The 71,864-nt window shown below is 42.8% G+C and overlaps 4 protein-coding genes and 1 pseudogene across 4 annotated transcripts; 3 read left to right on the top strand and 2 right to left on the bottom strand.

Annotated features, from left to right (window-relative positions):
* Window positions 1–35,560: 35,560 nt before the first annotated feature.
* LOC149404313 (uncharacterized) lies at window positions 35,561–37,588 on the bottom strand (annotated as a pseudogene).
* A 922-nt stretch (window positions 37,589–38,510) lies between these two features.
* On the top strand, window positions 38,511–39,604 carry MT2B (metallothionein 2B). Its single transcript, XM_089606335.1, has 3 exons — window positions 38,511–38,673; window positions 38,773–38,853; window positions 39,259–39,604. Exons 1-3 carry the CDS (start codon window positions 38,606–38,608, stop codon window positions 39,350–39,352), a joined length of 243 nt encoding a protein of 80 aa, XP_089462461.1. The 5' UTR covers window positions 38,511–38,605; the 3' UTR covers window positions 39,353–39,604.
* A 13,381-nt stretch (window positions 39,605–52,985) lies between these two features.
* LOC149404311 (uncharacterized) lies at window positions 52,986–53,387 on the top strand. Its single transcript, XM_089607484.1, has one exon. It carries the CDS (start codon window positions 52,986–52,988, stop codon window positions 53,385–53,387), a length of 402 nt encoding a protein of 133 aa, XP_089463610.1.
* A 6,688-nt stretch (window positions 53,388–60,075) lies between these two features.
* Window positions 60,076–64,393, bottom strand: LOC149404310 (ATP binding microtubule motor family protein). The gene is made up of 14 exons (XM_089604938.1): window positions 64,057–64,393; window positions 63,798–63,966; window positions 62,951–63,344; window positions 62,653–62,855; window positions 62,241–62,545; window positions 62,101–62,149; window positions 61,925–62,005; window positions 61,752–61,842; window positions 61,362–61,651; window positions 61,218–61,264; window positions 61,094–61,115; window positions 60,947–61,009; window positions 60,805–60,843; window positions 60,076–60,686 (listed from the first exon to the last, which is right to left on the bottom strand). Exons 1-14 carry the CDS (start codon window positions 64,236–64,238, stop codon window positions 60,618–60,620), a joined length of 2,004 nt encoding a protein of 667 aa, XP_089461064.1. The 5' UTR covers window positions 64,239–64,393; the 3' UTR covers window positions 60,076–60,617.
* A 136-nt stretch (window positions 64,394–64,529) lies between these two features.
* Window positions 64,530–65,580, top strand: LOC149404309 (mitochondrial import inner membrane translocase subunit Tim9-like). The gene is made up of 2 exons (XM_089604942.1): window positions 64,530–64,734; window positions 65,031–65,580. Exons 1-2 carry the CDS (start codon window positions 64,640–64,642, stop codon window positions 65,215–65,217), a joined length of 282 nt encoding a protein of 93 aa, XP_089461068.1. The 5' UTR covers window positions 64,530–64,639; the 3' UTR covers window positions 65,218–65,580.
* The last annotated feature ends 6,284 nt before the right edge of the window (window positions 65,581–71,864 follow it).

Raw genomic sequence — 71,864 nt, 5'->3', positions numbered from 1 at the left:
CTTAATGCCAACTGACTCCACTAAAGAGTTGACACTGAAAATCTCTCGGTTCAAATGAATTTATTTTCTACTCAAGAATTCACCTAATTATAATGAGCGGATCCACTGAATATTATCTATGTTTACCCTTCATGAATGTCATCAGCTAGTCGGGATTTACTAAATTACCATTTTACCCTTCTAGCTGTTATTTCCTCAACTCCTTTGTCGCTTGTGAATAAGTTAGAAACAATGTATTGACGAGGAGCTAACAAGTCACATTGTTTCATCCAAAAGAGTCAGGACTCAATTTGGACACTGGCCAGTTCATTTATTCACACTCCAAGGAACAAAGCATGAGGTGACATACATTGCATTTCAGCAATCTTGTACATGAATTCCATATCTATGAGAACTTCACAAAGTTACTCATGACAGACTCACAACTTAGTACTTCACCAATAGGCCTTGTTCGGAATCACATAGTGAGTCCGAACTTTGACTTTCTCAAATGAGAATACTAAGGTGTGAAATTGCATGTCTCATTTCAGGATTAAGGTAAGCATGATGCAATTCATACATAGTGACTTCGAGACATAAGAGGTTAAATGGTTTGTTCTTATATTGTCTCTAGAAGTGCACTGGTCAATTCAGTATCTTCGGAAGATACCTAGAAGAACTATAGAGTCCCCAACTCTCAATGCCTCATAACCAGACATCATAGATTCTTCTAACAATCGTACTGAGGTCAATAGTCCTTTGACCCTAAGATTGTGAATATATCGTTTTAAGCAAACTACGAAGAGTTTGTTCATGCAAATCTACATTTGTCTCATCGTAAGTTGTTAAGTTTGTTTATGGACTAAAAGACTAAGGTTTTATCATAAAGCTTCAAACAAAGAAGATTGAATGAACGTTTCAACTTTTTATTAATGAATAAGCAATTACAAGCAAGAGTCTTCGTAAGACTATATGACATCAAATGTACATAAATAGACACTACTACTCTTCTTGTGGGCACCATTGACAACACTTACCACCTGATGATGAAATTCCTGACCGAGAAGGGAATCGCCATAATGTTGGGAGACCAATTGATTGCGAGAATGTGCTACATACAAGGGGTGTACGAGAAGATGAAGGGAAATATGGTAAGTACCATCTATCAGCTCGGAGACAAATTCCCATGCAAGGTCGAGGAAGGAGGCACATTTGGGGAGCTTGATTAGAGGGATGAAGTCGAGCGTCGGAATATGGAGACACCAGATGACCTCATTCCCATCATGTTGGACGACGCCAAGCTAGACGAGGTAGTCAAGATTGGCGCCCAACTCTCGACCGAGGTTCGACTCCAACTTGCAGCCTTCCTCCGCGAGTTCAAGGGTGTCTTTGTGTGGTCACACGCCGATATGCCGGGGATCGACCCCGAGATAGTAGTCCACCACCTCAATGATGATAAGAGGATAACCGAACATGTCCAACCGAGACGAGCGTTTAGCGGAGAGAGATACCAGGCCATTGGAGAAGAAGTTGATAAACTTCCCACCGCCAACTTCATAAGGGAGGCGCAGCACCCCAAGTGGGTGTCCAACGTGGTGATGGTGAAGAAGCCCAATGGGAAGTGGCGGATCTGCATTGACTACAAGGATCTCTACAAAGCCTGCCCGAAGTATAGATTCCCTCTCCCGAGAATCGAGCAACTTGTTGACACCACGACGGGTCATGAGCTGCTAAGCTTCATGGACGCATATTCGGGGTACAATCAGATCCGCATGCACGAGCCGGATCAAATCAAGACCACCTTTGTTATGAACCGCGAGCTCTACTGCTACAAGGTCATGCCCTTTGGCCTCAAGAACGCGGGGGCTACGTATCAAAGGTTGGTGAACCAGATGTTTGCCGATCAGTTTGGGAAGACAATGGAGGTCTACGTGGAAGACATGCTTGCCAAGAGCCTCAAAGCCCACGACCACGTCCGAGACCTCAGGGAAATGTTTATGATCTTGCGGAGGTACAAGATTAAGCTCAACCCTAACAAGTGCGCCTTCGGGGTTGAGTCCGAGAAATTCTTGGGCTACATGGTAAGCCTCCGTGGGATCGAAGCCAATCCCGAAAAGATCAAAGCAATCTTGGAAATGAGATTGCCTCAAAAAGTTAAAGAAGTACAATGCTTGACAGGCAGGATTGCCGCCCTAATACAGTTTGTGTCCAAAGCCACCGACAAGTGCCAACCATTCTTCAAGGCATTGAAGAAGACCGACAGGTTCGTATGGATGGAGGAGTGCGAGAAGGTGTTCCGTAAAATGAAGGCCTACTTCAGCTCTCCTCTGTTCCATGCAAAGCCTAAGGATGGTGAGACCTTGTACATTTACCTCGCGGTTTCCGATAGGGCCGCGAGTGCGGTCCTAATACGTGAAGAAGACAAGGTCCAATGGCCGGTGTACTATGTGAGCAAAGCGCTCCTCGACGCCGAAATCTGATACTCAAAAATCGAGAGATTGTCCGTCGCTCTTGTCACGAGTGGGAGAAAGTTGCGCCCTTATTTTTAGGCACATCCTATCATGGTGCACAGAGGACATTCGATAGAGAAAGCTCAGCAAAAAGGGACATCTTCGCAGATTTCCATCTGGTCACAGGAATTGGGCGAGTATGACATCGAGTTTCAACCAAGAACTGTCATCAAAGGGCAGGCCCTCGCCGACTTCGTGGCGGAGTTCTCTGTGCGCCTCAACTAGGCGAGGGCAAAGAGAAAGAATGAGATAAGGAAGACAAGGAAGAAGAGGAGAATGACAGCAACGTGTCGACAAAGAAGAGGACCAACGGCCCGATAGGGCCGATTTGAGACCTGCATGTGGACGGCACGTCAAATGCCCGGGTGGCTGGCGTCGGCGTCGTACTCACAAATCCCGATAGGGAAAAATTGAGATACGCCATGCGGTTTGAGTTCAAAGCTTCCAACAACAAGTTAGAGTACGAAGCTCTGATCGTTGACTATGTAGCCAAGGAGCTGAGCATGATCGCATACTTGTCCAAGGCGCAGAAGAACCTCGAGGCTCTCTCATTCTTTGAGATAGTCCAAGTCCCTCGTGAGGCAAACATCGAGGCCAACGCCTTGGCACGTCTCGCGTCAGGGATAGATGAAGAGGGGGAAGGCAACGTGATAGAGGTGCTAACCCGACCCTACGTCTGGAGAGGTGACATAGGAGTGATCGATGACATGCCGCCCCCATCATGGATGACACCGCTCGTGGAGTACCTCAAGCGAGGGGTCGTTCCCGACAATAAAGAGGAAGCGAGAAAGCTGAGAAGCTTGGTGCCAAAATACACCATGAGAGGGGACACCCTATTCAAGAGAGGGAACTCAATGCCGCTCCTTTGGTGCTTGAATGACGTCGAGGCAAAAAACGCGCTCCGCGTGGTACACGAGGACGTGTGCGAGAATCACACCGCCGAAAAATCTTTGACCCTGAAACTTCTAAGACTCGGAGATTTTTGGCCAACCTTGAAAAAGGACTCCCACGAGTGGGCCAGAAAATGTGACAAATGTCAGAAATTCGCTCACGTCCCGCGCCAAGCGCCCGTGCCTCGGCCTTTCGCGAAGTGGGGAATCGACCTCATCGGCAAACTGCCTACTGCCCCATGTCAATACAAGCACGGGATCGTAGCAATCGATTACTTTACCAAGTGGATGGAAACGGAACCCTTGGCAAAAATCAGGGAGGTGAATACGACTAACTTCATCTGGAAGAACATCATTTGCCGCTTCGGGATTCCTACGTCTATTATGACCGACAACGGAAAGCAATTCGATAACGCACGCGTCCGCGACCTTTGCGAGCAGTTGGGGATTAGCAAGACATTCTCATCCCCTCGGCATCCACATGCTAACGGCCAAGTCGAAGCGGTCACCAAGATAATCAAAGAGAACCTGAAGAAAAAGTTAGAAGAAAGAAAGGGAGCGTGGGCCTTTCTTGTGGGCATACCGAACAACCGCGCGAAACGCGACAGGCGAAACCCCGTTCGCTCTCGCATTCAGCGTTGAAGCTATTTTCGCATAAAAATGAACAACAATTTAAAACTACACTCGGTTCGATCCAAGGCCAAACCAAGTGATCGCACCCGAGTCAAAGTGTAAACTCGAAGACCGAGTTGCACCCTCCAAACCTGGAGGTGTATTTTGGAAGGTGTGACCGTGCCAAGTGTTGGCTGCCTATGTACTCGTGGTCCGGGATCAGGTCAGAACGTAGTTCAATGTGAAGGTTGTAGCTATCTTGAACTCGGAGGTTGAGAATTTAAGACTTTAGAGAAGCACCTCGCTCATGGCTTCTGTTGAAGGCTTTAGAGGGGTCGCTTGACTCATGGCTTAGTATTCTAACTCGAGGGTCAAGAAGAGAGAGAAGCTTGCGCCTTGTGAATACTCGGATCTCAGAATTAGATCTCGCTCCCATAGTAAGGCGGGTTCGTGGATTTCTGAGATGAGCTCGGAGAAGAGGAGAGAATTCTTAGAGAACGTAGAGGTAATGTTCTCAAGAAAATTCTCTGTAGAGAAAATTGTGTGTGTCTCCCCTCAAGTGAGGGGGGGGGGGGGGTATTTATAGGTGTGGAGAAGGCCATGGTCCGACCTTCTTGGAAGCCCACAGAAGGGCAAGGCGCGGGGTATGCGGGTAGGAACCCCGATGGGGGCATGGCGTGCGCGGGGGCTGAGACCCAGCAGGCGCGGGGCGCGCGCGGGCATGAGGCCCGGTAGGCGTAGAGCATGCTTGGGCCGGAGGCCCAGTAGGAGCGCGGGCTAGAGGCCTGGCAGGCGTGGGGCACGCGGGGACAGGAGGCCCGACAGACGCGGGGCGCGCGCGAGAATGAGGCCTGGAAGGCGTAGGGCGAGCGTGGGAATGAGGCCCGGAAGGCGTAGGCCGCGCGCGGGCTGGAGGCTCGACAGACATGGGGCGCACGCGGGCAGGACGCCTAGCGAGGCGCGAGAGGTCGCTGAGATCGGGAGATCCGACCGACGGGAACTGTTTGGTTGGTGTCGCCGGCACTCGGAGGTCAACGTTTTTTTTTTCAATTTTCCAGTTTTCCGAGAAGGACCGGTAACATTAGCCCCCAAGTTCATGACTCGGGAATTCACGAGTTGTGAAATGTTAGTTTCTCAGGGGCGTTTGAGAGCTCTCCCTCCCTTTTCTTCACACCTGGAAGACTAAAAAATAAAAAAATTCATTAAATATTTGAGTCCGCCTAAATTTGCCATCCACCGATGGAGAGTAAATTCTTTCTCAAGTCGAGGGTCCCGAGGTTGATCTTTCCTGCCCTTCTCAGGATTCTGAGCGGGGGGGGGGGGGATGGTCCATTCGAGGAACTTGAAGGGATTCCGATTTATGTCGAAGAAGACCCTCATGTCGCCGACCGTTGGCTTGCTGAATTGGAGACTAGTGCTGCTCCGCTAGCTGAACTAGGGGGGCCCGAGTGTGGCCCACCAACTAGGTGTGGCCCCGAAGGGGAAGAGGAGGGGGCTTCATGACGCACGTGCGTCGCGTTTGGTCATCAACTTGGTTTCCCATGAGGCGTCCTTTGATGCCCCCTCGCTCAAGCAGCGAGATGAGGTTACCAAGTCTATAGCGCTTCCTCGGGCGTCTTACTCAGAGGCCTCAGGTGGCGAGCACACAATGATCCCATCCGAGTCCTTCTTAGACGAAATTCATTCCGACGACCCCTTTGGATCGGACTCGGAGGGTACTGGAGAGGACTTTGAGACTCTCCCGGAGGTGGGGAGATGCGCACTGGGAATGTGTTGGAGACGGCCAAGGCGGCGCTTATGTCAAAGGGATCCTCGGATCATGTGCGGTCCAGAATCATTTATTCGGGAACCCATGTTCTTCGGAAGTCCTTAGAGAGGACCCGTTGGTATAAAGTGAGGGATTCTGTTGATCCTGAGGGCTTAGACTGCAAGGGGGTATGCTGCAAGCACGTTCACTCCCCGAGTCTTCAGCACGCTTCGGGAGACATACAATATTCCTACTTTTCTAGGATTACTTCGACCCACCCCCGAGGACCGGCCGTTCTATCCGAGGAACGGATTCTCTACCGTGACGATAGGGAGTCTTATTTGCGGATTGCGTCTTCCTTTCCGCCTATCGTTCAGCGTCTTCTCGCTCTATTAGGAGTCCACGCTTGCAGATGAGTCCGGCGTTCGATTGCCTGTTGGAGATGAGTTTCATGGAGTGGCACTGTCAAACTCAACGTGTCATGACTGTGGATGACTTCCGCAACTTAGTCGTTGTATTCTCGGTGCCGAGGAAATCAGGATTTCATATGGACCGTGCCCGCGGCAACACGAGGTTGATTGATGACAACAACTTACCTAGTCGTAGGTCGGGGGTGTGGGTTTCAATAGATGCTTTCGGTGAAGCACCCCTTCGCTTTGGTCACATGGCGGACTTTCTGGCGGACGAGGGAGCGACGGAGCTTGGATTCGTGAAGGAGATACTAGGCATGTCTAAGGCTCGTAAGGCGGGCGAGCGGTTTCGCTCTCCAGAGTTGATGGTGTCGACCGAATGGTTTCCACCTTTTGCCCCTGGCTCCGAGGAGGTACTCCGGGCGGATAGGCCTCCCAGTCCCGAGGCTAAGCCAGCTGGCCCCGTTTCTTGAGGTACTTTGTTATTTCAGATTCCTTGCCTTTTAGTCAAAATCATGACATTTGTTGTTCTCCGGGTGCAACAGGTAGGAGGAGAGCTCGTAGGTTGTCTTCAGCTTCTCGGAACACTGAGAGGATGGCAGAGATCCGTTCCAAGGCTGTCGATCGCAAGATGAGAGAGGTCCATAGTGCCAAAAGTGGCTCTAATACGATGGATAGAGATGCTCGTAATAATTAGATAATTGATTACATTCTCACTACTGCAACTTGGTTGCAATTTCTTTCGCATTCGTAATAAAATATTTTACGAATAAGTTATTAATTATACGTAACTTCGGAATATCACTTAAATTTAAATAGGCTTGTAAAAAGCAATTTAAATCAGCCCACAAGGCCCAATAGGCCTTGTGGTATGGGTGTACACAGAGGTACATGACCATTGGATATGATTGATCAAAGGCCAATAGGATTGTCATTTTTCTCAAATAGGAAATAAATATTATATGTAAAATAAGATCCGATTTGGTGAGTATTTAATGTAGTAATTATTTATGAGAGTATCATGGAGATATTCTCTACTTTTTCTTTTAAGGAATAGAATATTAAATTGTGAAAAATAAATAATATATTAATTATGATCATGTAGATATTCTTTACTATCCTATTTATATTCTAAAGTGAGACGTAATATCATATATGAACTGAATATTCTATTTATTAAAATATCTGGAAGATATTTGATTTGTTTTATGCATAGAATATATATCTCACATTAATTAGAATAAGATCAAAAGAAATTAGGAAAGTGCATATTCTATTTTGGGTAAGCTAAAAAAGTATAAATAGGGAGTTTGGGGGATTGGAAAAAGCGCCCAACAAGAGTGCAAAACACTCTAGAAAGAAAGAAAAAATTGGCAGCCCCTCTCCCATCCTCTTGGACGTTTTTCCTCTCTCTCAGTGTTGGAAAATTCGTTCATACCACATCCCAAAGAAAGAAAAAATTATTCCGACACCTTGTTGGAGTATAAAGAGTTTGCCCACACCTTGGTCTTTTTCCTTTCAGAGATTACATCTTGGAAGATTGTGGTATCGATCAACTGATGAGCAACCAAGGAATTCGAGAGCCTGGAGATTCAAAGATCCGAAGAGCAAGGAGTCGCCGAGAAGTCCGAGAGCTTGGAGTTCTAAAGATCCGCAGAACAAGGAGTCACCAAGGAGTCCGACAGCTTGGAGATTTAGTGGTGGATGTGAAGAAGGATACGTGGATTCCTTGAGATGAGGAATTTTTAGTTCGAGAGGGCTCTCGTGTTCCCGGTGGGAATGAGAGTTTTGTATCTCAAGGATCTGGATGAGATTGGAACATTCCATTTTCTTCATAAAGTTCTTAGTGCGATGATGTGTCGGAAGTATTGAAAATCCCAAGAAACTGCTCCACCACTCTTGACTCCCTACCTCTCCACTACTCTTGACACTCTTCTTTGGCACTATGGAAAAGAGGGAATCACCCGGTCACGGGTAACTCTTCCTTAAGGGTCGTAGACAGGTGGTGGGAGAGTGTATGGAAGCTTCAAGTGCCGCCAAAAATTTAGAATTTTCTTTGGAAGACGGGGAAAGATTGGATTCTCACTTCTGGCAAGCATGCCCGTCGAGGGATGTGCATAGAACCATTTTGTTGTCACAAAGACAAAGAATCCATCTTCAATTCCATATGGGGATGTCGGGAGGTGTCCAAGTTTGAAAGGCGCTTGGGTTGATAAAAAAAAAAGCTTTCATGGGAAGAATATTGACCTCCTTATTCATATTAAATCCATCTTATCTTAACAGGATTTCGAGTTCTTTGTGATGACCATGTGGAATACATGGAACCGACACAACAACATGATCCACAACAAGTCGATGGGAACCACGAGCGAGCTTGTCAACACGGCGATCAGGCTCCTCGACGTGTTTTGGCAATTAGACAACCATACACGACCTCGACGACTTCCTCCTTCTTGAGATGTGGTGGCTATTAGTGTTGATGCGGCGATTGATGATGGTGGCTGAAAGTGCGGGGTGGGAGGTATTTTCCGTAACTTTATGGGTATTGTCTTTTTTGCCTATAGTGCTCCTCTTGCCCGAATTTTTGGTTCTTTAATGGCGGAAACCTTAGCTACTTTGCGTGATACGAAGAAGGCTATTACCGGAGGGATCGTGAAGGTCTTGATCCAAATAGTTTGTGAAGTGGTGGTGAAACTCCTCGGGGCCAAGAAGGTCCCGTCTACAGATGTGAGTTTCCTAATTGTAGATATTTTGTGTCCTTTAGATAACTTTGTTTGGCGTGAGTTTATGTTTATGTCAGAGGCTTGGAATATGGTTGCTCACAATTCACTTCTTATTGATATTGATATATGTTGGAGCTTTTATCTTCCATTGGCTACAGATATGCCTAATGAAAATTAAGGATTGTGACCTACCTTAAAAAAAAAAACCCTTATGGGATATTTTTCCGCTTTCAGTCCTTTATATAAAAAAGGGAAAATAACACATTTATACCATGTGTTTTAGTGAAATGTCGAGTTTAACCCTCGGTTTTCAAAAATGTCGAGTTCATACCCTCTGTTTAACTAAAATGACGAAATTATACCCCCTGTTTAACTAAAATAACGAAATTATACCCTGAAATAGACAACAGTGTCACAGATATTCTTTTTATTGACGTTTCATTGACGTTAACTGTAATATTTATATATAAACACCAATTATCTTTATTCATTCGCGCCATATATGTAATTTATTTAAAAACTAAAAAATAAACAACAGTCTCTTAATCGTGAAGAACACATAAAGAGGCAAAGGGGTAAATATCGATAGTTGATAGTCATCAAAATCTCATATTCGAACAGAGAATCCAAGATTTAGAGTTACAATTCGAACACGGAATGAAGTCATTTATTATGAGGTATGAGTTTTATTATTTAATTTCAATTTAAGGCTATTTTATTTCAAAATTGAGAATTTGGAAGTTAGGGCACTGATTTAGATTTGATTTGGTTTTTCTTATATAAGAGTTAATATCAATGAAAGAGAGATTTGTGACGCTGTTATTCATTTCAGAGTATAATTTCGTCATTTTAGTTAAACAGATGGTATAATTTCGTCATTTTAGTTAAACAGGGGTATGAACTCGACATTTTTGAAAACCGAGGGTTAAACTCGACATTTCACTAAAACATATGGTATAAATGTGTTATTTTCCCTATAAAAAATAAGGGTTATTCATAAATTACGACATCAACACTAGTTTAGGACCAAACTATGACTATCTTGTATTTTTTGGTACAAAAATATCATCAATAAGATATTTTTTTCTTTTTTATTTTAATATTTGACTTTTGTCTTCACTTTAATATTTACTTTTTACTTTTTTAATTCCCACTCTCTCCACTACTACAAAAAAAGACCTTCAGAAGCGACACAAGTTACTTTTAAAGGCCAAAAAAATCGCTTCTAAATGACTTTTAGAAGCGACTTTCGAATCGATTTCCTTTTCTTTCAGAGGTTTCTCAATCGAATGTGGATTTAGGGATTTAGGGTTTCTCTCTTGCTTTTTATTCAATCGACGATTCAACTTCTGTTATTAGTGTTTATTTATTTTTTTTAATTGTTTTAATTATTTTATGTTAATTTAATTCGATAATTATCGTTTTTTCTTATTTAACAATTACTTTTGATCGATTATTGTGGAGTTTACGTAAAAGCCCTTTATGTGGAGATCACATGACTAAAACGTGCCCATTTAAGTGACGGCTTTGACAAAATTTAGACGGAAGGGCCAAAATGTACAAAAATCAGAGTTCAAATATTAATAACATAAATTTGAGAGTTCTAGGACCAAACTGAAACACTTGTTGTTATAATACGGGCAACAGTGTCATTTATTCAAAATAAAATAATTAAATTTTGTCGTTTTATATAGTCAACTATTAGTGGAACGTATATCTCGGAGTGAGCAATGTAATAGGTCATTCGTAGTCTAGCTAGCGACAATCATATAGGTAGTGCAAAATCAAATAGAATCAAAAGAGGAGAACCACTTTTTTCCAAGCCTAGTGGATGAGAGAATAAAATGGGATATCGAAGTGATATCGCTTTCTCACAGTCGCTTCTATCTTTTACCTGGATTGTTTTGTTAGTACACATCGCTAAGTATGGCATTGCTGATCGTATGTTGTACTACCTAGCACCAGTATTTGTGTACTACGTACTACTGCCTGATTTCTCTCGATAAACTAATTAATAAAAATTACTCGACTATTTTATTTCACTTACTAAAATAATCAACTGCAGGAAGAACTTATTTGCAGTCAAAGATGATATAATATTGCTAAGCTTCCTGAATTAATTATGGAATATATATAGTAGGATAGGTTTCAAAAAAAAAGAATATATATAGTAGGATAGGATCCAATGTTTCTTTCTTGGTAAAATAATTAAATAGAAGGGAAAACGTTATAATGTCGTATATGTAGTCATTCCCTTGGGTAATTGTTTTACATAATGAACACTTAGGTTCTCCCATTTTAACAAGAAATAGAGGAACAATTATCACAAATAACAGGATGATGAAAGTTAGTGCGAGAGCTATAATGAAAGTTGCGAAAGCTCGTAAACAATGTCATATAAGGTGGTCAAAATTCCCATATACGGTAGGTCGCACGATGTGATCAAGAAGATTTTGAGTACAAATATGTCTCTGATTTACAAAAAAAAATCTTATTTCACTTTGGAGGGATAAAAACTTTGGTCAAAGGTTTAATTGTATCATTAGTCAGGATGATCTCTATCACTACTACAAATATGACTTTAAAAATCAGAATGAAATTAGAAGCGACATATCGCTTCTAATTTAAAGCGCAAATTAACTTAGAAGTGACATATCGCTTCTAAATATATCACCGAGATATTAAACACGAGGTCAATTACATTGAAATTTTCAAATTTAATTTGATGCGACAAACGTTGCTTGTAAAAGTTTTCCGCAATTTTTTATGCAATTTTAGTATAAATTTAAGCAGTTTGTTTCAATCCGTTATGATTTCACCTAACTTTTTTAAGCGATATGTCGTTTCTGAGTAACTTTGATGGGGGACCGATGCCGATGAAGTATCATCAGGTCGCGTTTGTGTCACGAGGGGGGGGGGGGGGGACTAGAGCTAAGAAGAACGTTCGGTGGCGGAGTACGTCGCAATTTGGTTCAACAGCTCCACAAATCCCTAGTCGACCGGTCCCCATACTGAAATTTAACATATACGTTGGCTAGATCCGTCACTGCGCTCCATAAGAAACGTACATCGCCCTCATGCGGCTGCTCTACCTTATATGATGAAGATCCAGCCTCTAAGTCGTGAGTCCGAGTTTTGAGCAGATGTGAACAGCGGATCAAGGACCCTATCCACATAGCCAACTCGCATTGCTCGCTGAGAACTTGTGTCATTGCAGCCTACTCCATAGTGTCTTGGTCATGGGGCTGACCTTGCTCCTCCGCTTGTCGTTATATATCAACAAGTTGCACCATCATCTGGTTCTGCATATGAACCTCAAAAAATTTGTTAAGTTAATTTAATCATGAACCGTTAGCGTAAATTAAACTTACGTATGAGACTTTAATAGCATGCTTTGTCCAACTCCCATCATTGTTTTGATCGAGTTTCTCCTACGCCTTGATCGCTCAAAGCAAGCTACAATCATCACTCCTTTGCCTATGTGTAACAGATTAGTACTTGTTAAATGTTCTTTGCGTATTTATAATTGATTAGTACTTGTTAAAAATTTAACAAGTTATGCTTGAGTTAAAACTTACGTGAATGTAGCGGTAGTGAGCAAATGACATCGTCCCTTGCCGACTGACTATGGTCCTATAAGAGTGGTTGGCTTTGTTCCGATCTAACTTTACCAACAAAATATTATTACCTTTTAATCCATGTAAATTAATGAAAGCAATATTATTTCAAATTCTTACCTTGAACTCCGGGTACTCCAATCTATCTAACGTGATCTTCCACTGGTCAGTAGTCAAATCTTTAGGCTTGTTTTCTCCACAAGTTCTTATGATCTGCAACATGTAATCCTAAATTGCGGTTGTATTTTTCCTTTCAATTATGAAACTGCTTGAGATTACAATGACAACGGGAGTAGCTCACTCATCTTGAGATCCTCATACACAAAGTCGAACTCGATGTAAATACCGGTCAAAATCAGTACTTGAGATTGCGGGGTGGCTTCTGATCATGAGGGAACGTAAGGAGGAATGTTTGTGAGGACTAGCCCCCCAGACAGTTCGCCAACTTGCCAACCTTCTTCTCTCCCTGCTTGGGCTTATGGAGCGCATGTAGCGACGGGTCATAGACGAAAATAATCTTCTAAGCCTTTTCTTGTCCTCAGAGAAGCGACACTCGTCGTACTTTCTCGTCTTCCAGAGGACAGAAGTGTTCTAGGGGGATCACCACTTCTACAGCCTACGTCGGTGGACATCATGCATTTAAAAAAAACAATCTTAGAAGAAATAAAAATTAATTTAGTTAAAAATAAACAAAATTTAATTAAAACATTACTCAATTGTCGTCACCGGATATAATATCAGTCTCATATAAGAGAATGAGTCGATGTTGCTCTTAATTCAAATGAATTCCAATTAATTTTGATGACTTCGATGATACAAAGATCATCAAAACTCGTCATAAATAATTGGAAGTCATCATAATTACTTAGAGTTAGTCAAAATTAATTTGAATTAAGAGCAAAAGATACTCCTTTAATTTGTAGTTGTTGCTTTAAAAAAGAGTCTTTATTTTGAATTAATTATATTTAATTCCAATTAATTCTGATAAATTTTGATGAAATTCAATATTTTATTCATTGATAGTATTTAAAATGAAAAAAATTATTTTAAAAAATTAATTGTTGTCGACGAAAATTAGCAACATGGAAAGCTTCGGACGGTTCGACCCAAGATCGGTCCAAGTGGCCGCACTCGAGCTAAGTGTGGGAACTCGAAAGTCTCGAGTTGTCGTACCTCTAGCCCGAAGACGTTCTCTGAGGAGAGAATGAGGTGAACGAGGGGTGACTGCACTTCTTGTGAGCTGCCTACACACCCAAGTTTTGGGATCAAGTCATGACGTAGTTCAACGCGGGCGTGATCGCTATTTGAGGCACATAGCCTGAATGGTGTGCTCGACAGAGGAAACAGAGCCCGGAAAAGTCCTCGGCGATGTTTCAAGACTCTAGAATCGAGTGACCCGGGAGAGAATGCATGTTTTCTCTTGGAGATGAGGGAGATTCTCAGTAGAGAATTCTGAGGCACAGCTGTGTGCGGGAGATTAAACGCTCGATTAGAGGAAACCGTGTGTAAAAAGTTTCTAGTAGCGTTTCATAACTCTAAGAGCGAGTAATCTTGAGGGAGAATGAATGTGTCTCTGACCGTCTCTGATAAGGGGTATTTATAGTGGATGTGGAGGCTTAGGAGAGCCCCTGGACGCACTTCCAAGAGCGCGCGATGAAATTTGGCAAGCGCGGGGTGCGGGGAGCAATCCGTTCGCGCACCTTCTGCGCTATGGCGTAGCTCGCCTGCTGATCGGCGCTATTACGCGTTGCGTCACTTGTTAGGCACGCGTGCGCGCCTCATTTTTGGAGGCGTGCACACAGGGGGCTTCTAGGACCGCGCTCCTCGCGCATGTCTGTGTGGCGCACAAGGTGCGTGGCGCGCAGCCTACGTTGTTCGTGGCTGCAACGCGATTGTGTGTGGGCTCGTCTCGAGCACGTTTCGAGTGGACCTTAGCCTTTGTGGGCTTTGACGGGATTTTTCGTGGCCCAACCCGTTGGGCTTCCGAATTCGGGATTCGACGTGGAATTTTTCGTAAGTCACGAGAAATTTAATAATTTTTTAAAATCACCGACAACATTAATTATGTGCATGTTTGTCGGAGATCATCGGAGTTTGATGGAATCTATAGAGGCCGAGATAGAGGAAGTTGAAATGAGAGAGAAAAAATAATAATTTGTATTTAAATGCCGTGAAAATCTAAGTTTATATATTTTAAAAATAACAAGTTCATTATTGATATTTCTCTATTTATTAAGTCATTTCTCTTAAGAAAATAGTTCAAGTTCGATATGACAAAGTCCCATAAAAGCATATTAAAATATCCTTAATTAATATGTAAATAGACTATAACTTATGTCGACAATTATTTTGCTACTATGATACTTTCTTCTTATCATTATCATAATCATTATTTGATTTGTTCATTTTAAAACATATAATTATTTATCTTCGTTAAAAGCAAGTGTGCATCATACTGTGTGATTTACACATTTATTCTTTGGATAAATTACACTCATGCCCCCTGAACTCGAAATTTCCACAAAAGCTACTCTGATCTTTCAATTTTTTTGAATTGCGCCCCTTCCGTCTATTATTTTCAGTTACCATCCATGACAAACCCACGTTTTCGACACGTGACCCATCAGCGAGGTCAAATTATGATAATACCCTTTAGCAACCAAATTATATATCGAAATCCCTAACCCTAAAATCAAAATCCCTAACTTGGATCTGATGTGATCTTTGCAAACTCAAATCGATGGCGTCTTCTTCGAAATGTGGAGGTATCGGCTTCGATGAAGGAGAGTCTGTCGATAAACGTCGGATTTCTCGTTGCTAGTGTCATGTATTGTGCGTCGAGCGAACGTCCTGGACGTGTGACAACCCAGGAATGAGGTTTTATGGTTGTTCAAGGTTTGAGGTACGTTGTTCGTTGTTTGTAGTCGCCGCTGATATTCCTCGCTGTTTGTTTGTATACAGAGCAAATAATGTTAGGGGTTATTTACAGAAGAACAGGGACAGGGGTTGTGGTATGTTAGAGTGGATTGATCCACAAATGTGTAAAAGGTCTTTGCAAATTATACCTGGATTATTGAAGAAAATTAACAAGCTAGAAGCACGGGAAACAGAAGATGTGTCGGAGAAGAACATGAATAATGAAGTTGACATTGAGCTGAAGAAGCTGAGGGAAAAAATAGGGGATGAATCGCGCACACTAAAGATGTATATGATGGTATTATGTATTGGTGTAGGTTTTATTTTGATGTTCAAATAAATCATATTTGTACTTAACCTTTTGTATGCAATTTGGACGAGTTTTATCAATGTAATATGTAATCTGGACAAGTTTTATTAATGTAATTTTGTTTGTGGTGGTGTTAGTATCCTTATCAGTGTTACTTGGTTCAAATAGTATTTATATTGGACAAAATGAATGGCATTTCAAACTGGCTGTAATTGTTAGTTTAAATGGACAAAAGTAATTCCAATGATCAACATGAATGGACATCAAAATGAAGATCAAGAGTGAAATCAAAACATTAAAATGGACAAAAGATCAAGAATGCAATCAAAACATTGACTTGACCAAAAGACCAACCTGGTCAGTTTTAGATTACGAAATGGACAAAATATGTTCAGTTTACAACCACAGTTTTGCTACCACATACATTTTTTCCTACCAATTTCATCCAAAATAGTACCACATACATTTTTAGCTAGGATACTAATTTCATGCAAAAGAGTTCCACATATTTCACATCAACCACAGTTATACATAAACACACAAGCTAAAATAAATTTCTCGGGCGTAGTACATTCTTTCTTGTTGGAACCTTGTTAAGTCTCGGACTGCGCTGTAATTTCAAACATTACAAATGGTCAGCTAAAGGAATGATGGTCAGCCAAAATCTTAAAAAGTTAGCAGCTAACCCTCAGTTGTGGTTGTGGATTGACTTGGCGCGGTCCACATTGAGCCAGTCCCTGTTGAGGGGGATGGTGTTGAGATTGACCCTGTTGAGTTGGTCCACGTTGAGTTGGACACTGTTGATTTGTTCCACGTTGAGCTGGATCTTGTTGAGCTGCAGGCTGTTGAGCTGGAGCACGTTGAGCTAGATCTTGTTGAGCTGCAGGCTGTTGAGCTGGAGCACGTTGAGTTGAAGCGCCTCTAGTAGCCTGTTGTGCATCTCTAGCCGCTCGCTGTTCAGTTCTCTACACGATTAGTTTAATGGATGAGATAGCAATATATCATGAGTTTAAATTTAGCACATTAAGCTTACCAATGCATCTTGCTGCCTTCTAAAACATGTTTTTAGGTTGTGTCCATGTTTTCCACATCCAGAACATCGTACTGTGACGTATTTTCGAGTCATTATGGTTCCACCACGTGGAACTACCTCATCATGCTCCACCCTCCTCAACTTTTTAGGTCTCCCTGGCTCGGCTCTATTTGGTGGCATTTTAATATGTTCTAGCCCTGTTTTTGGCCATTGCTCGATAGGGTTCAGCGGACTGATCATGTATTTGTATGCACTCATGTAAGCGGCCTTCTTGTAGCAATCATCCACATACATTTCCGGTTGCTGATGTTTTTGCCAAATACATGCAATGGCATGAGCACATGGAATCCCTGAAAAGTCATAAGAAATCAAACATGCCATACTAAATTATCCGAGTAATGAGTGAATTGAGTACCTGACAAGTCCCAACGATTGCATGAACATGTTCTTCTATTTAAATCAACTGAGTACATACTCCCATACATGTTCTGGACTTGGAATAGCAATTCCCCAGACCAATGAGCAATGTTCTCTCCAGACAGGTCCTTATTCTTTTCAAGAATCTTATAAATGCGCGGACCAATTTCTCCTGGCCATTTTTCTATAGCCACTCGCTGTTTGCTAAACCTCTGCAATAGGTACATTCTAATTCTCTCTAGCATGGATAGAATTGGTCTTTGCCTCGCTAGTAACACTGCCCTAGTACCATTAAAGGACTCACACAAGTTGTTCAGTAAGATGTCACACTTGGCAGTTGTTCTGAAGTTGCTCCTAGCCCAGTGTACTGGATTCTTTTCGCACAACCAGTTGTAAGCCTCTTCATCCTCTGCCTTGATCATATCCATTTCTTGAAAGAATTCGTGTTGAGAATAGGCCTTTGCTGTTGACATTACCTTTTGTTTCAAAAATTGTCCCTTGAAAACCTGCTCAGGAGGTTCAAATATAAGAAATAAGTAACATGTTTTCATATATAGTGTGGTAAACTATTGTAAGATATTACCTTCGTGAAATTGGATTGCAAGTGCCTTGCACAATGTCGGTGTTCTGCGCCTACAGAACCGTCTTCCCACAGTCCATTCAGGGCTTCCTTTAACCCTTTCTGTTTGTCAGTGATAAATGTCCAGTGATGTCCATTGTGTATTCGCACATCGTCTCTCAAATAGTTTAAAAACCACGCCCACGAGGATTTGCATTCTGACTCCACCACCGCAAAAGCGACTGGAAACATGCTGTTATTGGCATCGATGCCAATGGCTGTCAACAGTTGACCTGTGTGATGTCCTTTGATGTGACATCCATCAAGCCCGAGTACAGGTCTACAACCCTCGTTGAAGCCAGATTTACAGCCGGAATAACAAATGTATAGCCTTTTAAATATAAGCCTACCTTGTTCGTCAGCCTCAGTCAGGAATTCGACAGTTGATCCTGGATTAGATCGCTTGATCTCTGCACCATAGTCCCACAAAGACGCATATTATTCTTTGTACGTGCCTTCAATCACCTTGGTTGCAAAATTTTTTGCTCGGTAAGCCTTCATCTTTGAACAGTCTAATACAAAGTCCTTTTGTACCTTCTGCATGAAGTTGGTGGCTGACCAGTTGTCATTGTCTTTGAAAGTATCCATGTACTTGTTAGACAACCATCGTGAAGTGGCGAACCTATTCTTGTTTGTTCTGGCGCAAGTGTGCTCAGGCACATAGGTCTTTATTACAAATGTGGTCGTCCTACCTAGTTCTGATGCATAGCAAAGCCAGTTACAGTTCGCATCTTTGCAAACTGCTCGCACTCTATTCGGGTCATTGACCTTGAAGCGAACTTCCTTCCCTGATCTGATAGAGTATTCTCGGATGGCATCTTTGAATACACTTCCACTAGGGAAAACTAGGCCCAATTTGAGCTGAGGACAACCCATGTCTGTGTCTTGTCTGAACTCTTGAAACTTTGGCAGAACCTTCTTCGAAACCGAACCACCCTTGTCTTCATTTCGCTAGACGACTCATGGTGTAAGTTGATGTTCTCTTCGTCGTTGTAGTCACTATCTGGTTCATCATCACTATAAGGTTTTTTACCTTTGCCCTTTAAACAACCCTCTACAGCTGCCCCGTCCACGGCCACCTGATCTTCACTCTTCTCAAATCCACTATCTTCCTCAACAACTTCAGCGTCCTCATCATCTTCTGCTTCTGTTTCACCATGTTCTTGCATTTCAGGCTGGCTGAAGGGCTGTTGACTGTCATCAACTTGGCTGAAGGGCTGTTGACTCTCATCCACTTGACTGAAGGGCTGTTGACTGTCATCAACTTGGCTGAAGGGCTGTTGACTCTCATCCACTTGACTGAATGGCTGTTGACTCTCATCCACTTGACTGAATGGTTGTTGACTCTCATGAAGCTGGCTTTGTGGGTCTTGACCCTCATCGTGTTGACTGACTGGCTCTTCAGTATCAGTAGGTTGACTTTGTGGATGTTGAGTCCCATCCACTTGACTGAGTGGTTCTTCAATACCATCAGGCTGACTTTGTGGCACTTGAATTTCATCTACCTGGCTTTGTAATTGTTGACTCTCATCCAGGTTAAGTTCAGTCTCTTCAAATTCAGCTTGACATTCTTGAAATACAAGTTCAGGATCTTCAACTATAGTCTCACCCACTTCAACATCTGGAACGTCAATTGTTGGATTTGAGTCTTCTACCAGAAGAAGAGTATGCCCTTCTTCAACCTGGTGATCACAATACAGAGGCAATAGAAATGTCCTCTCAAGTAGCTTTCCTACAACACTTAACAACGTACTATCTGAGTCAAGAAATAGAAATTCGGTAGCGTCAGCAGGTACCATGTAATACAGCCCTCCAACAAAGTAGGCCAAGTCTTTCTTCAAAATCGCGTCCAACTCCAGTAACGACAACCGGTCAATGTCCATGTGGTCCACGTAGTCCACTTTAGACTCCACATAAGACAGTCGGTCATTCACCAATTCCATCCTACCCCCATGGTGAACTTCGTACGTAAATTTTCCCGACCCAGTCACTGCAGCAATAAAACAAGCAAACACGTGCAAAAAACAGTAACAATTACTCCACCATACAACAAACATTACTGGTCCATACACTTGTATTTAAAGTCTGGAATCAAAATATCGAAACCCCCAAAACCAGACAACGACAACAAAAGTGGTCCCTTTATTAAAAAACAAAGCATAACAAATACCAGCAGTGGTCCCAACATTTCACTTTCATAAATACTAACCCATCAACACCCGAAATCCTGGATTTATTTATATTTAATCTTGAAATAAAGATGCTCACCATATGGTGGTAAGCGCACCGATGCGTTACTTTGGGAATCGCATTTCTTGTTCTTGGCCGAAGATTTACGAGCGGTCTTCTTCGTCGGAGACGATTTCTGCTTCTTCTTCGCCGGAGATTGAGTTCGCGGGGGTTTCCTACCAGTTTTCACCATTTCGAAACTGATTCAACCAAATAACATGATAGAATACGACCCAAAAATGAAAAAACGATGAAATGAAATTTAAATGAAAAAAAAATGTGGGTTTGTTTTCTCATAACAATGAAAAAAAACGACCCAAAAAATTTAAATGAAATTAATCATTCCTTAATTCATAACATGATAGGATACCAAATATACCCCTCGATGATGGGTCACGTGTCGAAAACGTGGGTTTGTCATGGATGGTAACTGAAAATAATAGACGGAAGGGGCGCAATTCAAAAAAATTGAAAGATCAGAGTAGTTTTTGTGAAAATTTCAAGTTCAGGGGTTGATTTGTTACCGACCTCCGAGTTCAGGGGGTATTCTTGTAATTTATCCTTATTCTTTTTTAAGGTAACAACTTATGCACGATTCCAGGTTTTAAAACAGTTGACGTAAAGAGTACGCTTTGTTAGTTTTTATTGATACCAAATGTCTATGAAATCAAATACCCTAAATTACGACATAAAACTCAGCATAATAAAACATTTCATTTGTCCTTGATTAGTACGTCCCTGATTATATTGTTATAGAAGAACTCGATACGAATATTGGTAGAAATGATATATAATAGAGAAAATGCCAGTAAAAATACCTATTGTTTTCGTTTACATCTATTTTGCTACCTAAACTCTTTTTTCCACGGAAAAACTACCTAATCTCTTGATTTTGTGTTGCCATTACTACAAGCACCGTTTAGTGTAACACAAGTCCACATGTATCCAAGTGAAATGATTTGGGGTAAATTGTAAACAAAGAATTCGATTATATAAGGGGAAGAAAACTAAATATAAATCCCAAATCAAATTGTTCCCGAATTTGAAAACCCTAGGTTTTTCTCTTCTGATTCAATTTCTCTTATGATTATATTTCTTCGCCGCGATAGTGAATGAGCATAAATTTTCATCGTCGTCTGCATGTAGCAGCAGAAGCTCGAATTGCGCATCGAGTCGACCACGAGAGTTGCAGAAAAGAGGAGACCAATTTCTCACGAATTCCACTTTTCCGTCCAGAGCCGAGGGGACTTGCAAGTGTGGTGTTCCATTGGTTCAGAGAATGTCATGGACTAACTTGAACCCCGGCAGGAGATTCAGTAGCTGCTACAAGAAAGCTGTAAGTTTTTTTTATGGTCATTTTGTGCTTGTGATTTCTGGTTGGATAGACACTGAATGTGGTCTATTTTTTTGTTTGTTAGAGTGAAGGTGGGTGCACGAAGTTTTTCTGGATTGACCCTGAAATGTGCTACCGATCGAAGTAGATAATTCTCGGTCTACTTAGACGTATAAATGAGTTGGAATTGGAGAACAAGCAAGCATATCAAGCGTTAGACAACCTGGAATTGGAATTGGAGAAGCACGCATAACAAATATTGAGTAGGATAACATGGAAAGTAGTTGGAACTAGGATAGCATGTGTGATGATATTTTATATGTTTTTTGGTATCATTTGTGTGCTTCTTTTGTGAACTAAAAAGCTTCGAGTATGTTAAATTGAAACTAGGATAGAATGATGTGTGTGTTTAATCAGAGTTTGTGTGTTTAATGTGTGTGCTTCTGTTGTGAACTAAAAAGCATCAAGCTTCTTTTGGTATCATGTGTGTTTTATCATAATTTTCCTTTTGTAAACAGAATTGGTATTAATGTAATCAGAAAATGCTTGTGTATTTTACATGTATCGTTGGTAACAAATGCGTGTGGAATTAATGTAATTAGAACTGATATGTGTAATGAGAAAAAAAAAGGCCAATAATATAAGAGGCATTAACAACCACAATATTTGAGCAAAAAAAGGCCTAAACAAGTATAGCTCTTAATTGTACCAAAGCCCTAATCAGAGACATGAAAATGCATAAACAAGTATGCCTTAACAAAGACATTTGTTACCGGTCGTTTTCGGGACACCGGAAATTCAAAAACGATTCAAGGCCGGCCGGGTTTTACCGGCCGGAAGCCCAACGGGCTCCGGCCCACCAGGCCCGAGCGCCCTGACGCACCTACGACCCGGTACGGCCGGCGCGCGCGCACCTACGCCCCCGGCCCAACGGGCCTCATCGCGCCCTAGCGCGCTTGGCTCGCGCGCACCCTGTGCCCCGGCCTCCCGGCCCGCGCACGCTCCCGCGCCTCGGCCTCCCGGCCCGCGCGCGCTCTCGCGCCCCTGCTGACTCGGCCGGGTGTCCTTACCACCTCGGCCACCTCGGCCGAGCAGCTTTGCCACCTCGGCCGAGCAGCTTTGCCACCTCGGCCACCTCGGCCGAGCAGCTTTGCCACTGCGGCCACCTCGGCCGAGCAGCTTTGCCACCTCGGCCGAGCATCCTTGCCACCTCGGCCGAGCGTCTTCGCCACCTCGGCCGAGCGTCCTTGCCACCTCGGCCACCTCGGCCGAGCATTCTTGCCACCTCGGCCGGGCACGCCGCGCCCAGCCAAGTCCCGCGCCCGACACGCCCCGCGCCCATCCAGGCGACATGTCCCGCGCGCCCTGCACCCTCTTGTGCGTGAGGCCCCGCGCGCCCTGCGCCCTCTTGGGTGTAAAGCATCGCGCGCCCCGCTCCCGGCAACCCGGTGGGCCTCAAGGGGCCGGCCCAAGGCCTCTCTCCACAACTATAAATACCCCCCCTAGGGGAGGGAAAAAGAATCCGGGTTGACACCAACACAACACTTCTCTTCTCTCTAGAATTCTCTCTCGCACTCTTGTGATATTCCAAGAGCGCACACTCCTCCTCCCTCGGCTCAGAAACACGAGGACCCCCATCCACGAGAGGGAGCGCGCTCCTCTTCTGCGACCCGAGCTTCTGCGGTACGCACCGCTCTCCGGTTTCTTGGCCCTTGAGCTAGAACTCCGAGCTACGAGCAAGCGACCCCTCTAAAGTCTTCACTAGAAGCTACGAGCCGGGTCCTACTCTAAAGCCTTGGATTCCCAAACCCTCTGAGCCCAAGATAGCCCCCGATACACAAATTGAACTACGTTCTGACCTGATCCCGACTAAAGGGTACGTAGGCAGCCAATCTTTGGCACGGTCACACCCCCCAAAACACACCTCAGGGTCTGGAGGGTGCAGCTCGGTCTACGAGCTCCCATTTTTGGCCCGGGCGCGATCACTTGGTCCGGCCTTGGATCGAACCGCCCGAGGTATTTAATCGTTGTTCATTTTCGTGCGACAACATTTTGGCGCTAGAAGGAGGGGACTTCCCGACTTACACAGCCCGAAATCCCTTCTACAGCTCGATCCCTTTCTTCTCGACTTGAGAAAGACATGAGTGGGCAACCACCTGTTCGTTCTGAGGGCGTGAACAACCCCGAAAACGCAACCGCGGTGAAGAAATACTTCCTGCGCTCCCGAGCGCAAGGCGACGAGGAGTCTCTCAACGACGAGAGCCACACTCCCTCGCCCCCTCCTCTTCAGGACAGTCGGGACGACCGCATCCTTGAAATGGAGGAGAAAATCCGCCAACTGAAGATAGCCAATGCGAGGTACCACCGCCAACTGGCAGGCAAGGCACCTGCACACGGCGCCCCCCACGGGGAATCTGAGGACCTCATGGACGAGGGACATGATTATGACCCCGACTATGAAGGCTTGGAAATTTCGGCGGACATCGAAACTTCTCTCACCAAAGACGGGGAACTCCCTGTTGAGATCGAAGCCGGTCCGTCGAAGACAAAAGAAATACCGGTCTCCTCTCAAGAAGAGACCTCCCGACGTTCAGCCCATGACCGGCTCGGTCAAAGAGGCAACGTCAGGGAAGGTACAACGACTCGGCGAGTCAGGCGTGTGGCTCGAAGCTCACGCCCCCATACCGCCGGGCCGGATCTTAGAGATCGGCTTACCGCCCAACGGAACGACCGTGGCAAAGACCTCCGGGAGAGGCTGAGCGCTCGTAAGGGTCACAACCCTACGGCCCCAATCAATGGAGACCCCCGCATGGCTCAAGGGTCGAACGAAAGGCGACAGGTGAGTCCTCTTGAACAAGGAGTGACCCCCAACACTGGCCTCGACGTCGTCACCATGATTCACAATCTTCGTAACGAGGTGCGTGACCTGCATGAAGGCGGCCTGGCCGGTGACACATACGGGGTCGTGGAAGAACATTCCTCTCCCTTCACCGCCCAAATCCTTGCTGAGGTGTGCATGGGAAACTTCAAGCTCCCGAATCTCCCTCCATACAATGGGAAAACTAATCCCACGTATCACATCCAACATTACGAAACTTGGATGATGATGCAGGGCATCTCACCTGGGGCTCTATGCCAAGCTTTTAGTCTTACCCTCACCGGGCCCGGTTTCGAGTGGTTTAAGAATTTAAGGCCAGGAAGCGTCCAGTCATTCAAAGACCTGAAGGACATGTTCCTAGCACGATTTGCTACATCGATGGTCCAAAAGAAGACCAAGATGTACCTATGGTCGATCAGGCAAGAGAATAACGAGTCCTTGAGACAGTATCTCACCCGATTCACCGCAGAATCAAATAAGGTCGACCGCTTTGACGACAGTGACGCAATTACAGCCATCATCGAGGGCTTGCGCACCGGAGACTTCTTAAAGTCCGTCGTCGGCAGAGTCCCTTTTACGATGGCCGAGTTAATGAACCAAGCCAAAACCTTTATGGGGGTAGAAGATTACCTCGACGACCCCAGGAGCAGCAGCCAAAGCTCCCGCCATCGGGACGAGTCCGGCAACGAGCCTGGAAACCCCCGTAAGAGGATAAACAAGGGAGGTGAAGCTATCGATAGCCGACCCCCTACGTCTCAAAAGCCGCGTCTTGCGAGCAATTTTAGAGACTACTCGGGTTACACTCCCTTGAACGCCCCGGTAGAGCAAATCTACGCTATGGCGCGTGACAAGTTCGTCGCTCCGGCTCCGATAAAGGGCAACCTCGCATCTCGCAACCGGTCCCGCTATTGTGAGTTCCACCGAGATTACGGTCACATGACCGCTGAATGCTTCCATCTTAGGAAACAAATTGAGACGTTAATCCAGAAGGGAGAGCTCAATGAGTTTGTCCTTCGCTTGGTAGGAGTGGCAGCCCCCACCGACAACAAGCCACAGCCTGAAAAAGGTGGAGGGACCAACGCAAACACCGACCGCACAACGGTCACAGCTACGGCTGATGCGCAACTCCAGGTCGTCACCACCATCTTAGGTGGCTTGCAAGACGGGGACTCGGCCCGGCAAAGGAAAAAGCTCCTCAGAGCTGCCTCTCAAGAAGGCCTTGCCGGGCAGGTTAACCTCACCTACGAGGAACCTCCGTCCGTACCTCACGAGACGATACAGTTCACCAATAAAGAGGCCAAGCGAGTTGTGCACCCGCACAATGACGCTATAATCCTCAAGGCCCAGGTGGCCAACAACTTGGTAAAAAGAGTTCTTATTGATAACGGCAGCACGGCCGATATAATCTTTAAGACCACCCTCGAGCGCATGAAGCTCGAGGGGCTCCGCCCTGTCCCGACTCAGACACCTCTGTTTGGGTTCACGGGAGAAAAGGTCATGACTGAAGAAATCATTGATTTACCAGTCACCTTCGGAACTACCGGAGGCATTGAAGTCGTTCACATGGTCCCCTTTCTTGTGGTCGACCAGGAGTCGCCCTACAATGTAATCATTGGGCGACCCACGTTGAACAGACTAAGGGCTATTGCGTCCACATACCACCTTCTAGTAAAATTCCCTACCAAAGAGGGGATCGACGTCATGGCTGGTGATCAAACCCAGGCGAGGATATGCTATGTCCAGGGCGTGGACGGCAAGCCCGCTGAAAAAAGGGTTAACACGATCTACCAACTGAAGGACGACTACCCGTGTGATCAGAAAGACGCACGGCAACTTGGGGAATTAGACCCCCGCGACGATATCGAGAGGTTGAAAGTTGACACCCCCGATGATCTCACTTCGATCGTTCTTGACGAAGCTAAACCTGACCAGGTGGTGAAGATCGGTGCACAACTCCCTCTCGCCATCAAAACTCAACTCGCGTCCTTCCTTCGGGAGTTTAAGGATGTCTTTGCGTGGACACACGCAGACATGCCCGGCATAGACCCCGATGTGATTGTGCACCGATTGAATGACGATAAAACTATCGCTGAAAAGGTACAAGCTAGCGTGCGTTCAACCCCGAACGATACCTAGCGATAAACGAGGAAGTCGAAAAACTTCTCTCCGCTGGTTTCATCCGAGAAGCCAAGTACCCCAAGTGGGTGGCCAATGTGGTCATGGTCAAAATGCCTAACGGGAAGTGGCGCATTTGCATAGATTACAAAGATCTTAACAAAGCCTGCCCGAAAGATTGCTTTCCACTCCCACGCATCGAACAACTGGTCGACGCCACGGCAGGACATGAACTCCTAAGTTTCATGGATGCCTACTCGGGCTATAACCAGATACGAATGCACGAGCCCGATCAGATCAAGACAACCTTTGTCACTGATCGCGGCCTCTACTGCTACAAGGTCATGCCTTTCGGCCTTAAGAATGCAGGAGCTACTTACCAACGATTGGTAAACCGGATCTTCGCCGACCTAATCGGCAAGACCATGGAAGTATACGTGGACGACATGCTCGTTAAAAGCCTACTGGCTACCAATCACGTAGACAACCTGAGGGAGATGTTCTTAATCCTCCGCCGGTACAAAATGAAGCTCAACCCCAACAAATGTGTGTTCGGGGTCGAGTCCAGGAAGTTCCTAGGCTACATAGTTAGCCGTCGAGGTATCGAAGAGAACCCCGAGAAAATCAAGGCACTCCTTGACATGAAGTCTCCACGATGTGTCAAGGAGGTCCAAAGTCTGACCGGTCGGATTGCCGCCCTCTCACGTTTTGTGGCCAAAGCAACCGACAAGTGTCAACCGTTCTTCAAAGCAATTAAGAAGACGGACGGCTTTGAATGGACGGACGAGTGCGAAAAGGCCTTCCAAGAAATGAAGGCCTACTTCGGGACACCTCCGTTCCTCTCCAAGCCAAAAGAAGGCGAGACGCTTTACATCTACCTCGCCGTCTCCGAACGAGCTGTGAGCGCTGTGCTGATCCGTGAAGAAGATAAGGCTCAATGGCCTATATTCTACGTAAGCAAAGCCCTACTTGACGCGGAAACGCGTTATACAGAGATAGAAAAGCTCTCTCTCGCTCTCCTCGTAGCCGCCAAAAAGCTACGCCCCTACTTCCAGGCTCACCCAATCGTTGTCCGAACAGGATACCCAATCGGTAAAGCTCTTCAAAAGGGAACATCGACTCGCATGGCGATCTGGTCCCAAGAATTGAGCGAGTACGGGATTGAGTTTCACTCGAGACCAGCAATAAAGGCTCAAGCCTTAGCTGATTTCGTAGCAGAATTCTCCTACACTCCCGACATGGGAAGAGCAGAAGACAACTCGACCGACGACTTGTCGGCTCGAAAGAGAAAGGTCGACCCTACGGGTCCCATCTGGGAACTGCACGTAGACGGAGCATCTAATGCCCAGGGAGCAGGCGGCGGCGTGATTCTAACAAATCCCGACCGGGAAAAGTTACGCTACGCTCTCCACTACGGATTCCAGGCCTCCAATAATAAGGCCGAGTACGAAGCCCTCATAGTAGGGCTAGAGCTCGCTCAAAAGCTCAACGTACAGAATTTACGAATACACTGTGACTCACAGTTGATCGTAAATCAGGTTAGAGGCGACTACGTTGCCAAAGAACCTAACATGATCGCCTACTTGGCAAAGACAAATGCCAAGCTAGATGCCTTCTCCTGGTTCGAGATCATCCAGATCCCACGAGAAGAGAACTCCGAGGCTGACGCCTTAGCTTGCCTCGGATCTGGTATCACCGAAGACGGGTTGGGAACTATCCCAATCGAGTCTCTCTCGCGATCATCCGTCTCACGTGACGAGGTTGGAACGATTGAGAGCGCCGCTCGTCCAACTTGGATGACCCCGCTTACGGACTTCTTGCGAAGAGGGGTACTTCCCGAAGACCGCAGAGAAGCCGAAAGGCTGAAAGCCCTCGCATCCAAATACGTGTTGAGAGGCGAAGCCTTATACAAGCGCGGGTATTCAACCCCGCTGCTCCGATGTCTCAACAGCGTCAAGTCGACTAAGGTCCTCCGCGAGATCCACGAAGGCCTCTGCGGGAACCACGCCGCTGGAAGGTCCCTCGCGCTCAAAGCACTTCGACAAGGCTATTTCTGGCCAACAATGGAAAAAGACGCCTACGACTGGGCAAGAAAGTGCGACAAGTGTCAACGTTTCTCCAACGTTCCACGTCAGCCACCGTCTCCCCTAAGTAGCATCGTTGTTCCACGCCCCTTCGCAAAATGGGGCGTAGACATTATCGGCAAGTTTCCCAAAGCCCCGAGGCAATACGAATACGCCATCGTCGCTATTGACTACTTCACTAAGTGGGTCGAAGCCGAGCCTCTGGCCAGGATCACCGAGGCCAACACTACAAACTTCATCTGGAAGTCCATAATATGCCGCCACGGCATCCCCACGTCGATCGTGACCGATAACGGCGCGCATTCGACAACGTTAGGGTTAGAGATATCTGCGCCCAATTAGGGATAAGCAAGACATTCTCATCCCCGCGACATCCACAGGCTAATGGCCAAGTGGAAGCCGTCAACAAGACGATTAAAAGCAACCTCAAGAAAAAGCTCGAAGCCAAAAAGGATGCCTGGGCTGAGGAATTGCCTTTCATCCTATGGGCCTATCGAACGACCGTTCGAAACGCCACCGAAGAGACCCCCTTCTCCCTAGCCTTTGGGATTGAAGCAGTGGTCCCCGTGGAAACGGAAGTCCCCACCTACCGGGTCGACACTTTTGACGAAAAAGAAAATGATGAGGCCATGCGCCTCGAATTGGATCTAATCGACGAGAAAAGATCCGAGGCCCTCACCAGACTCGCTGCACAAAAGCGAAAGGTTGAGAGATACTGCAACGCCAAAGTCAAAAGGCGGATCTTTGCCGTCGGCAGCCTTGTACTCAAACGCGTGTTCCAAAACACCCAAGTGCAAGGCGCCGGGGTCCTTGGCCCAAATTGGGAAGGACCATATAGGGTTCGAAAAGTCATACACGACGGAAACTACTACATCGAACACACGGACGGAACTCCAGTCCGGCACCCGTGGAACGCCGAGCACTTGAGGCAGTACCACCAGTGACCAAGTCTCCCCATTTATTGCTCTGATTTCCCTTATTCAATAAGGCCTACGCGCCACTGTTCAAGGATGTTCCCTGTTAGCAAAACTTAATAAGAAATAAAGTTTGAGGTCTTTCCACCCACTTTATCACAGTTTTTAGTCATCATGAGGCACGACCTGTAAACTAAAAACTCGGGGGCTATGGGTCCTGAGACGTACACTCGAGAAATTACGGCATAAAAAAAAACCTTAAGCCCTCCACTCACGGGATACAAAGGCTTAAGAAGCTCGAATCCCGACCGCTCATCAGGCATACGGGTCCGAGAAAAGACGTCGATCTAACCCGACGCAACACACCTGCTCGGTCGCTCAATAGCACGAGCTCAAAGACGCCGGCCTAACCCGGCGCAACACATAAGTCCGGTTGCTCAACCCACGAGCACTTCGGTCGCTCAACCCACGAGCTCAACCCAGGCCTAAGTCCCCCACGGGGATACAGACTTAGGAAGCTCAGACCCCGACGGCCCTTCGTGCATACGGGTTCGAGTAAAACGTCGGCCTTCCCGACGTGCCGTAAGACGCGTAAAGGCGCAGGTGAAAGACGTCTTCCGGGACGCATGTAAGTCGCGTAAAGGCGCTGCCTCAAACCCTAAAAAGGCCAAATTTGAGCCAAACAAAGATTCGCCAGCCTCAGGGCGCGAACACCTAAGACGCCGGCCTAACCCGGTGCAATAGGGTTTGAGTAAAAGACGTCGGCCTAACCCAGCGCAACTGCGTTCGCTTGCCCAAGGGCAAGCGGGCCCAAAAGACGTCGGCCTAACCCAACGCAACCGCGTTCGCTTACTCGAGGGTAAGCGGACCCAAAAAGACGTCGGCCTAACCCGGCGCAACCGCGTTCGTTTGCCCCAGGGCAAGCGGGCCCAAAAGACCGCCTAACCCGACGCAACCGCGTTCGCTCACTCCAGGGTGAGCGGGCCCAAAAGACGTCGGCCTAACCCGACGCAACCGCGTTCGCTTACTCGAGGGTAAGCGGACCCAAAAGACGCCGGCCTAACCCGGCGCAACCGCGTTTGCTTGCTCCAGGGCAAGCGGGCCCAAAAGACGCCGGCCTAACTCGGCGCAACCGCGTTCGCTTGCTCCAGGGCAAGCGGGCCCAAAAAGACGTCGGCCCAACCCGGCGCACCGACGTTCCGACGCTCCAGGGCGCGAACGCTAAAAAGACGTCGGCCTAACCCGGCGTACCAACGTTCCGACGCTCCAGGGCACGAACGCTAAAAAGACGTCGGCCTAACCCGGCGCACCTACATTCCGATGCCCAAGGGTGCGAACACTAAAAAGACGCCGGCCTAACCCGGCGCACCTACGTTCCGACGCCCAAGGGCGCGAACTCTAAAAGGACGCCGGCCTAACACGGCGCACCTACGTTCCGACGGTCCAAGGCGCGAACACTAAAAAGACGTCGGCCTAATCCGACACAAAGCGCGTTTGCTTGCTTCAGGGCATGAACCCAAAAGACGTCAGGCTCAGCCGGCGCACCATTACCGCTCGGTCACTCAACGGCACGAGCTCCGAAGACGCCGGCCTAACACCGGCGCAATTTACTTTCGCTTGCTCCAAAGCGCGAACTCAAAAGACACCGGCCCAACCCGGCGCAACATGCACGTCCAGTCGCCAATGGCACGGACGCGGAGCACCCGGAAACTACCCGGTACGACCTTTTCGATCGCCGGAAGGCACGAAGCGAAGTCACTGGGCCACAACCACCTAACTAGGCACAAACGCCCCATCGCCTCGAACATTGAACGACGACGAGTCGTAACAATAGAGCGAGCGGAGGACAAATCCCAACTAGGGACGCAAAACCCGCCAAAACTATTGGTTGGGGAACAAGCCCTTCGGGCCACGTCAGCCCGTAAAGAAGGCATATACGAGTAAAATTGCTCGAAAATTGAGATAAGCATTCAACACGAAAGCGACAAGAACATCTCATAAATAAAAAGAGCCACGGCTCTGAATCCAATAAACACGTGCTGAACAAAAAGTGCGTGAAAAATAAATGAAATCCTAGAAAAGGAAAAGAAAGCAAAGCGCTAAACATACGCGCTAAAAAAGAAGCCACACGGCTCAAACAGTACCCTCATCTAGCAGGGGAAACAGGGTGTCGAAGAATTCAAAGGTGACCCCCCGGGCCTCATTCTCGGTCTCCGCCCCCGGGTGCGAACCTCGCTCGACCTGAGCCAACCTAGCCTTCGTCTGAGCGAGCTCCTCCTGAGATGCCCCTAAGCGCCGGATGAAGTCATGCAAAATCCTGTCGCTTCGCACGGCCCTCGCATACGCCTGCGACGACAAAGAAGCAAGGGTTAAAACTGAAACCTACGCTTACAACGGAATAAAACAGAAATACTGACCTTCTGAGCGTCGGTAACCCCTGCCTGAAAGAAAGCAATGTCGCTCTTCGACACCACACCCTTCCACCAGGATAGTGGGGATCCCTCGAGGTGGCGGAAACAATCCCCTCGAGCCTCTATCGCCTCCAGCTCCACCACCGAGTTCGCCCTCTTGGGTTCGGAACGCTCGTCGAGAGGTGCCGATGTCGAAGCCCTCTTCAAAGAAGCGCGAGACTCCGGTTCGACTAGACCGGCAGTCTCGGCGCGCTCTCCCTTCGCCTTGCGGTCAACGACCCTAGAGCGAATCTCCGCCATTGACTCAGGGTCCCGAGAAGCGAGGGCCAGCCTCCTAGCTCGCCTCTTTGCAGCTACACAAAACAAAGCAACGAAGGTCAGGTTCCTGTCAAAACAAAAAGTTTTACAAAACCGTAAAGCTACCTCGAGAAGCAGGAGCGACTGGTTAAGCCACGGGACTCGGGGGCCTGCTCGCCCGGAGCGCCTCCTTGGTGCCCGGAGCAAAGGGCGGGAACCACCCGGTGAGCGCCATCAGCTCGGGGGAACGGAACCGCTCGCCAGCCTTGCGGGCTTCCGACATCCCCGATATTTCTCTCACAAAGGGGAGCTCCGCTGCCCCCTCGTCCGCTGGAAAGTCGGCCAGACGACCAAAGCGAAGGGGCGCCTCGCCGAAGGCGTCCGAGGTGATCCACACCCACGCCCGGCGGCTAGGCGGGTCACAATCTTCGACCAGCCTCACGTTGCCCCGAGCACGGGCCATATGAAACCCCGGCTGCCCCGGCGCCGGGAAGACGGCAACCAGATTACGGAAGTCGTCCACGGTCATGGCACGCTGCATTTGGCAGTGCCACTCCATGAAGCATGTAGCCAATAGGCGGTAGAACGTCGGGCTCATCTGACATGCGTGGACCCCTAGTCGGGTCAGGATCTGCTGGACGATCGTGAGGAACGGGATACGCAACCCGCAGACAAGACTCCCGATCGTCACGGCCGCATACCCGTCCCTGGGCGAGAGGGCCTGTCCTCGGGGGCAGGTCTAAGCAATCCCACCGAGGGAGGAATGTTATACGTCTCCCGAAGTGTGCTGAAGACTCGGGAAGTGAGCGTGCTCGCAGCATCGATTCCCTTGCAATCTAAGCCGACGGGGGCGACAGAGTCGCCTACTCCGTACATACGAGTCCTCTCCAGTGACCGGGCATAAGTGTAGCCCGAAGCCTCCGCGGACTAGAAGGCCGACCAGGCCGTCGCCAACACCTTCCCGTTGCGTTTCTCCTTAACCCTCGCGGGAGGAGCCTCAAAGTCATCTTCAGGGCCTTCTGAGCCCGACCCTAGGGGATCGTCGGAATAAATCTCGTCCAAGAAAGATTCGGACGGCACTATCGCAAGCTCAACACCCGACGCGTCCAAGTTAGATGCCCGGGGGAGCTCAACACCCACTACCGCTTCACCTCGCTGCTTGAGCAGGGGGGGGGGGTCAAAGGACGCCACGCCGGAGACCAGGTTGATCACCAACCGTGACGATCGCGGGTCCTTGGACCCTTCATCCTCCCCTTCGAGGCCACACCTAGTAGGTAGGCCGCTCCTGGGCCCCGCCAGCTCGGCTATCGCCGCGGCGTCGGTCTTCAACTCCGCGAGCCATTTGTCGACCGCGCTAGAGTCTTCCTCGACAAAGATGGGGATCATGTCGAGTTCCTCAAAGGGACCCTTGGCCGCCCCCCAAAATTTGGGAGAGGGCAGGTAGGATCAACCTCGGGATCATCAACATGGGAAACAAGCTCGCTCCCCATTAAAAAAAGGAAAAAAGTCGGCTGCCCAGGGGAAATTTCAAACTCAAAGGAATTTTCCGATTACCCACAGGCTGCCAGTGTGAACAGAAAGGGCGGGGGCTCTCCTATTTATAGGAGAGGAAGGAGCAAACCCTGCTCCTTCCCCTCCCCCGCGCGCGACACAAGGCCCGGCCCGCGGGCCGGCCTCGCGCGCGCGCCAGTCCCCCAGCGCCAGGCCGCGCACGGGTCTTGCTGCCCGGCCGGCCCGGTCCGGCCCCCAGGGCTCCGGCCAAAAAAAAAAAGAAGAAGAAGAAGAAGAAGGATATGCGTGCGTACGGTCACGAGTGATCGAAGGTGAAATTACCTCAACGCCCTTTTTCTCTTCTAAAGTTCACGACTTACGTCCCGTAAGCCGTAAACTTGGGGGGCTAATGTTACCGGTCGTTTTCGAGACACCGGAAATTCAAAAATGATTCAAGGCCGGCCGGGTTTTACCGGCCGGAAGCCCAACGGGCCCCGGCCCACCAGGCCCGAGCGCCCTGACGCACCCACGACCCGGCACGGCCGGCGCGCGCGCACCTGCGCCCCCGGCCCAACGGGCCTCAGCGCGCCCTAGCGCGCCTGGCTCGCGTGCACCCTGCGCCCCGGCCTCCCGGCCCGCGCACGCTCCCGCGCCTCGGCCTCCCGGCCCGCGCGCGCTCCCGCGCCCCTGCTGACTAGGCCGGGTGTCCTTACCACCTCGGCCGAGCAGCTTTGCCACCTCGGCCAAGCGGCTTTGCCACCGCGGCCACCTCGGCCGAGCAGCTTTGCCACCTCGGCCACCTCGGCCGAGTGTCCTTACCACCTCGACCGAGCACCTCGGCCACCTCGGCCGAGCATCCTTGCCACCTCGGCCACCTCGGCCGAGCGTCTTCGCCACCTCGGCCGAGCGTCCTTGCCACCTCGGCCACCTCGGCCGAGCATTCTTGCCACCTCGGCCGGGTACGCCCACTGCCAGGCACGCCGTGCCCGGCCAAGTCCCACGCCCGACACGCCCCGCGTCCATCTAGGCAACGTGTCCCGCGCGCCCTGCGCCCTCTTGGGCTTGAGGCCCCACGCGCCCTGCGCCCTCTTGGGCGTAAAGCCTCGCACGCCCCGTTCCCGGCCACCCGGTGGGCTTCAAGGGGCCGGCCCAAGGCCTCTCTCCACAACTATAAATACCCCCCCCCCCCTAGGGGAGGGAAAAAGAATCCGGGTTGACACCAACACAACACTTCTCTTCTCTTGAGAACTCGAGAATTCTCTCTCGCACTCTTGTGATATTCCAAGAGCGCGCACTCCTCCTCCCTCGGCTCAGAAACGCGAGGACCCCCCTCCACGAGAGGGAGCGCGCTCCTCTTCTGCGACCCGAGCTTCTGCGGTACGCACCGCTCTCCGGCTTCTTGGCCCTTGAGCTAGAACTCCGAGCTACGAGCAAGCGACCCCTCTAAAGTCTTCACTAGAAGCTACGAGCCGGGTCCTACTCTAAAACCTTGGATTCCCAAAGCCTCTGAGCCCAAGATAGCCCCTGATACACAAATTGAACTACGTTCTGATCTGATCCCGACTAAAGGGTACGTAGGCAGCCAACCTTTGGCACGGTCACACCCCCCAAAACACACCTCAGGGTCTGGAGGGTGCAGCTCGGTCTACGAGCTCCCATTTTTGGCCCGGGCGCGATCACTTGGTCCGGCCTTGGATCGAACCGCCCGAGGTATTTAATCGTTGTTCATTTTCGTGCGACAACAACATTAAAAGGCCTAAACAAGTATGCCTAAACAGAGATATTAAAATGCATAAACAAAGGTCTAAGCAGAGACATGAAAACGCATAAATAAAGGCCTAAACTGTTTTGGTTTTAGTTGCACAAAAAAGGGTCTTAAATGTCAAAAACTGTTTTGGTTGCAACTCTTTTGCCCTTGAGTTCTGTCTGGTCTTCCGATTCATTCTTTTCATAGTCTCGGCGAGGAGGTTATCCTTCTTTGGGCGTCCTCTCTTTCTTCCTTGTGTGATTTGTCGTACAAGTGTGTCAAAAACTTAACTAGACAAAAATAAGACACAAACAAACGCACATAAAACAACTAACTAAATTGCTTAGCTCCTGAATTCTGACAAGTGACTCGTGAATATCCAGTTTGGCCACATTTGATGCAATGATTCACTTGGCCCTTCCTAGAGTGATTTGTCGGATGAGGTGGCTCAAATCCTGGTAGTGGTTCATCATTGCTTTTATTTCTAGCCTTCTTTGGTCTGCCTGGCAGTGAATAATTTGGTGGTGGTTCGATGGGGTTGCGTCCAGTTTCAGGCCATTTATCCGGACTCGTCATTGGTTGAATTACGCCACTGTACGCTGCCATATAAGCCTCATTCTTATACCAATCATCGATATAGTCCATTCTATTCAAACCCGATGCCCAGATACAAGTCAAAGCATGTGGGCATGGTATACCATTAAGCTCAAAAGATCGACATGTGCAATTTTTTGTCCTCAAGTCAACCACAAAAGACTTTGTTCCAAATAAGTTAACCTTCACATCATAGAAACAAACTAAAATTGGAATAAAACTAAAGTATCCGAGGTCCAATTGGGAAACAAACTAAGAATTATTCCCAAATAAAATCATAATCCAATAATGTATACCTGGAACTTTGCATTACCAGCCAATGTGCTTTGACAATACCGAGCCGTGTTCTTGTACGTCTCCATCAACTCAAGTATCCGAGGTCCAACTGGTTCAAGCCATTTCTGGACACCGCGTCTCTTTGTTTCAAATCTACACATCAACCAAAACCTGATTTTCTCCAGCAGTGTGATGATCGGCTTGTCTCTTGCAGGCAATATGGCTGAATTGAAGTTTTCACAAAGGTTGTTCAAGAGCATATCACATTTCACATTGGTTCTGAAATGTGATTTTCTCCATTCCTTTGGATTCTTTTGCAATAGCCACTCATGTGCATTCACATCCTCATCTTTAAGCATTCGCATTCTTCTTTTGAATTCTAGCTCTATAGTTGCCTTTGCACACGCCCACGATAATTGCTTAAGAAACAATCCAAAATGTTTGGCCTTGAAATTGGAACGAGATGCCTAACACAAAACCTGAATTCTGCTCCTGGAAACACATCAGTTAAAGCCTTTGCTAAACCTTTTTGCCGGTCACTCATCATAGTGAATCCGTCGAGTTCATAATCTGAAGATCTTCTCTCAAAAGCATCATAAACCAGGTCCACGTTTGTGTATTTTCCTTCTCCAATATAGCAAACGCAATTGGAAACTGAGAGTTATTCGGATCGATGCCAACAGCAGCTAGCAACATACCCTTACAATAGCCCTTTAAAAAACACCCATCAAAACAGATCAAGGGCCTGCAACCCTTATTGAATCCGTCCTTGCACGCTTTCAGGCAAATGTAAACTCTCTCAAAAACCCTTTTATCACCAACCATAGTTGTTTTCAATAGAGCAGTGGAACCTGGATTTGTCATTGTTAGTTGCTCGCAATAATCATCCAGAATCCGGTACTGGTCACTCACTGATCCCTCTAAAGCGTCTCTTGCTGCCGTCTTTGCTTTGTAGAACACATTGGATGACACATTGCAGTACTTTGCCGCAGAAGCTAATTCCTTGAAATTCTTATAGTCCAAATTCGGGTTGAGCCTGAATTTCTCCAAGAAACGATTGGCAAGCCACGTACTTGTCACGTGCTTTTTATTGAAGACAATACCGCAGTCGTGCTTATCAACTAGCGTATTAATCCTCACCGTCTTCTTGTCCGAATTCAGAACCCTAGCATACAGAACCCATTGCACCCTAGCCCTAGACATTTGGCTCTGACTCGTTTCGAGTGGTTAAAAACGTACTTCATTTCCCTATTAAATTTTATGAACTCCTCTTTCAATATCTTCCTCAGATGGTCCATTGTGGGAAATTCCATACCTAGCATAAACTTGAAATTAGAAAGACTTCCACGCGGGTTGAACTCCTTGCTCGTCTTCCTCGTCTGATCGACCTCGTTCTTCGTCACCGTCGCTATGCAAGCTTTCAAGGTCACTCTCATCCCTATATCCATCAGAGTTCTCAACTCTGACGTCGTTACAAACCTGGTTCACGGCGGCCCACCATTGTTGAGGGTCCTTCGTGTTCCGCAAATCATCTACGTGCTCTCCCTGGTCGCGATACTCTTCCTCTACGAACTCGACATCTTCAAAGTCGACTGGTTGTGACTCTTCCTCTATTGTCAAAATTTGAGAATTTATGGTTTTCGATTTGGGAATTTATGTTCCTCGAGCTTTTTTTTTTTTTTGAAGGTTGCTCTTTGTTTTAATGTGAAATCTCTTTTAATTCAATTTATTTGTTTTTCATTTATTTAGTTTCTCATTCTATTTACAAATAAATAATTACAAAATACACTCTAATTAAAGCCGTTATATTTTGACCATAAAATTGGTGCTTGTAGTAACGGCAACACAAAATCAAGAGATTGGGTAGTTTTTCCGTGGAAAAAAAGTTTAGGTAACAAATTGGATGTAAACGAAAACAATAGATATTTTTATCGGCATTTTTTCTATATAAAATACCATTTAAGTTACTGTAGTAAAAATACACTATTATGCTCCATAAAATTATCGTGACTTTCCTGTGATCCATAAATTATTGCAGTTGCACGGTCTCGAAGGGGCCTAATTATTGGTCTTTGGAATTGGACACTACAAATATTAGATAAAGATAAATAATAATAATAATAAAAAAAAAAGTGACGATATTTACATCATGAGAATCATAGACGAGAGGAGGGGAGAGAAGTAAGAAAGCGATGCGGACCCACCATTTGGGGAAATGAAATGAGCGATAATGGAATGGGCACATACGTGTAGTAGTGATCGCATGTGATGTTTGACAAAAATAAACAAAAATCGCATGTGATGCACGATCCCGACACGTGTATGATGGATATGAGAGCATGTGTTGCATAAAAGAGGGCATTGTGGCTTCAGACTTGATCAAAGCCAGAAAAACAACTCTTTCTCACAAATTCTGAAACTGATCAAGATAAAAGAACACAAGAAAGAAAAAAATGTCTTCTTGCTGCGGAGGAAAGTGTGGGTGTGGGTCTGGATGCGGTTGCGGCAGCAGCTGCAATGGGTATGTTTAATACAACTTTAAACTCATTATATTTTCGTGGAAAACATTTCCTTTCTAATATATAATAGATTGGTAATTGTATGTACGTATTTTGCGTAGGTGTGGCAAATATCCTGACCTCGCAGAGAAGCTCTCATCCTCGCAAGACACCCTAATCATGAATGTCGCTCCCAATAAGCCGTAAGCCTGAAATTTACTTTATATTTATGCAGTGTGGGCGGACGTAAGCGGGGGAAATTATGGCACCAGTATTTATTATTATTATTATTATTACATTTACTCCTTATTTATGTATAATCAAACTTTCCTATATTATTTATTAATTCTAGTAGTATTTCATTTAGCTCATCTACCAATATTACTTTTGGCCATTGATCCCTCCTAAATTGAATTTCGTTTCTACGCATATATATACGCATATTATAACCGTCGTGTCAGGCTTAGACCGACGGAACCAGACTAAAATGTATATCTACGTATTTATAATCAAACAAAACCATGTCTTAAGGAAAGTCTTCCTTATATTTCTCAGCGCTGTGACCTGATCATATTATTTGTCTGCGATTATGTACTTTTATTGAACAGGTTATGGATTGAGGATGGTGGTGAAATGTGGGGCGTGGCTGAAGCAGAGAATGGATGCAGCTGTGGTAGGCCAAGTTGCACCAGTCAGCATTAAGAGACCGCTGATTTGACGAGCCCTATTATGATGATGGATATCATTCATACATATATATAATTATGATAGTGATTGATATCATTATCTACCGTAATAACTATAATGTATAATTATGTTTATTTCGTCATAAAAACAAGACACGACTTGGTTGTGTGCAGTGTTTGTGTGTGTGTTTTTCTTTTAATAACTACCGTACTACTAGTTTCTTATAAGAAATAAAATCGCGTGCCCTGTGGTCACGTCGTTCTCATCCATCTTTATTATTTTTTTGGCTATCTCCGGTTACGTAAATCCACATCACGGAATAATAATGGTTGCGTTTAGTTGGGATTAAAATGTACAGTTTTTACATTTAGAAAAAATTAAAATGCTTATTTGGTGTTTGGCAAAACTATTTTAACAAAAAACTTCGAAAGCGATTTTAGATTTTGTACATGAGATGAAAAAACTAGGATTATTAACTTTTAGAAAAAGTGGTTTTAAGTTTGCTATAAAAATTACTGTAATATCTTCATACAAAGTATTTGTAAGTCATCTATATGATATTTTAAATTCTATCTCCCTTCATAAATTGTGAGAATTTTTGTACCATAATACATAACTTTTCTCTCTGCCTCATATTTTTTTTTCTATCTAAGAGTGAAACTTGTTCAAAAATGATTTGTGCATTTTACTGGAATATCATTGACATTAAGCTAAACTTGGAAAATGTTTGTGAACTTTTGAGTCCAAGTATTTTAGCTCAAGCTTTGTTTATTTGGATCCATGAGGTCACTGTCACAAATCATATCGAGTAGGGATAGTTAAACTAGAAGCTAAGTCAAAACAAGAACGAGACAAGTTTTACGAAAATTGTCAAAAGGGTAATTTTGTCCTTTTGGACATAGGATGAAATGAATGTCAATAAATTTTTTGACATGGTCATATGATGACTTAAATCACTCGGCCATGATGAGTTCATTGGACCTTGTGGATTAATTTCATTTCATAGAATTTTACTTAAAAATTTTTAATGGGTCTTTCTTATGTTGTCATGAACAAATGAATAAGCTTCTAGAAGCTCCTTCTAGGAGTCTTGGCCGCCCAACCCAAAGGAAGAAAAGAGAGATTATTTTGTGCATTAATGTATGAAGATACTTGTCAAAAGAAAAAGAGGAAACAAATTTCCTCTATGAGGAAGGAGGATTTTCGGCCAACAAGCAAGATGGAAGCAAAAGAGGAAACAAATCCAAGCCTTCTAGAAGGTGTCTTGGCCGTGTGGAATAAAGGGAAGGAGAGCAACTTTTGCTCATGAATACGTGATATTCTATAGAAGAGGAAACTACCTTATTGAAGGTAAAACCTCTCCTATAAATAGAGCCCTCATTCTTCACATTGCATTCATTCCAAAGTTTTAGAGATTGAGAGTTTCTCTCTCTAGCTTGGCCGCCCATCTCTTCCCTCTCTCTCTCTCTAGTTTTCTTTCGTTTTTGTTTAGGCACCTAAGTCCACATTTGACCTAGTGTTTTAGCTCTTCGACTCTTAGACTTGTTCTTGAGTCGTCGTGTTTAAAAGTGCCCACACACTAACTCATTTCTTTCTCGAGTGATTTTAGTGATTTCATGGTTGCTCAAGTTCCCGAGGAAAGAAGATAGACGTGCTGCGAGGGGAGACGAACGTTTCAACCTTCCGAAGGTATCTCAAAGTTCAAGCTTCTCAAAGGTTAGTAAACATGTATTGCTCGTTTATAGTTTTAAATTATATGTACTTGCTATTCGTTTAGGTTAGTAAAACCGTTTTACTTGTTTTGAAGAAAATTTTTAAATTCCGCTGCTTGCTCGAAGCGTTAAACTTTTTCTTAATCCTAGATTAATTCCAACAGCGAGATGGTTTGTACGAGGTGGGGTGATATGAACTTCGAGTGTGTTTAGCGAACTCACATATGTCACGCTGAATGGAATTGATATTTTTATTGATAAACAAAGAAGGAAACAATCTTTTAAGATACATGAAATTTGGATGTCCTAGTCTAAGGTGATTGAGCATGATCTCTTTATACTGGGGTAAATATTGGTCTAGTTGACACATGGCGGGCTGATCTGGCTTCAAAAAAGATCTTTGGGTGCAACTTTTTTCGCACCTGAAAGTCAATTTTCGCACCCAATGATACCTTTGGGTGCGACTTTTTCGCACCCGAAAGTTCGCACCTAAAGGTCTTGGGTGCGAAAAGTCGCACCCAAAAGTCGTGACTTTCGGGTGCGACATTTAGGTGCGACTTTTCGCACCCAAAATCGCACCCAACTTTACACAAAACATAGTTGAAAAGGCGGGGGAAAAACATCTGGTGCGAAAAATCGCACCAAAAAATTTGACGGTAGAGCTTTGGGTGCGAAAAGTCGCACCCAATAGTTTGGAGGGTAGAGCTTTGGGTGCGAAAAGTCGCACCCAAAAGTCATTCCCGCCATAAATTGGTGAGTTAATTTACTGTAATTTTAGACGTCGCTCTTTTAAAAAGCGACATCAAATCTATGAAAAACATAATAAATATCAGTATTTTTTATGTCAGTTTATTTAAAAGTGACTTGAATTCCTATTTCGGGTTTGAAAAAAAAAAGCCTTTATATCAATTAAAAATATAATTTCTCAATATAAAAATATAAAAACAATAAGGCAAAGCATCAATTAAAAATATAAATTCTCAATATAAAAAAATACTTAATTCATAATGCTTTAATTAACATGAAATAAATATCTCTTACATAGACGAAATAAAGAAATAAATCCCTGATGATATACTGTATTCATTAAAAATAAACCCCTGATGATATACTGTATTCATTAAAAATAAACCCTTGGACAAAAATCGTAGCATTAATCAACACAACATACTATCTTTGTTAGTGGTCTAGAGTACTGCATTAATCATCCCAAGCATAACAAGAGAACATTAATGTTCTATTTGCGCTGAGTAGCGGCTCAATAATCACCCCGAGAATGTGTGACATACCATTCCAGCCAATTGAGAAACATCCATGAAGAACGACAAGATTGCAGCCCCTATTCCTGTTACCAATGTGCTTTTGAGAGGAACTTGTGTGCGCTCATTAATATCCGAGAAAAATGCTGGCAATAATCCGTCTCTAGACATTGCCATCAAAATCCGTGGCATTTTTTACACCTTTGTTTTTGCTCTCTGGTGTAAGGCCACAAGGTTCCTAAAAACTATACTTTACTCCACCAGAGTAACAAAAACTTAAAAAACCAAAATCAAAAATTCGTCCAAAATCATTTTAATACAAAACGAAGCTTGTCGATCGAAACCCAAACACCAAACGAGCCACAAAACACTCCAGAATCATCAAACTAATCTCAGAAATTAAAAGCCCCAAATCATAATTCCTCAACCCTAATTTTTTTCCTATTGTCGGCCAAAAATTCAAACACACGCTCAGAATTCCCAGCTTTAAAACCCTGTTTTCAAAAATTCATAACTCACTCAAATCTCAACGGATTTACATGTTCTTGGTCATTTTAGAAAGCCCATAACGTCTACTTACCAGGAAAAATATCAACAAATCCAAATTAAATCGGTACTGATCTGACCACGTCAATTTACAGAGGCTGTTCACAGCGAACTTAAAATCGATTCAAACTCACGTATCCGAGCACAAGCAATACAATCCGAGCACCAAAACGAGCTCGAACTCACTTAAATTCCACAACCCAAGCTCAGAAATCAAAATCCCCAAATCCAAACTAAGAACCCTAATTTTTTCAAAAATCCATTTCGGATAAGAACTTTTCTTACCTTGATTTCGTGAAATTTCTTGTTCCCGGTGCTCTCTCGTCCTTTTCCCGGGGGTGACTCATGGTCGGCGTGCTCCGGTGACTCACGGCCGTCGTGGCTCGTCTCGGTCGGAGCGCACGCACAAGGAGGCTCGGTCTCTGGCCGCGAATCCACCGCCGCTGCAAAACCAAAATCAACAAACTGTGTAAATAAACTTTTCGTTTTCCAAGGTTTTTCTAGGTTATTTATTTACACTCGAAAAAGAGTACAAGATTTTGAGAATAAAGTAATTGATATGATATCGCTCCTTCACGGGGACGGTGACCTCGCCGATGTCCTTGTCGCTGTGGACGTGGCGGCGACACATCACCCTGAACCGGAGGCTGAGGTGTCCTCCTCCGTCGGCGGCCACGTTGAAGCTCATCGGGAAGTTCCAGTTCGGGTTGGACCCGCTTCCTTTGTCCACCGGGGTCTTTTTTAGTTGCTTCAATGTCTTTTGGATGCGACTTTTCGCACTCAAAAGTCTTTTTTGGTGCGACTTTTAGGTGCGAAAAGTCGCACCCAAAAGTCATCCGCACCGAAAGACTGTATTTGTAGTAGTGATAGAGTCCGGTACTCAGCTCGGCATTACCAATCTGTCTCCCCGTGACCTGTTCCTGAAACGCACATGAACTTTCATCAAAAATAGTACGGCACTTAGAGTCTTTGTTGATCTTATGCACAGATAAGAGATTGCACTGTAGTTGAGGAATAAAGAACACCGATTCTAGCCTTATGGACTTCGTCAAGACCACGGTGCCAATACCAGTGACTTGAGTTTTGGCTCCGTTGGCGATGGTGACTGATATGCTTCTATTTCAAACGGAGTAAGTTATGAATCCATGTTGAGGGATTCTCTTAGTTTACATGGAGGGCTCTAGGGGAGTTACCTAGAGGACCAATGCCCGAGCGTTCTCCACTGAGTTGGACTTGTTGGATAAGCCCATGTAGAATAGCGAGGTGGTCGTTGCTGAAGGGAGAAGAGTCCGAGGTCGAGGTCGAGGCAGCGGTCGAGGTAGATACTAAGTTTTTGGCTGAGTTCGGATCCTTAGTGTGTCGGGTTGACTTTGAGCTTGGTGGTTTCCCATGTAGCTTCCAGCAAGTTTCTCGAAGGTGTCCAAGTCGTCTGCAATGATCGCAGTAGGGGCGAGGTTTGCGAGGTCTCTTTGTTGAGACGCGAGCTGCAAGTGCTTTATCGCCATGCGTGGTGAGGGCAGACGAGTCTGAGGATGAGCCCGAAATTGAGCTCGAGTGGATAACTCCAAGCATGAGTTTCCTCCTACTTTCCTCGTGTCTGACCGTGGAGAAGGCTTCACAGAGAGATGGTAGTGGTTTTGTACTGAGTATCCGACATCTGACCTCGTCGAGGTCTTGGTTGAGTCCAGATAATAGTTTAAACACACATTTCGTCTCCACTATCCTGTGGTAGAGTTTCGAGTCTTCGGCGCAGGTCCACTGCTGATGTTTGTAGAGGTCGATGTTCTGCTATAGATGCGTGAGCGAGCTGAAGAACCGAGTAACAGACATCTTTCCTTGACGTAGGTTGTAGAGAGTGTTCTCAGTCTCAAACAGCCCGGACACATCTTCGGAGTTGGAGAAGATTTCTCTAGCTGCTTGCCAGATTTCCGCTGCCATTAGGTAAAGGAGGAAGGTTTCCACGATTTCAAGATGCATATATTTATGAGCTAGGACATCACCATGTTGTAATCTGCCTTCCAACTCTTAAACGTCGGATCTTCGATCTTCGGAGATGTAGCCATGCATGTGAGGTAGTCATCTTTACCCATCCCGATATGAACATGAGCACGGATTGAGATCACTGTAGGAAGTTGTGGCCATTGAGTTTGTAGCTCGTGATATATTGGGTAAAGGATTCACAGTGAGACTGAGTGGCGAGGTCTGCGAGGTGGTCGAAGTGGTGTTGAGGACAGATGAACTTTCGAAGGAGTTCATGATGATTAAATTTCTGGGCTCTGATACCATGTAGAAATAAAGAGAAAAGAGTCGGAAATGAGAGAGAGTGTTTCGAGACTTTGAATGTTATTTCTTATTATTTTATATGAAATTGTATCACCTATTTATACATATGGTGGATACATTAGTATAGACTAGATACATGAGAGAGTATTAAATACGTGTAATAATTATGTCTAGGAAATAGAGAATAATAAATATTACACAGAGAACAAGACATAGAAAATAGAATGACAAATAAATGCAACACTTTTCCCAAGTGAGATGAGTTCCAAGAAGTGAGGGTTCCCGAGACACGCCTGTCAGGAGGAAAAGGCGAAGTGACGGCGTGACGAGGTGAAGCTTAGGTGAGGTGGCTTAGGCGAGGTGACGAAGTGACAAGGGAGAGCAAACTGCCGAGCTAGATTTCAACAAGAACAACCCGCGATCAGAAGTACAGGCTAAAAATTGCAATTCGACGATCCGTCCATGAATCCATGGTTCTTGCATCACAACGATAATTTTGGAGTCGTTCTAGTCTCGCAACTCCTGACCGGAGACAACTACGCAACTGTTGTGAAACTCTTCAAAGTTGTAAACGTCTGGGCTTGAATCACGCATGAGATACACTTTTCTTATAGTATCTCTTGCACCTCAAAAATGTTTTAAGGTCATAGACAAGAATACTGCACGATACAACGAGCCTGAATTCGAGACTAAACTTCATTAACAGTTAAGAAAACTCAACCTCTAATTGTAACAACTAACATTCTTGTATAATGTTGTGAATATCCAAATCAATGATTTGTTCTTACCCATTGAACCTAATGTTAATTATTTCCTAACGTTAGGTTGGGTTGCCATCATTGTCGAGTCACAAATCAAGGAGTTTGAGACCCATACCTCTCGAGGTCGATTTAACCACAATCTTTTGCAAGAGGTTTAGTGAAAGAATCCGATGTGTTATAGCTCGAACGCACATATGTGAGTGAAATAATTCCATCATTGATCAATTTCCTCACGTAGTCATGTCTTAAACTAATGTGTCTAGACTTCCCATTATATACTTCATGGTATGCTCTTGCTAAAGTGGATTGACTATCACAATGTATTAACACGGCAGATACATTGTCTTTAGCCAATTGAACTTCTGATAGAAGATCCCTCGATCACTCAGCCTCTTGACATGCGGAAGCCAAAGCCACAAACTCTGATTCCATGGTCGAATGATTACTACATGTTTGTTTCTTGGATTAACAATAAATTGCACCTCCGAAAAGTGTAAACACTCATCCTATCCTAGGTTTGTTATCTCTGAAACTCAACATCCAACTGGTGTTGGTGTATCCTTCTAATACGGCAGAAAATTTTCCGTATTGGAGGCCAAGAGTCTTGATCTTCAAAAGAAAACCAAGAATTCTTTCTATACCCTTCCAATGCTCGGCACTTGGATTACTAGTAAATCTACTCATTTTACTAACAAAAATGCTAAATCTGGTTTAGTACATTGCTTTAATTATATAATACAACCAACAATACTAGCATATTCCAATTGAGTCACAACTCTTCTATCATTCTTTTCAAGTTTTACCCTTGGATCAAAAGGGGTATTTGATTCCTTGAACTTATCAAGCACTTTCTCAACATAGTGCGATTGACTAATTCCATAACCCCCACTGGTTCTACGTAGCTTGATACCCAAAATAGTATCAACTTGTACAAGATCTTTCATTTTGAAAGTGGATGATAGAAACCTCTTTGTTTCTAATATTCATGTCGTCTTGTTGCTAATGATCAACATATCATCAACATAGAGACATAAGAAAATCATAATGTTACCGCTCACCTTTGTGTACAAATACTTGTCACATACGTTAGGGACATATCCATTCGAAAGTATGACCGAGTCAAACTTTTGATGTCATTGTTTAAGTGCTTGTTTTACTCTGTATAAGGATTTGACAAGCTTGCAAACATTTTGTTCATTACTTGGAAGTACAAAACCTTCCGGTTGTTCCATGTAAATCTCCTCATCGAGATCTCCACTTAAGAATGTCGTTTTAACATCCATTTAATGAACATTCAATTTATGCAAAGAAGACAATACATTCAACACTTTGATTGTTGTTGTCCTTGCTACTGGGGGTTTCCGTTGTTGAAATATTTTGGCTACCAACCTAGCCTTGTAAGTGTTAAGAGTACCATCATTATGATACTTCCCTCGAAACACCCACTTATACCAAATGGGTCTCGACCCTTTGAGTAAATCGAAAATCTCTCAAGTGTGGTTTGACATAATAGAATCCATTTCATCTTGGATAACATCCTTCCAATAGGCAGAGTCTCGAGAAGCTACGGCTTCTCTTTTCGAACTTATGTTTTGTTATCTCTTTAAAATTTATCTTCAGTGAAGATCATACTTAAAGAGTATTCGTTTTGATCATCAATTTCTTCTGTGAATTAAGAATGTCGTTTTAACATTCAATTTATGCAAAGAAGACAATATATTCAACACTTTGATTGTTGTTGTCCTTGCTACTGGGGGTTTCCGTTGTTGAAATCTTTTGGCTACCAACCTAGCCTTGTAAGTGTTAAGAGTACCATCATTATGATACTTCCCTCGAAACACCCACTTATACCAAATGGGTCTCGACCCTTTGAGTAAATCAAAAATCTCTCAAGTGTGGTTTGACATAATAGAATCCATTTCATCTTGGATAACATCCTTCCAATAGGCAGAGTCTCGAGAAGCTACGGCTTCTCTTTTCGAACTTATGTTTTGTTATCTCTTTAAATTTATCTTCAGTGAAGATCATACTTAAAGAGTATTCGTTTTGATCATCAATTTCTTCTGTGAATTAAGAATGTCGTTTTAACATCCATTTGATGAACATTCAATTTATGCAAAGAAGAAAATACATTCAACACTTTGATTGTTGTTGTCCTTGCTACTGGGGGTTTCCGTTGTTGAAATCTTTTGGCTACCAACCTAGCCTTGTAAGTGTTAAGAGTACCATCATTATGATACTTCCCTCGAAACACCCACTTATACCAAATGGGTCTCGACCATTTGAGTAAATTGAAAATCTCCCAAGTGTGGTTTGACATAATAGAATCCATTTCATCTTGGATAACATCCTTCCAATAGGCAGAGTCTCGAGAAGCTACGGCTTCCTTATAATTCTTAGGATCGTTTTCAACGATTAGAACAATGAATCTTTCGAGCAAAACTCTCTTTATTTCCCTCTACTAGGTAAAAGGAAATAAGTTGTGAATCTATATCTTCAGATCCTAGATCGTTAGTCTTATGGACTTTCTTTCTTATCCAAAGTTTGGTTTGATCTATGACAACCCTGGGAGAACTCTCCTCTCGAGGCTCTCCATCTGTGGAATTATGAGACTCATTTTATTTCAATGTAAGGTTCTCAAAGAATTCCACATCTCGGATTCTAATAAGACATTAGACTCTAAATTTATAAGTCTATACACATTGCTATTCATAGTATAGCCAATGAAAGCACTTCGTATCCCTCGAGGACCCAACTTGGTCCTTTTAGGATCACCACAAAAAAAAAACTACACTCTACACGACAATAATATCTAACGCGTAAAGGCTTCTTCTATCGCGCAAGACCTATCCGCGACAGATAGTTCTGTGAACAATATGTCGCGGATATTCAGTCGCGCAAATTACATGCATGACAGAAGTCTGTCGCCCAAACATCCAAAATCACCCGCTACATTTAAATTTTGCGCCTTTTGGCAGGACACATGCGCGACAGATAATCTGTCGCAGAAATCTACAATCACCCGCCATATTTTATGTACAAAATAAGCCAAGTAAGCATACAATATTATTTTGAATATTTAATACAATTAAAAAAAAAAACAAAATACTACATATTATTAATATTGTCACTACATACCATCATCATCCAAAGTTTTATAACTATATACTACATAATATGTCATAAAATATTTAGAACACATTACAAATTCAAATGTTTTAAACTACTCATCACTATCGTTATCATCAGCAGACGCAAATTTGTCTCTTAACTGCTCTTTCATGAACTCTTTTTCTCGCTCCAATTCTTTCCTCAACTTCTTGTTCTCCTTGCGTACATCCGTCTGTGATGAAGATTCAGCTACCATGTCCTTCGGGCGGTGAGCCTGTCCAAATCCCGTGTCAAACCGCGTACTGGACTTCGGAATGTGACGAGTTACCTCTTTCTCAATAGAAGAAATATATGGTGTCTCACCCGTAGCAGATGCTTGACCAAGTTGATCATCCAATTCCTTAGTCAACTTGAGCTAATATATCACAAAAAAAAGGCTAAATTTATTTGGAAAAAGGTGTAATCATGATTTTAACTTACATATTCGGCCTCAGCTTTCGAGTTTACCCATTCACCATGTAATGCATTTGCTTGAACATTTCAATTGGACCAATCTCCTTTTTTTGTCTCGGGATCAAGCTAAATACTGAAAATTAGTAACAATAATAATGAATATCTAAATCGCATAAAAATTACTACTACATGACTAAGTCGATGGTCTACTAAGGACTTGCCACCATGACTTCTGGTCAACCTCTGCTTACTACGATTTTCTTTCATTTTCTCCGAGTACGCGTAAATGATATCAAAAATGTTATGTAAAATAATTTAATTAAAGTACCAAAATCATTACTTAATTATAATACCTTGAAGGAGTCTATTTCCCAATGATCAATCATGTCGTTTCAAGTTTCTTTTCTGTGACAAATTTGTGGGAGTCTTTGTCTAATTTCATCCACTATTTCTCCATTCTTTAATCGTTCAACATAGATTCGTTGCACATCGTTGCGGAAAGAACGCCAAGAATTTTGAAGTTTGTGGTCAAGGGTTGCCATGAAATGTTTGTCTTCATATATTCAAAATAACTCATAATATTAACAAGTAAACTTACCGCTAAGAATTGGTACATCGCATTTTTCGCACTACTAGGCACCTTTAAACCATTTTTGAAGTTAAACGGACACTTTTCATGCATTGCTAGCCACGCTTGAGTACTAAACGAGATTTCTCCTCCGTGTACGATCTTAGGCATATGTTCTTCGATTTCAACGGGAATCTTTGCAGTAGAATCCTTGTTCTCGCGCTGAATTGCATGCATCTTCTTCATGGTCTCAACCCCGCAAGTTAATCCATGAGCAATCTTCCTAAAGACTAATTAAAATATAAAAAAAAACACAAATATAAGTTATTCAAAAAATATACATCACTAAAATAAATAACTAAATACTTGATTTCCTTGATTCTCTTACGGATATGTCCTTGTGTTTTGGTCGTTTTGGTTTATTGAGTCTAGTAGAAATATCAGGTCGATCTATACTATGACCATGAATGAGATCCCGGGAACGACCATCGTCACCACCTCCGCTACCTCCAGCAACTGATGCAGTAGTATTCATGTAAAGAAATCCCCAAACATTACGCATAGATTCTCTGTCGCACAAACGTATATAAATCTGTCACTTGCGCGACATATTGGATATCTATCGCGGTAACAATCTGTCGCACATGACATTAATTCTAGTAGTGGATCCATGTTTTTGTAGTAGGCTAGGCACCCCTACACTTTAAAATACCCAATGAATGGCTTTCGCCCTTTATCATACCTTGTGTGGAGATACTTGGATTTTCTTCAGAAGAATCCGGTTTAAAATATGACATGCCAAATGTAGAGCTTCACCCCCCATAAACTAAAAGACAATTCAGAATGCATTAACATAGCATTTATCATCTCTTGAAGTGTCTTATTTTTACGTTTGGCTAAACCATTTTGTTGTGATGTACGTGGTGCAAAACATTCATGAACAATACCATTTTCTTCACAAAAAGCGTTAAAATCACTAGGAAAACATTATCTACCCCTATCACTCTTAGGGACTTTTTTTTAATATTAATTCCTAATTGATTTTCTACTTCTTCCTTAAAAACTTTAAAAGCATTAAAAACTTTATCTTTATGTTTCAATAAATAAACATATGTAAATCTAGAGCAATCATATATCAAGGTAATAAAGTACATATTTCCCCCACGGGTTAATATGCCATTAAATTCACACACACACACACACACATATATATATATATATATATATATATATATATATATATGTGTGTGTGTGTGTGTGTGTGTGTGTGTGTGTGTGTGTGTGTGTGTGTGTGTGTGTGTATAAGATCTAGCAACTTAGAATTTCTCCCTACACTATAAACAAGTTTTTTTTAATCATTTTAGATTTCAAACGAATTTCACATTTATCAAATTTGCACAAAATTAAACCACATTTAATTAATGTTATCATTGTGCTAATTCCAATCTGTGCTAGTCTATTATGTCATAAAGAAACATATTCAAGCATATAAATAGAAGGGGAAATTTAATTAATAACATTGTCAATGATACAAAGTTTGATCATTCTTTCACTGGAATAGCCCTTGCCGACACACCATTACGGGTCAAGATAAGGTTGCTCGAATTATACAAAGATGGGTTTGCCTAAGAGATCACCACTAACAAGATTCCTACTCATTTCCGGGACATGGAGAACATTGGTCAAATTGACATTCTTCCCAGAAGTCAAGTTGAGATTCAAGTTTCTGATACCAAAGACCTTGGAGCGATGCTGGCTTCCCATCTAAACTTCTTGTCCACCATTGACTTAAGAATAGGTGTTGAAGGCAGCCATATTGTAGGTAACGTGGACAGTTGCGCATGTGTCATACCACCACCATTGAACTTTGCCCTTGACCACCATGAGTTCGCTCACCGTAGTGACTATGTCTCTGTCGGTCATAGTGGTGTCGACTTCTTTCTCAACTTTCATATGGTGTCAATAATCTCAAGCATAATTAATGGGTTTGTCACACACGTAGCATTTCGCTTTGGCCCCCTTGGACACGGACTTATTTTCAGACATGGACTTACCGGAATTTTTGAATTTCTTCGAGTCCTTTTCGGAACCCGAAGAACTACCTTTGTCATTCCACTTTGTTTTGCCTTTCACACTCACTGAAGTAGTCCAGCTTGACGAAGTCTTGGTTCATCACTTTTAGGCTTAAAATAGACGCATCGGTAGGCAAGCTATCATCACCGAATACTGCATGATATGACGAGCTTGAATTCTGACCCAAGACACAATGAAATTCGAATGTAGGCAAGAACGAATTTTTCGAGAAAATTTTTTCAAAGAGGGGGAAAGATGGGTTAGATAATTAAGTGATGAATTCTAGAAACCATGTGGATTATATAGGAATTTATACTTGTTCGTTGGAATGATAGTTATAACTGCAAATGACACGATCGTTGGCCAAACAACCGCTCGTTTCCAAAGCGACGCAACTGTGCGTTCAAACGGACACTAAAAAATGACCACAATGCCAGAAGACGTGACCGTTGGTAATGCAACTCTCACAGAGAGAATCCTCACGGAGAGTCCGCGAACCATGGCATTTAGACGAACTCGCCATAAGCCTATATGGCGTCATGGTGAAGTTCTTAAGTGCACCTACAAAGTGACACTAAAGCCTATGTGCCCAAGCCCGAGCATGAGCCCGATGTCGACGCCGACGTTGTGCAAGCAACGCGTGAGAGAGTGACAAGTGGCACTCTCTAAGCTCCATAGCGTTTAATATGAGTTATTAATTAGAACATATATAAGGAGCTCAATTCCTTATTATTTGTTCCATGTGAGACTTTTTCACACGCACATATTCTCTCACAACATAGTATTTTGTCCTTTAACGAACAATCATAGGAAAACGTAACTTGGTCAAATACACTTTATTTTAACAAGATTTTTTGAACAGCATCTTGGACAAGCAGATCGATGTTGGTGGCTCTCTTTGTGAAGAAAAAACTCGGCTTCGTCGATGGATCGATCACCAAACCTCCACCTAAGGAAGTTTCCATGCTGCACGCTTGGAAGAGGAACAACAACATTGTTGTTTCATGGCTCCACAACGCAGTCTTGAAGGAAATCGCTTCTACCATTCAATTTGAAGATTCAGTTGAGTCAATTCGGAATGACATCAGAGAGTGCATTCGACAGCAATGGATTCTCGCAACTCACTACACCATAATCAAGGTTTTGTGGGAAGAATTTCATAATTTCAAGTTGGTTTGCTCTTGTGGAGGATGTACATGTAGAGCGGCGAAAGAACTGGCAGCTTTTAACAGTTGCGTGTATGTAACAAAGAATGTTCTTGAGATAGAGGAGCAACATTCGTGACTTTTTAGTATCTCCCACTTGGCTCGGGTGTGGTCACTTGGTCCGGCCTTGGGTCAAACTGTTCGAAGCTTTAAATAGTTGTTCAATTTGCATCAACAGTATTTTGGCGGTAGAAGGAGAGGACTTCTCGACTTATACGGCCCGAAATGTCTTCCAATCATCTTCTTATTTTCTTTTTAAAACTCGATTTTCTCATAATTGAGAAAAGATGAGCAATCATCAACCCGTGCATTATGAGGGAGTTCGAAACCCCAATAAGTTCAAAATATTTCTTGCACTCCCGAGTGCATGGCGATAAAGAGTCGCTCCCTAAAGAGAGCTCGACTTGCTTGCCATCTTGACCTCCTGATAATCGGGACGCTCGCATTCAGGAGATGGAGGAGGATATCCGCCGACTAAAGGCGACAAATGCTAGGTTTCGTAGCTGACTGACTGCGAAATAACCTATGGATAATGCGAAAATCCCCAATGGAAAACCCGGAAACTACAATGAGGAAGGCCGTGGCAGCGATCCCGACTACGAAGGCCCCAAAGATTCTGAGGATGAGGAGACTTTTCTCACAAAGGATGGGGGACTCTCCACAGTGAATGAAGCCCGTCCATCAAATCTTCCGCCAAAGACAAGGAACATATCGGCAATTTCTCAAGAAAGAAACTCTTAGAGCTCGGCCCATGATTGACTTGGTTAGAGAGAAGACGTCGCGAAAAGCCAGGGTATGCAAAGAACGAGACATGTTACGGATCAAGATCTAAGGGATTGTATCACCACCTAATGCACTGCGCGTGGTGAAGAACTGAAAGAATGACTAACTTCTCGACCTAACGCTCCTCTTGCGGCTCCTACTAACGGGAATCGCCGCACGGACCAAGGGTCAAACAAAAGGCAGCAAGTGACTCATCCCTAGCAAGGGGTTACTCCGACCACCAACCTTGATATCGTCACGATTATCCATAACCTTTGAAACGAAGTTTGTGACCTCCGGGAATATGGCGTAGGCGGTAGCAAATCCTACAAGATTGTCAAGGATAAACTTATCGCCTTTCGCGGCCCAAACACTAGCCGAGATCTGCACAAGAAACTTCAAACTCGTAAATCTCGCACCCTACGATGGGAAAACAGATGCCGCCTACCACATCCAACACTACAAGACCTAGATAGCGATGCAAGGTGTTACACCGAGGACCATGTGCCAAGCCTTATGTCTCACACTCACCGGACCCAACTTCTAGGGTTTAGAAGCTTTAGACCAGGTAGCATCCAAACGTTCAAAGACCTGAAGGACACATTCCTAGCACACTTCGCTACATCTATGATCCAAAAGAAGACCAGGATATACTTGTGGTGCATTAGGCAAGAGAGTGGTGAATCTCTCAAAAGATATCTCACCCGATTCACTTAAGAATTTGAATAAGGTTGATCGATTCGACGACGGTGGCGCAATAGTCGCAATCATTGAAGGCTTGCGCACAAGAGACTTCCTAAAGTCTATCGTTGGCTATGTCCCTTCCACGATGGCCGAGTTAATGGCTCAAGCCAAGACTTTCATGGGAGTCGAAGATAACCTCGAGGACCGAAAGAGCAATAAACAAGGCTACCGCCACCGAGACGAGCCTAACCAAGAGCAAAGAGACTCTCGTAAAAGAAGAAACAAGGGAGGTCAGACTTCCAACAGTCACTGGATCAAAATCTGGCATTGGCGCATGACAAGTTCACCATCTCGACACCAATCAAGAAAGACCATGCGACTCCCGATCAGTCTAAATATTGCAAGTTTCATCGATATCATGGTCATCTGACCTCCGAATGCTTTCAACTAAGGAGGAAAAACAAAGCTCTTATCCATTCGGGTGAGCTAAAAGAGTTCGTTTTGTGTATGATCGACCCTGCAGGCCCCACCTCAAGAAGACAACAGTCTATCAAGGGAGGGGGAACAGCCGTCATTACCAACCAAACCACAAATATAGCCACCATCGATCTACAACTTCATGTTGTAACCACCATACTAGGTGGTCTGCAAGGTGGTGATTCAGCCCGACAAATGAAAGAATGTCTAAGGGCCGTGGCTCAAGAACGTGCCGTTGAACACATCAACCTCACATACAAGGAACCTCTATCCATGCCACACAAGGAAATATAATTTACCAACAAAGAGGCAAAGTTGTGCACCAGCACAATGAAGCGATCGTCCTCAAAGCTCAGGTGGCCAACAACTTGGTGAAAAGAGTTCTCATTGACAACGGCAGATTCACCGACGTAATATTCAAGACCACCCAAGAGCACATGAAGCTCGGGGTACTACGCCCAACTTTGATCCAAACACCCATCTCTGGGCTCACTGGAGAGAGGGTCATGACCGAAGGCACAATCAACTTACCAGCCACCTTCGGGACTCCCAGAGACGTTGAAATTGTTCACATGATCCCCTTCTTAGTGGTCGACCAACCATCGCCATACAACATCATCATTGAACGGCCCACGCTCAATAGGTTAAAAGCCATCACATTCATATATCACCTACTGGTGAAATTTCCCACTAAAAAGGAAATTGGGACCATGGCCGGTGATCAAGCCCATGCCAGGATATACTACATCCAAGGGATCTACAACAAGGTGACAGAAAAATGGTTAATATGATCTTCCAACAGGGAGACAATTACCCACGTAATGCTAAATCACGCTACATTAAAATCGAAAAGCTATCTCTGGCTCTTATGATGGAAGCCAAGAAGTTACGCCCCTACTTCCAAGCTCACCCTATCGTGGTCCAAACTAAACACCCAATTGTTAAAGGTCTTCGAAAGGGAACGTTGTATCGCATGGCGATCTGGTCCCAAGAATTGAGCGAGTACGAGATCGAGTTTCGCCCAAGGACGGTCATCAAGGGTCAAGCCCTAGCCGAATTCGTGACTGAATTCTTCTACACTCCTTAATGGGAGGAGAGGAAGAGGAAGCAACCAACAACTTGTTGGTTTAAAAAAAAAAAGATTTGCCTAACGGGTTCCATCTCGGAACTACATGTAGAAGGAGCATCCAATGCTCGAGGGGCTGGTGGCGATATCGTATTAACAAATCCCGATGGGATAAAAATTAAGGTATGCCCTCCACTACGGGTTACACGCCTCTAACAACGAGACCGAATATGAAGCCATCATCGTTGGGCTAAAGTTGGCACGAAAACTCGAAGCCAAAAACTCGCGCATACATTACAACTCGTAGTTGATCATAAACCAAGACAAAGGTGACTACAGCCAAGGAGCCAAACATGATTGCCTACTTGGCAAAGACAAACTAAAAGCTTGATGCCTTCTCTTGGTTCGAGATTCTCCAAATCCCAAGAGAACAAAACTCCGAGGCTGACGCTCTCACTCAACTCGGGTCCGGCATCGAAGAAGAAGGGTTGGAGACTGTCCCAATCAAATCATTATCTCAAATCATCATCTCACGAGACAGGTTTGGGGTAATCAAAGATACGTCTCAACTAGCTTGGATGAGTCCCATAACGAAATTCTTGTGAAGAGATGGACTCCCCGAAGACTGCACGAAAGTCGAGAAATTGAAAGCCCTAGCATCCAATTACACGCTTAGAGATGACGTATTCTACAAGCGTGACTATTCAACATCGCTGCTCCGATTCCATGATAGAGCCGAGTTGACCAAGGTCCTCTGCTAAATCCACGAAAGCATTTGTGGGAACCGCTCCGCGGCTTACACATAAAGCCCTTAAATGAGGCTATTTTTGGCGTACCAGGAAGAAAGACGCGTGCGAGTCGGCAAGGAGATGCGACAAGTGTCAAAGCTTGTCCAACATTCCAAGTCACCTACCCCGCTAAGTACTATAGTAGTCCCACGATTGCCACGGCCTGCGAGCCGTAGCTCGCCTGCAAGCCACAACGTTTTCATATCTCTCATTCCATTATAGTCATAATATGACCTTTATTTATTTTTAATAAGCGGAAATAAGGTAATCTAGTAAATAGTTACAAGAGATGTAGATCAAGTAATAGAAATTTTGTGGAAATTTTTTTATTTACTTTACATACACAACAGGTCTTATAGCGACTATATCCAGACCAAAACACATTCTTTTACATAATTTACATAGGTGATGTACCTAGCGGACTATGAGAAAAGTAGCTAGGATTGAAACTGTACTTAATAAGTATCAAAACATACTATTCCCCGTTCAAAAGAAATCATCACTCACAACAGTTCAATCGACACGTGTCCGATCTAGTTTATCCCATTCTACTGGGCCAGAGCTTTTCTTTATCTACATTGCCAAGGTCATAAACTATGGTCAAAATCAATTAAATGCCATGTGATGCGTAAATAACACATAATGAATGCACATCGAACAAACATTAGAATATGATGAAGATTACACGATGCATACTATCAATACGAAAGAATATCAAAATCATCCAAGAACAAGGAGATTGGACTACAGTATTCCTCTCTTACAAGAACTTGTCGCCCAGATTTTGAGATCGTGCATGAACGAAAAATGATTAACGATCCTAGGTCGTTCATGATTTCAAACGCCAAACGATATCGTTTACGAAAAATGGTTTTAGAAGTGACGTCTTGAATTAGAAGCGACAATCCGCTTCTAATTAGAAGCGACTTTTTCTATTAGAAGCGACTTGTCGCTTCTAACATATTCAACGACATTCCAAGTATTATGTATTGAAAAAGACAAATTTTTTAGATTAGAAGCGACTTCGTCACTTCTAAAATTTTTCCGCCAATTAGAAGCGACATGTCGCTTTTAAACTACTGAAAAAAATTCGCTCCTTTTTTCGCCAAATATTTCAATTTTTTACAAAACCGACGCCGTTTTGTCTGATCTAAAAACTAGAAGCGACTATTGCTTCTAATCTAGGTCAAACAATATAAAACCGTGACTTTCTTTTCTTCTTCTTCCTCGGCCGATTTCTTCTCTTCTTCTTCCTCTGCGACTTTTCTCCTACTCTCTCTCTTCTCTTAGACCACACCACCACCACCTCGCCGCCCTCACCACCACTGCCACGCAACCTTGGTGATCCCAGATATGGACCAGGAGGAAGACGCGAATATTATTTTTATTAGTATTTGTATTTAGACGTTTCATTAAGTTTTTCAGAATTTTTATTATGTTATTCAAACTATGTTTATTTTGTTCTGAATGCAACTTTTAATTTCATGTTTTTTAAAAATTTAATTAAATGAAATCTGCTAATTTTTAATATAATAAAAAATATATTCAAATATAAAAAACAACAACTTTAGAAGCGACAATCCGCTTCTAATGTCGCTCCCAAACATTTCCCGCAAAATGGCGGGAATAATTTATAAGCGACGATTCTCTTCTAATGTCGCTTCTAAACGCTTCGCGTCATTTCGCGAGAGCCATTTTCGGCACAAGATTTTTGGGATTGGAAGCGACACTAGAGGCGACAAATCGCTTCTAAAACATCGCTTCTAATTTTTAAAAGCGACTGACCTTTAGAAGCGGGATTTTAGAAGTGACTTTGTCGCTTCTAAAGGTCCATTAGAAGCAACGTTTCGGCCTTCTAAGGCCTTTTTTGTAGTAGTGGATCCCATATCGTGCATGAACTCTACGCCTCAACGACCTTCTCGGCTAACAAGAAACCAACCTCATGCCCGAGCCCTTAGATAAGCAAAGGTTTGAGTTTTTTCGTGCCTTCCCTCTCGCGACCTAGTCGCTCAAAGGCCGATCTTAGGGAATAGTTCGTGCGCGACGGAATGCGCCTACCACGTCTATCCTGACTTTGTATAGCGTCGTTGCTTCTTGGCCTCTTTCTTTCGATTAGAAGACTTATGTCGCTTATTGTTTAAGCGTTGGATAAGGTGACGGAAATTTATTCTCCGTGCCCATGATTAGGATTCTTGAGAGACCTTCTCCATGTGAATTTTTCAAATCCTCATGGCCGAGCCTCGGATGAGTGCCCTTGAGGAGGTTTCCTCGACAAGTACCTTCGATGAAGCCGTCTTTTTTCTCGTCGAGGAGAGCATGGAGGATAAGATTCTCCCTTCCTATAAAAAAATATGTCGGTTAGCTGCTTAAGTTGACCTTTGATCCGGTCCATCCTATCATCGTGAGGTCGCAATGGTTTTCGTCGGGGAGAGCTCATCTCGGGAGTGGTCACGCAGCGGCTCTAGCATCGCCCTTGGGTGCGAGACCTTGCCAAGGGCGGGCAAGTCGTATACTAGCTAAGGCCCCGCTGAGCCATCGGCTTGTTGTAAGGCCTCGCCTTTGCGGGCCTTGCCTCGTTTTAGAAGCGATTTGTCTCATCTAAGTCATATAGAAGCGGACTTTAAGAAACGGCTTTTTATCGCTTCTAATGACATTTGAAAAACCCTTTAGAGACAACTTATATCGCTTCTAAAGGTGTGTTTTCTCGTAGTGTCTCGCAACACTATGCGTATTTTATTTCATTATATATTCTTCCTTCTCTCTATTAGTCAACTAAAATCTAAAGATGAAATGAGTCTCCATATTCAGCAAAGTAATAACATTAGTGTTGAGTATAAGAGCTCTCGCCCCGAAAAAAATTCATCCACACCATAATTGTTCATATTTTTCTTGTTTTCAGGTGATGAGTAGTCGTAAATCCATTGGGCAACGGTGACTAGTTGAGAAAACAACCATCTTTTATGTCAAACTACTGACTATGTCAATACTCATTAGAGTGACCACACGCGGTACATTCAATCAACTAGATGTATGGCAAACCACAAGTAACATAAGAAGATTGATTCGATAGATTAATTACAATATGATCAACTAGATGACAAACCATAGGTTGAACCACTGATGCTCGTAAGTGTTGATCTGGAACGAAAATTATCATAAATCATTAAAGTGACCACACGGTGTACATAAGATGACCACACGGTGTACATAAATCAACTAGATGACAAATACGAGTAACATAAGATGATTAATTCATTTAATCTAATAACAATATGAAGCAACCAGATGACCAATAATAATGCTCGTAACCGAAGTGTTAATCCGAAACGAGAATTATCAACTATCATTATAGTGACCACACGCTATACATTCAATCAACTGGATGATGACAAACCACAAGTAACATAAGATGATTAATTCGATTAATCTAATTACAATATTGCCACACACACGAAATCAAATCGCTTAATCCTTTTCTTTTTTTAAACTACCAATGGATTAATCTAATAACCCAAGATTCATTACTCGACAACTAGACGTTGCGTTCCCTTTCTTCAATATTGAATATCACTCTTGCAGTTCTGTTAAACAAGTTAAAAACCTGAAGAAGAAAAAAAAATTAAACAAATAAATAACCATAGCATGCGAAATTAAACCATAAAATATACAGACGATAAAATGATAAAATTTCAAAAATCAATTATCAGCTTGAAAACTACCTGCTTTCTTGAAAGGCCTATATTCTCCAAATCAGTCAACTGAAAAAACAATTGTCAAACAAAAACGGTAATGTCAGCGCAGATAATGATTTTGTCTTATTATGTTTAGGTTGTAATGTGATAAATGATTGCTCTTTCTTACCGACTTTATTGGGCTTGCTTCTCTAAGCTCTAATATATACTCTGCAATTTTCACCCCAATGCCCTGAAAAAGCAGAAGAAAATAATTTGGATACAAAAGCAAGAGCAACAGAGTTTCTTCCTGACAACTGTTTAATAATGCACATACCTTTAACCCCAACAGCTCTTCCCTGCAAGTAAATGAAGCAAGCATATCATTTAAGAATATTATATAAAAATAAGAATATAAAGAATATACAAAAATTAACAGCCTTTTAAAATGAGTGACATACCTGCTCGCGGTGTTTATGAAATTAATGTACTCTTGAACAAGGTAGTTCTGCAGATAAAAGGGAAAGAAAAAGCTCGCAATCAAAATCAAAATGTTATCTGATGTAAGTTTTTACATGATTTCATTCAAGCCCCAATTTACCAACCTTTACGTTACAACTTCTAGCATTAAACTTGTCAAGTGGGGTTGCGTCGTTCCCCAAATTGTTGGCAAAAACTGAAGGTGTTTTCGGGGTCTTCGGCTCAAAAAGGAGGGAACACGATTGATCTTCATTGAATGAAAATTCCTTGCAGGAATTTGGGCTTAATATGTTGCTGTCAATTGGCGATAATATTTTACTCGAAGGGCTGTTTTTGAATGCCCTCTTCGTCTCGTTCATTGGCGAGGATGTAGCCACGTTTGTGGACACGCTTTCGCCCCAATTTGATTGCTTACCTACAGGAAGGTCTTATGAATTTCACATCCTTTTAACAATACGCTATTATAACACTCAATAAGTCCGGGTTAAGAATCAAGTTTGCTTCAAGGACAGTACCTAATGACCATGCACCATTTGATTCCTTTTCAGTCACATGAGTAGGTTGTTTTCTCTCCTCTTTTACGTCATTGCAATCAAGATTTAGATCCTGCATTTGAAAGTTGAAAATTTTAGTAGGTTGTTCATTTGGATACATATATTCAAGGGAAGCTCGTGTTACAAAGACTTACTTGACTTTCAATTCCTAAAGCAGTTACTGAAACTACATTGCCACTTGAATTTTCTTCTTTCAATCTTTTTGACCAATAATCCTTCATTGAAAGAACGAAAGAAAAATTAAGGTCTTTAAGTGTTTTTAAGTTTTAATATGTAAAAGATGGAACGTGGCTGGGAAACCTGGTGTTACCTGAACATCTTCATAATCGTCCAAGTTTTTGAAAGGCACAGAAACATTCCTGCATAAAGAATATCAAATAATTAAGTAAAAAAACCTAAATATAACACCAGGTTAGATTAAACTATGACAAGTTCAACTAGTTACTTTACCCTTGTTTGTTACAAGCGAAGAGGTTTCTAGAAAATTTGGTTTTCACCGAGCTCGTATTGCAATTTAGCTTCTTCATTGAGCTCACAGAGGGTGTGTTTTTCCCCAGAAAAGGAGAATTATCAACACCAATATTCTTGCTACTCTTTGACTTCCCTTTTGATTCTAGCCAAGCACGCAGTTTAGCTTCCATGTCGACCTTGACTTTTGGAGTGTCTGGCTTATGAGCCACAGGAAAATTGGAAATGTTTCGTGACCGAGCAGCCAAGCTGACAGTATGAACAGACTGCTGGTACTCTCCTGGATTCTGTTCTCGAAAGAAATAAAACACTTAATTAGACTCCAAAAATCTCAACATTCTGAATTATATGTTACGCTTAAAAATAAAGAAAACATCTTAAGCAGATTCCTTACCAAGCAAGCAACCATCAGGGCGCGGGTTTTACCTCCAAGAGAGTCCTGCAATATCCGCGTCAATTTGCTGTCTCGGTAAGGCACTCGGGTTTTGTTGTTCAGTGCAAATATCACATTGGACAATGCAAACAAAGACTGGTTTATCTTCGCACTCTCTTGGAGGCGAATTCCCTCATTGCAAGTTCTCCTATTATCTTCATTCCCTGTCCCAAAAAAAAAAAACAAAAAACATGAAAAAAAATTCAACTAAAAATCTTTTAGTAACCAAACAAAAAGTTTTTAATTAAGTATCCATTACCAGCTAAATCTACAAGGTTCAACTTTCCAAGAAGAATATCCCCAGAACCATCCACACAAGGCATAGTAACCCAAATCACAAGAACGCCATGACTCCTACTTGAGACATCATTGAGACCTGTGTGGGCAACTTTCCGTCTCTGGACCCCACAGGAAAACACATCATTGAACTCGATCATGGAAGTCACCGGAGCTCGACAGAGTCCATTCAGATGAATTTTCCCATCTTTGTCTTCCCAAACAGGAATTTCTTTGGGCTTGAGTTCTAAAAGGTCATAGCACTTGTCCAAGTAGACCTCGTAGTAGGAAATCTTTGCTTGGCTTCCGGTTCTCTCACACATCGACAAGATCGAGGCCATAGCCAGCGGCATTAGACCTAGTTCGTCCTCAGTTCCCTGAAATCTCACTCATTTAGACCTCGAAAGAAATCTCACCAACCTCGAGAGAGTGAATATATTCTCAAGTACTGTAATAGAAATTCAAGCAAGCAAACTTCGAAACTTTATCTCTCACTCATCGACAAGATCGAGGCCATAGCCAGAGGCATTGTACCTAGTTCATCCTCGGTTCCCTGAAATCTCACTCATTTAGACCTCGAAAGAAATCTCACCGACCTCGAGAGAGTGAATATATTCTCAAGTATTGTAATAGAAATTCATTCAAGCAAACTTAGAAACTTTATCTGCACAAGGGAATCTAGATTCTAGTTTTTTTATATGCATATAACTCGGTGCTTTATACTAGTAATCGACCACTAGCTACGAAATTTCTAGGTCTATACCAAAAATTTCTAGGACAGAGATGAGAAAGCTTGAGATTTTTATTCTAGGGTTTCAAGAAAATCAAACCTGCATCGTGTAAGTCTTTCCACTTCCAGTAGCTCCGTATGCGAAGACAGAGGCGTTGAAGCCTTGAAATATCCCCGGAATCAAAGGCATCACTTCCCTCTCAAATATCCGACCCACATTGTGATCGTCTTGCCCGAAGAACGAATCCAACCGGTAACACTCGTTTCGACTACAAATACGATGAAATTTCCACATAAAGACTTCGTAGAAAGAGCAACCCACCCCAATGATGGCAAATGAAAGATGAATATTAGCGAACCTGGTTTCTTGGTCTTTTAGGTACACTGAGATCCCATCACTGGACTCGATTTCTGGGCCGACAAGAGAAACGCAAGGCCTCTGATCGGCGTTTTCGTGCGAGAGGAACGGACGGACTCTGACGATCACCCGGACCTTGGTCGTCGCCGCCGGTTTCGAAGGAGTTGACGTAGCATCGTCCATGGCTGCCACTAGATCGAATTGATTTTATTTTTACTTGCCTTGAGTCTTGACTAAAATTGTTGGAGTTGAAAAATCTTGCGAAAAGAAAAGAATGTTTGAGAATGAGAGCAAACGACACAGAGCAACGAGTTTTTGAAAAACAGACAAATTTTGACCGTTGATATTAATCAGGCCGTTGTGGGCTCTTTAGTTTGAATTTCTTTGGTTTATGGGCCGTTGTGGGCCCACATAGAAAAAGTACAGGGTTGCAGAGTATAGTAGCAAAAGAGGGGTTTTTTTTTTTTTGTTTGTTTTCTTTTACTGTTAGGGTTTTAATAAATTTATTTTAATTTCCCTTCCGGCTTTCTAGCCTGTAGCGTTCGGTTGCTTTTGGGTTGATTAGGAATTGGAAATCGAAGAAGATGGACAAAAGCATGATGGCTGAAATGGACTCTCTTCCTGAGGAAGACAAGCTGAAGATGTCAACCGTGATCGACCAGCTTCAGATTCGCGACAGGTATTCGTGTATTCCATTTCCAGTGGTGTTTGTCTCGATACAATTAGAAATCGTACAGACATATGTCAACTGTATTCGCGGTTTGAATGATGTTACTGAAAATTGTGTAGCTCTTACAATCATTAATCATGATTACAAAGGCGACAATGAAAAGAACAGTGACATTAATGAACTGAAAACTGAGAGTTGTGGGAAATAAATGAAAAAGAACAGTAGAGTTACATTGTAAATGCAGTGAAGAGAACTCGTTTGAGGGATCAAATTGTGAAAATATATACATTGGGTTGTATTTGCAGCTTGAGGATGTACAATTCATTGGTGGAGCGGTGTTTCAGCGAATGCGTAGATTCCTTCTGGCGCAAGTCGCTGACGAAGCGAGAGGGAACTTGCGTGCGAAGATGCGCCGATAAGTTTCTCAGCCACTCGACACGTGTCGGTGTCAGATTCGCCGACATCAACCAAGGCTCCGCCTCCTCTGACTAACTCAATCTAAATCCATGAACCATCTCTTTCCTTCCATTCTTGATCTCGTTAGTTGAGCTCAGTCGTGTCCTTGTTTTTCACCTGATGAACTACATTCTTTGGCCAAAAATAAGGCTTCAAGAATCGAATAATTCTCTCATTTTTGGCTAATGTCTTCACAGTTTAAGTAAAAGATCGAGCCATCAATTTGAAACAATTGATCACATTGTTATAATTAGTCCTGAGCTTGCTGTAAATAGTCTCATCGCATTTACAGACATGAGACATCGTTAGTTATTTCAATTGCTTGTTCAGATGCCTACTCGTTTGGAGATTGATGCTCTAAAAGACACATGTAATTCTATAAAAATAAATAAAAATAAAAAAATAAAAAAATTTGAGTCGTGTTATCTTTTTGCTACAAGCAACAAATGAGATCAAGTTATAACTACGCTTTTTCTTTGCCTATGTAGTCTGTTTAGCTGAAATATGTAAGGAAAATATCAATAGTATCCTCTTATTTGTGTTTAATCGAAATGCACGATTTATACTTTCAGTTTTCAGAAATATCAGACATATTCTTTAAGTTTGATATAATTGACATAAATTGCTCTTACAAATATCATTATTTTCGTTTATATTTTATTAAAAAAAATGAACTCCCCAAAATACCTCAATGAAATAATTTTTTATTTTCTATTCTATATAAAAAAAAATTAAAAATTTCTTTAAAAAAATTAAGGGTATTTTGATTTTTTTTTTTTTTTTATTAAATAGTTGATAAATATTTATTATATTAAGGGTATTTTGGGGAGTTCAAATTATTTTTTTGTAAAAAGTAAATGAAAATGGTGATATTTATAATATAACATTTTTTAGGGGAGATATATGTCATTTGTATTAAACTAAAGGGATATGTCTGATATTTTTAAAAATCAAATGGATAAATCTCGCATTTTGATTAAACACAAAAGATATTCTTGATATTTTCCCAAATATCCATTGCTTTATTGATTATATTAAAAACATAATATAGCCCGCCATGCATCAATAGTGTATAGTATATGGTTAATATAAGATCATACACTAACATAACATACGAACAAAAAGTTTGTGAAGGATAAAAATGTAGAGTTCTAAACGTTTTTTTGTCGTCTAACGTTAATTCATTTCAATCATAAAAAAAATTGATGATTAAAATCTAAATTAGAATTTTTGTAAAGGGCCTCGAATTCTTGATTTTAAAATTAGATAATCACTCACATTATTACATATATATATATATATATATATATATAAAGGAAAGAAGCATTTCATGTAGACACATTTACTATTCAAACTATGATTATTTGACAATTTTATTTTTTGTACTATATAATATTTACATTATGTCACTTATTTAAGTGTAAAAATGACCTATACTTTAATAAAAATTACATATAGTGTCATCCTTCAATTCAAAAAAGGCAGATGTCTCTAAATCACTCTTTTTTTTGTCTATAAAGTCTTTTTGACCAATGTTAAATTATTTTTACATTGATTCCAACTTCCAAGTAAGTCGAACAAGGTAAATAATAATCATCTCCCTCTCTCTCTCTCTCTCTCTCTCTCTCTCTCTCTCTCTCTCTCTCTCTCTCTCTCTCTCTCTATATATATATATATATATATATATATATATATCTTCTTTCTTTCTTTTTTGCTTCAGAGTCGATGGTTTAAATGAAATATTACAGCTATTAAATGTATTGTTTTCTTTCCTCTCATATTTTTTTTATGCATCTCTCCTCTAACCATATGGTAAAGTCTTTCTGACCAAAGTTAAATTATTTTTACATCAATTCCAACTTCAAAGTAAGTCTAACAAGGTAAATAATAATCATCTCCCTCTTTCTATATATCTTTTTTTTTTTTGCTTCGGAGTATGGTTTAGAAGAAATGCTACAGCTATTAAATGTATTGCTTTCTTTCCTCTCATATTTGTGTATGCATCTCTCCTCTCATCTTATATGAGATGAAAGTGTGTTACTGCATGGAAGATGGAACACAAAAGACAACAAACTGTAAAACGAAACCATTTGATTGAGTTTCGTTGTCACACCATTGTTGTGGTTGTGATTGATTTTTTATTTATGTATCGTTTATTCTTCCCCTGGGATTTAAATGGGACTCGTAAAATGGATTTTTTTTTAACATAATACACTCACTTTAAAGTTATATAACTAAAAAAGACTAGATGGAGTTGAGAAGAATACGTTTTGGTTATAGGGGTTGCTGAGTGAGGTTTTTTTCTACTCTCTCACTAAACTCTTTAAATACGTAATCTTAATTATGGAGTGGGAGGTGCCTCTTGCTAGAGTAGTTTTTTAATATATGTTAAGTTTTTAACTGCATAGTAGTTTTGATAAATGTTATCGTACTTATAGATGACAAAGTACTTTTTGCTGTGATGATATACATGAAAAGGATTAAACACTTATCTGGTGAAAATTTGTGAAAAAGATCATTAATAATTCATCAGTTACTACTGTTATTTGAAATTTTGTTGGCATTTTATGTTGATGTTATCTGGTAATTTTATATTCGTGATTTTATTTCACACATAATAAACTCATAAAGTTGCAATTAAATAATAATAAAAATAGTCAGTAGTTGTACAAATTGACGATTGATCAATGATAATATTGATTATCGCAATAATCACCAAAAGGAGTTTGGTGTGCTTTGAACAAACTAAGTAAACTTTTGTTTTGGGCTTTCTTGAAATTTTGATTACTTTTTGGTCTTTATTGCATACAAACATTTTTGTTTTTAGATTGCATCTAGAATATACCCACTAATATAATTTTACATAATGAATTATGCACATAATCTATTACTATTAAAAATGTATTAAGTATCCCCAAGTATTGCACGTGCATACGACTTGTATATTATAAATATAGATGATAAGATAAGTGCAATCAATAGTAACATAAAAATGATGAAGAAATATTCATTGAAGGATTGAAATATCCATTTATGCTAGCTTGAGAGAGAATAATAGGACATAACAAGATCTATGAGGGTCTTATTTTCTATTTATAACCAATAAATTCGAATGCAAACTCTGTGTGTTGTAGAGGACCGCTGTTGAATAAGTACAAGCGTTTGATGTGTGTCCTTCTTGATTTAAATTATGCAAACTGGTTGATGATGGTTCCAAGTTTGTGTTGGAATAGATCTAGGGTTAAGAAAAGACTTATCGCTTCCAGCAAGCGGCAGAATATAAAAAATTTCTTTAAAACACGTAAAACGTTTTTACAACCTAGACAAAGTGCATGAACATATAATTTAAAATTTAAAAACTACATTTACACTACTACACAACGGGTCATTTACGGCGCTCAAAAAGTGATGCTATAGGAGATTTGCGTCACTTTTTGTGCGCCGTTATATCGGCCGACGCTCTTGCTCTAAAGCGTCACTTATTTAGGACCGACGCTCCACGTGGATCCACGTTGGATTTGGCGCTGGATTCGGTAAGGCGCCGCTTGTTGAAAAGTGATGGTATAGAGCTCTGCGTCACTTAATTTTCAAGTGACGCTTTATTTAAAAAGTGATGTTATAGAGTAGGGCGTCACTTGTTTTTTAGGTTATGGCTTAGGTAATAAGAAGTGATGTTATAGAGTTGGGCGTCACTTGTTTTTTGGCATCACTTGTTTATCGAGTGACGCCCAATCTTATTTTTTTTAAATTGATAAATAATTTCGATTTGCGAATAAAAAACCTGTAGCAATTGATTCCAAATACGTACGCAAAAAAAAAGTAGCAATGAGTCTGGTTTCAAGCCAAAAAAAAAATAGCTTTAGATTCACACCGCACTCGAAAAAACACCTTTTCCATTTTCAAGTTCCTGCACAAAAATTTTCGAATCTTCATATCCAACCCTGTGTTTTACTCCTAATCAACACGATATCGCAGCAAACATTATACCTGCAGAGTTATTACTGCAACATTCTCCGTAGAGCATACGAAGGATCGATTCCTGAGAATGTTGTCACGCGAGAATTCGTCCACTCATTTCCTTCCTGCCACAACCATTAATAATCAATGATTAGAACTCGCTCACCCATAAAAATACACAAACACCTGCGTGAAAACCATTCACCTGTTCTGCAAATGCTCAAGTTTTTTTTCCCTTCAACAATCTGTTTGACGAAGGTAATGAGGCTGAAAAAATGTTTTTGCAGGAAAAATTAATGGCCCAAGAAGCTCTACCTTGCTTGCCTGTGAATTGGCTGAGGTTTTCTCTGTTCTTTGTTCGTGTAAACAGAGAAGAAGTTTTGGAGGCGTGAGCGATGGAGAGAGGCCGGCCAGGTTTAAAGAAGAAAGAAAAGATATTTAAAGCAGTTAGCCTTTAAAGAAGAAAAGATATTTAAGCAGTTAACATTTAGTCCCGAAAATCAGGAAATCTCTATAGCGTCACTCATAAAATAGGTAATGCCACATCTCTTCCAATGGAATAACTACACGTACGTGAACCGATTGAATAGATCAAAATTTACTTATTGCATCACTTTTAAATTGAATGATGCCCCGTGCCATGTCAATTTTTAACGCAAAATAGAAGTAAAACGTCACTCAATTGTGCCGATGACGTTATATGACACCAAAATCACAAACCAACAAAAAAAAAATTGAAAACAATCAGAAGCAATCGAAAGCAATAAACACAGTGAGTTAATGAAGAGAGAAGCAAAAAGAAAAGAAGAAAAAAGTCATAATACAAAGTCTCTGTCCCATCTCATGCGAAGCGTCAACTAGGATTGTGATATAACTATATGATGGTGATATTGAGGATACTAAATCTTTATTGTATTGCACTCAAACCAGTCGAAGATGAAGAAATTGATAAAAAAAAAAAAAAATAAACCCCCAAATCTCAAAGCACACAGTCAGAAGAAATCGACATCAATAAACACAATGAAAAGCCAGAGTGTGGAGACGCGCGCGAACCAGAGCACCGGAAAAGTAATGAAAAACAAAAAAAAAAAATCTAGATTTCAAATTAGGATAAAAAAAAACCCTCAAAACAATTATGAAGACTCACAAATGTTTTCCCGACCGAGAAGACGAAAATACGGCGGCTTGAGTGTTACGACGACGGAGAGAAAAAATCGGAGAAGAATGAGCGGCCGGCGGCGTGGATTTGATGAGCAGCCGTATGTTTGAAAATAGGAAGAAAGCTTAGCTACTGGAGGCGACCAAGAAGCTGCGCGATCGAGACGACCAAGACGACGGCCTGGGTTTTGAAGAAGCGACCATCTACTCCAGCGGTTTCTTTTGTGCTTTTTTTTTAAGGAATTTCTTTTGAGCTTTTTAATTTAGAGAATAAAAGTGTAGGATGAGTAATATGCGTCAAACAGTTACGAGTGGCCTTAAAAAAACAGTTACATGCTCGGCCATGATATTAGATTTATTTGTTTTTTTTAATAAAAAATTTGACTAGGCCATGTGATACAGTAGTCTTTAGACTTGTTTATAAAGTTGTAAATCAGTCTAATGCCAGCTGTGACAGGCATGTGTATATATATATATATATATATATATATATATATATATATATATATATATATTATATCAAATAATTATATATATATTATATCAAATAATTTGATAATTATTTATGTTAATTATTTTCTATCTTTTCTAAGTTTGATTACGTAGTGAAAATATATATCTTTCAGGACATTTGTTCCTCGCAAGACCACATATCCAACTAATTAATCGTACTTATTATTCATAATTAACATAAAAAAATAAACTTCACCTAATTAAGTTATTTTGCATATAATCCAAATATATGTATTGTTTTATTTTATGTGTCACTAGCGATTAGTGACTTTCAACATCCGTGCTAATATATAAAATTTGTCAAAAGCATCACACATCTTTTACTTATTGCATCACTTACAAAACAGGTGATGTCTTTTACTTATTGCATCATTTACAAAACAGGTGATGCCACATGTCTCATCTACTTATTACATCGCTTATAAATTGAATGATGTCCCGCCACATGTCGTTACCAGAATCATCAGCATCTATCTTATAGCGTTAAATGTTATAAGAGCGACGCAAAATCCCATTTTGGCGGGATTAAAAAATGTGGCGTCGGTTGTGCACATAGTGACGCCGAGATTCGTACACGTGGCACATTCATAAAGATGCCATGTCAATTTTTAACGCAAAAAAAAAAGTAAAGCGTCGCTCTAATGTGCCAGTGACGTTATATGGGCGACTTCGAAGCCCATTTTTGTACTAGTGTTAGTTTTTACTTGGTACCAACTGTTGGAATCGATCTAGGGTTTAAGAAAATAATTAACGCTTCGGTAAGCGGCGGAATTTTAAAAATTTTCTTTTACAAGTAAAAACGGTTTTTTACTAACCTAGACAAAAGAGCAAGTACATGTAATTAAAAACTATTATGAGCTAAGAAGTTTACTAACCTTTCTTGAAGCTTGAACTTTGAAGAAGCTTTTGGAAAGTTTGCAACGCTCGTCTCCCCTCGCAGCACGTCTCTCTTTCTTTCCTCGGCACCTCGAGCAACCACGAAAGTTTCTATCACTAAATCACTCGAGAGAAAAGGAATTAGTGAGTGGACACTTTTAAACACTACGACTTAAGAA

This window comes from Urtica dioica, chromosome 2 (assembly GCF_054948205.1).
Source record: "Urtica dioica subsp. dioica isolate 48M chromosome 2, U.dioica_male_clone48M_v1_H2, whole genome shotgun sequence".
NCBI lineage: Eukaryota > Viridiplantae > Streptophyta > Magnoliopsida > Rosales > Urticaceae > Urtica > Urtica dioica.
Note: the sequence above shows the minus strand (reverse complement) of the source record. Positions and strands in the feature narration are given on the sequence as shown.

Excerpts from the sequence above, each read along its gene's own strand:
- MT2B (XM_089606335.1), top strand. The coding sequence starts at position 38,606 with ATGTCTTCTTGCTGCGGAGGAAAGTGTGGGTGTGGGTCTGGATGCGGT. Across the intron at positions 38,674-38,772 it reads TGCGGCAGCAGCTGCAATGG|GTGTGGCAAATATCCTGACC; the intron begins GTATGTTTAATA and ends TATTTTGCGTAG. Across the intron at positions 38,854-39,258 it reads AATGTCGCTCCCAATAAGCC|GTTATGGATTGAGGATGGTG; the intron begins GTAAGCCTGAAA and ends TTTATTGAACAG.
- LOC149404311 (XM_089607484.1), top strand. The coding sequence starts at position 52,986 with ATGTTGGTGGCTCTCTTTGTGAAGAAAAAACTCGGCTTCGTCGATGGA.
- LOC149404310 (XM_089604938.1), bottom strand. The coding sequence starts at position 64,238 with ATGGACGATGCTACGTCAACTCCTTCGAAACCGGCGGCGACGACCAAG. Across the intron at positions 62,856-62,950 it reads GAACCTTGTAGATTTAGCTG|GGAATGAAGATAATAGGAGA; the intron begins GTAATGGATACT and ends TTTTTGGGACAG. Across the intron at positions 60,844-60,946 it reads AAGCAAGCCCAATAAAGTCG|TTGACTGATTTGGAGAATAT; the intron begins GTAAGAAAGAGC and ends TTGTTTTTTCAG.
- LOC149404309 (XM_089604942.1), top strand. The coding sequence starts at position 64,640 with ATGGACAAAAGCATGATGGCTGAAATGGACTCTCTTCCTGAGGAAGAC. Across the intron at positions 64,735-65,030 it reads CAGCTTCAGATTCGCGACAG|CTTGAGGATGTACAATTCAT; the intron begins GTATTCGTGTAT and ends TTGTATTTGCAG.